We start from the raw sequence: 72089 nt of genomic DNA on the forward strand, positions 1-72089 counted from the left end.
ATGGAATGCACTTAAGCAGCAGGTTATGGGAGCAAATTCTATTCATAATTTTAAAACTAGGTATGATAGGGAAATAGGACCGGAGTCATTGCTGTAAACAACCAATGGCTCGAAAGGAGAGATCCAAAAGTCAATGCTCGATCCTGCAGACACAAATAGGTGAGTATACACACACACACACACACCTGGTGGATAGTGCGAGGGCCTGGTAACCTGGTGGATAGCGCGCAGGACTCGTAATTCTGTGGCGCGGGTTTGATTCCCGCACCAGGCAGAAACAAATGATCAAAGTTTCTTTCCCCCTGAGTGCCCCTGTTACCTAGCAGTAAATAGGTACGTGGGAGTTAGTCAGCTGTCACGGGCTTCTTCCCGAGGTGTGTGTGTGTGTGTGGTATGGACAAAAAAGGAGTAGTTAATAAACAGTTGATTTGTAACACTGTAAAAGTGTTTGGTTTAGTTTTATTTAATACATAGAGATTCAGGAGTCACAGACAAGGATTTGACAGGCGCCATTCTGGCGGCCTGAATCTCACATCTCTAAGAGTTAATGACCACCAAGTGACCTGAGGTCAGATCATGCGAATTTCACCTTGCTTCTGCTAATCTTATAATTGGAGTCTGGTAGCCTTCAAACATGCAGACGTTTAAGGAGTGGCTTGGTAGAGTGCCTGAGGCTATCTACTTGTGGGCGGAGTTAGTTACTAGGTTCCCCAATATATACTCGGAGAGCTATCGATTCGAGAGCATTAGCAATACAAGAAGAACAGCAGCCAGCAGAGGAGAGAAGACGGCCTACCAGGGAGGCTGTCGGCCAGCAGGGCGGGACAGTCTCTGTCAACTACAGACCCCCCCCCCCTCTCAATCCAGCTATAGGCAGACACTTGGTGAGTTGAGCATTAAGGTGACTTGGTCGTGTTTACATATATTGTGTGATGATCAGGGGCAGTCAAGTTGTAGGGTTCTCAAATTCTTGGCTGATGACTCACTTTGCATATAAATCTTGAACATATGAATTGCTTAAATTATGATAGTTATCATGTGAAATATAATTGAATTTATTAGTTAAATTGTCTTTAACTTGATTCCCTAGAGTTTTTGAGTTGAGGTGAGAAAGCCTCTGTGGTTACTGGTTCATGATATTAATGAGTACATGTTTGGAGTTGATACATGGTAATAACATCTTTTGAGAATATTTTGATACAGACAAGTTCCATTCCTTGTCTTGTATGTAATGGTCTAGAATGGATGGTGGCAGCATTTCTTCTTCTACTATCTACTCTTCTACTTTTACTATCTACTTTTCTACTTCTACCTATCTACTCCTCTCCCTCCACCCCTCTCCAAACTCTCACTTTCAACTAATGACCCTCCTCGCTCCTCCCACCTCTCTACCTCTCTCACCCGAAACCCTCACTAACTACTTCACTAGTCTTCTCTTTCCTTTCGTGTCTCTTATACGTTTGTGGCCGAGAAATGTATTCTAGAGTTCTCTCTAGGGTTTCGGGTAGCTGATCAAGTTACTGCGCCTTGTAGTCTTAGCACCTAGGTAGTCAAATACCTAGGTTACAAGGTGTTGAACGAGAGAGGTTGCCGTAGGAACTCTGGAGGGGCTCTAGAATAGTTAGCTAACTGGGGACGGGATAACGGACTAGAGAGAGCTGTTTCCCCCGACCTCGTTAGTTAACTGGGGGGTTGGAATAATGGACAAGATAGAGCTATTTCCCCCACCCCCCGTTACAATGTGATTGACAGTTGAGAGGCGGGCCCAAAGAGCAAAGTTCAACCACCGCAAATACAACTAGGTGAATACACACACACACACACACACACACACAACCTCTCAGTACCCTAGCTGAGAGGTATGAGCTACGAGGAGAGACTACGGGAATTAAATCTCACTTCGCTGGAAGACAGAAGAGTTAGGGGGAACATGATCACCACATTCAAGATTCTCAAGGGAATTGATAGGGTAGATAAAGAAAGACTATTTAACACAAGGGCACACACACTAGGGGGACATAGGTGGAAAATGAGTGCCTAAATGAGCGACAGAGATATTAGAAAGAACTTTTTTAGTGTCAGAGTGGTTAACAAATGGAATGTATTAGGAAGTGATGTGGTGGAGGCTGACTCCATACACAGTTTCAAATGTAGATATGATAGAGCCCCATAGGCTTAGGAACCTATACACCTGTTGATTGACGGTTGAGAGGCGGGACCAAAATCCAGTGCTCAACCCCGGCAAGCACAATTAGGTGAGTACAATTAGGTGAGTACACACACCGGCCCGTAACAGCTGTCTAACGCCCAGGTACCTAATTACTGCTAGGTAACAGGGGCATCAGGGTGAAAGAAACATTGTCCATTTGTGTTTCCGCCGGCGCCGGGAATCGAACCCCGGACCACAGGACTACGTATCCAGCGTGCTATCAACTCAGCCACCAGCGCCCTCATACACACACCAGTGTGTGTATTAGCGTGTGTGTATGAGTGTGTGTGTGTGTGTGTGTGTGTGTGTGTGTGTGTGTGTGTGTGTGTGTGTGTGTGTGTGTGTGTGTGTGTGTGTGTGTGTGTGTGTGTGTCTGTGTGTGTGTGTGTGTGTGTGTGTGTTTACTAGTTGTGTTTTTGCGGGGGTTGAGCTTTGCTCTTTCGGCCCGCCTCTCAACTGTCAATCAACTGTTTACTAACTACTTATTTTTTTTTCCCCACACCACACACACACACCCCAGGAAGCAGCCCGTGACAGCTGACTAACTCCCAGGTACCTATTTACTGCTAGGTAACAGGGGCACTTAGGGTGAAAGAAACTTTGCCCATTTGTTTCTGCCTCGTGCGGGAATCGAACCCGCGCCACAGAATTACGAGTCCTGCGCGCTATCCACCAGGCTACGAGGCCCCTGACCCTGTGTGTATGTGTGTGTGTGTGTGTGTGTTTACTAGTTGTGTTTACTAGTTGTGTGTTTGCGGGGGTTGAGCTTTGCTCTTTCGGCCCGCCTCTCAACTGTCAATCAACTGTTTACTAACTACTTTTTTTTTTTTTTTTTTTTTTTCCACACCACACACACACACCCCAGGAAGCAGCCCGTGACAGCTGACTAACTCCCAGGTACCTATTCACTGCTAGGTAACAGGGGCACTTAGGGTGAAAGAAACTTTGCCCATTTGTTTCTGCCTCGTGCGGGAATCGAACCCGCGCCACTGAATTACGAGTCATGCGCGCTATCCACGAGGCTACGAGGCCCCCCCTCGTAGCCTGTGTGGCCCCCCCCCTGTGTGTGTGTGTGTGTGTACTCACCTATTTGTACTCACCTATTTGTGCTTGCAGGATCGAGCATTGACACTTGGATCCCGCCTTTCCAGCTATCGGTTGTTTACAGCAATGACTCCTGTCCCATTTCCCTATCATACCTACTTTTAAAAGTATGAATAGTATTTGCTTCCACAACCTGTTCCCCAAGTGAATTCCATTTTTCCACTACTCTCACGCTAAAAGAAAACTTCCTAACATCTCTGTGACTCATCTGAGTTTCCAGTTTCCACCCATGTCCCCTCGTTCTGTTATTATTACGTGTGAACATTTCATCTATTTCCACTTTGTCAATTCCCCTGAGTATTTTATATGTCCCTATCATATCTCCTGTCTCCCTTCTTTTCTCTAGTGTCGTAAGGTTCAGTTCCTTCAGCCGCTCTTCATATCCCATCCCTCGTAACTCTGGGACAAGCCTCGTCGCAAACCTCTGAACCTTCTCCAGTTTCTTTATGTGTTTCTTCAGGTGGGGGCTCCATGATGGCGCGGCATACTCTAAGACTGGTCTCACGTAGGCAGTGTAAAGCGCCCTAAAAGCCTCCTCATTTAGGTTTCTGAATGAAGTTCTAATTTTCGCCAGTGTAGAGTACGCTGCTGTCGTTATCCTATTTATATGTGCCTCAGGAGTTAGATTAGGTGTCACATCCACTCCCAGGTCTCTTTCTCGAATCGTTACAGGTAGGCTGTTCCCCTTCATTGTGTACTGTCCCTTTGGTCTCCTGTCACCTGATCCCATTTCCATAACTTTACATTTACTGGTGTTAAACTCCAGTAACCATTTCCCTGACTATCTCTGCAGCCTGTTTAAGTCCTCTTGGAGGATCCTACAATCCTCGTCTGTCACAACTCTTCTCATTAATTTTGCGTCATCCACAAACATTGACATGTATGATTCCACTCCTGTAAACATACCATTTACGTAAATTAGAAAGAGGATTGATCCCAGCACCGATCCTTGAGGTACTCCACTTGCTACTGTTCGCCAGTCCGACTTCTTGCCCCTTACCATTACCCTTTGGCTCCTTCCTGTTAGGTAGTTCTTCACCCATACTAGGGCCTTTCCGCTTACTCCTGCCTGCCTCTCAAGTTTGTATAGCAGTCTCATGTGCAGTACTGTATCAAAGGCCTTTTGGCAGTCAAGAAATATGCAGTCTGCCCAGCCTTCTCTGTCCTGCCTTATCCTTGTTACTTTATCATAGAATTCTAAAAGGTTTGTTAGGCATGATTTCCCTGTCCAGAACCCATGTTGGTGCTTGTTTACAAACCCAATGCTCTCCAGGTGCTCAACAAGTCTTAGCCTAATTATTCTTTCAAGTATTTTGCAGGGGATGCTTGTCAGTGATACGGGTCTGTAGTTAAGTGCCTCCTCCCTATCACCTTTTTTGAAAATCGGTACGACATTTGCCTCCTTCCAGCAACTGGGCAATTCTCCCGACATAAGTGACTCATTAAAGATCATTGCCAGAGGCACGCTGAGAGCCTGCGCTGCCTCTTTAAGTATCCACGGTGATACTTTGTCTGGTCCAACAGCTTTATTTGCATCCAGTGTTGTCAACTGTTTCATTACATCCTCTGCTGTCACCTCTATATCTGATAGTCTTTCATCTTGGGTAATCTCTTCTAACAATGGGAGCTGCTCAGGCTCGGTTGTGAACACTCCATGGAATTTTGCATTCAGTACCTCACAGATTTCCTTGTCGCTTTCTGTATATGCCCCTTCTGTTTTCCTCAGTCTTGTCACTTGGTCATTTACCGACATCTTCCTTCTTATATGGCTATGTAGTAATTTAGGCTGCTTTTTCGCTTTGACTGCAATATCATTCTCATAATTTCTTTCCGACACTCGTCTTATGTTAATGTAATCATTCCTAGCTCTGTTACATCTAATCCTGTTGTCCTCTGTCCTTTGTCTTCTGTACTTCCTCCACTCCCTCCTGCTTCTCACCTTTGCTTCCTGACACTGTCTATTAAACCATGGGTTATTATATTCCCTCCTGCTTTTTTCCTTTATTGTTGGAATAAATCTCTCTTCAGCCTCCTTGCATTTCAATATGACTTGGTTCATCATACCTTGCACTGTTTTTCCTCTAAGTTCTTCCTCCCACTGCACTTCTCCCAGATAGTCCCTTATCCTTCTGTAGTCCCTTTTTCTGTAATCAAGTCTCCTTTCCCGGACCTCTTGTCCTTTGGTCACAATTTTAAGCTCCATCATGTAGTCAAAGACTAGGACACAATGGTCACTAGCTCCTAGTGGTATTTCATGTTCCAACTGCTCGATGTCTTCTACATTCTGGGTGAAAATGAGATCTAATAGGCTGGGCGTATCCCCTCCTCTTTCCCTAGTATCTTCTTTCACATGCTGTGTTAGGAAATTCCAGTCAATAACGTCTACCAGCTTCGCTCCCCAGGTCTCCTCCCCGTCATGGGGATTCCTCGTTTCCCAATCTATCTCTCCGTGATTTAGGTCCCCCATGACCAGCAGCTTCGCTCTCATTCTATACGCTAAAGTTGCTGCCCTCTGCAGTTCATCTATACATGTCTTGTTGCTGTCCTCGTACTCCTGCCTGGGCCTTCTACTGTTTGGTGAGGGATTGTAGAGTATCAAGATTACAATCTTCTTCCCATCCACTGTCAGAGTTCTATGTATGAAGATCGTGCTTTCATTGGTACCCGGATTTTCCAGCTCATCAAACTTCCATTTCCGCTTTATTAGTAGTGCCACTCCTCCTCCCTGTCTCTGTGTCCTTTCTTTTCTTATCACCTGGTACCCCTCTGGAAAGATTGCATCCGAGATCATGCCATTTATTTTAGTTTCCACTATTGCCACTATGTCTGGGTCTGCCTCACTAACTCTTTCTTTTATCTCTTTTGCTTTATTGGCTACCCCATCAGCATTGGTGTACCAAACCTTGAGACTTTTCTTGGAAACTTGGGTGTCAGAGTTCCCCCTTTCACCAGGGGTCTGGGGGGAACTGGGGGGTGTCTTGTGGGCAAGTGGGGGCTGTGGGGGTGAGTGGGGGGGTGCTAGGGGGGTGCCTGGGAGTGCCTGGTAGGCAAATGGGGTCTGGGCATCTAGGGGGGTAGGAAGGGCATAAAGGGTCTGAAAGTTAGGGGTCTGAATAGCATAGGGGGGTTGAGAAATAGAGTGAGACTGAGAGTCAGATAGAGGTTGAGAGGTTGGGGGGAGAGGGATACTGAGGGCAGAGGGCTGAGATGAGAATGGAGCATGGGTGCTGGGAGTGGAAGAGAGGGTGTATTAGTTAGGGGGGAATCGGGGGTAGGTGGGGGTTTTGGGGTAGAAGAGGGGAAGAGGGAGATGGGGGAAGGTGTTAGGGGGTCACAAGGTGAGGGGGTTAAATGTGGGCTGGAGGTGCATAGGAGGGGTGAGGGTTGGGTGGGGTTTGGGGGTGAGTGGAAGAGGGGTGCAGTGGAAGCTGGGATGGAGTAGATGGAATTGAAGTCAATGGGGTAGAAGGGGCAGGGGAGTAGGAAGGGGTAGTTGGGGAGGGGGGATGGGAAGGTGGGTTTGGGGAGGGCATGGCTTGACCCACTGGGGTCGTTGACAGGTGTGATGTAGCAGGGGCAGGGGAATCGTTGGGGAGGTGCAAATGTGGAAGGGACAGGGGGGTTTTGGGGGGCTGAGGCAGGGGGGAGGTATAGGAGGGCTGAGTTGGGGAGGATGCGACCTGGGAGGTGACCTGGGAGGTGGCCTGGGAGGTGACCTGGGATGTGACCTGGGAGGTGAGACTACCTGAGAGGCTAGTTCGGTGTCGTTGTTGCCATCTATTCTTGTGGCCTATTTGCTCATCTTTCGTCATAAACCTCTCTATAAACACATTGTAATGGGTTTCACTTCCTCTGAGTAAATGCTTGTTCCTCATTATGTACTCCACAGCCTCCTCATTGGAGAATTGCACCAGAACAGGTCTATTCTTGGTACAATTGTAAGGTCCAACCCGGCGGCTGATATCCACCTCGTGTTCTGCCATTCCTGCTCCAATACATCTCAATATCTCGTGCAATTCGTATTTTTCCGTTTCTATTCTCTCTTGTCTTGTTGGTGCCCCAGATTCGAATAATCCATGTATTATAATAGACCGTCTCCTCAGTAATTCATTGTCATGCTGGTAGCCTGTCCCCTGGGGATTCTCCATCCCAACCGCCGTCACTAACCCATCCTCCACTAATCCTCTGTCCTTAGCCATGCTGTTAATCTGGTTGATACCTGGTTGATGGGGTTCTGGGAGTTCTTCTACTCCCCAAGCCCGGCCCGAGGCCAGGCTTGACTTGTGAGAGTTTGGTCCACCAGGCTGTTGCTTGGAGCGGCCCGCAGGCCCACATACCCACCACAGCCCGGTTGGTCCGGCACTCCTTGGAGGAATAAATCTAGTTTCTCTTGAAAATGTCCACGGTTGTTCCGGCAATATTTCTTATGCTTGCTGGGAGGACGTTGAACAACCGCGGACCTCTGATGTTTATACAGTGTTCTCTGATTGTGCCTATGGCACCTCTGCTCTTCACTGGTTCTATTCTACATTTTCTTCCATATCGTTTACTCCAGTACGTTGTTATTTTACTGTGTAGATTTGGTACTTGGCCCTCCAGTATCTTCCAGGTGTATATTATTTGATATCTCTCTCGTCTTCTTTCTAGTGAGTACATTTGGAGAGCTTTGAAACGATCCCAATAATTTAGGTGCTTTATTGCATCTATGCGTGCCGTGTATGTTCTCTGTATTCCCTCTATTTCAGCAATCTCTCCTGCTCTGAATGGGGAAGTGAGTACTGAACAGTACTCAAGACGGGACAACACAAGTGACTTGAAGAGTACAACCATTGTGATGAGATCCCTGGATTTGAAAGTTCTCATAATCCATCCTATCATTTTTCTGGCTGTCGCAATATTTGCTTGGTTATGCTCCTTAAACGTTAGGTCGTCAGACATTATTATTCCCAAATCCTTTACATGCTGTTTTCCTACTATGGGTACATTTGATTGTGTTTTGTACTCTGTATTATGTTTAAGGTCCTCATTTTTACCGTACCTGAGTACCTGGAATTTATCACTGTTAAACATCATGTTATTTTCTGATGCCCAGTCGAAAACTTTATTAATATCAGCTTGAAGTTTTTCAATGTCCTCAGCCGAGGTAATTTTCTTACTGATTTTTGTGTCATCTGCAAAGGATGATACGAAGCTGTGACTTGTATTTTTGTCTATATCTGATATGAGAATAAGGAAAAGCAGCGGTGCAAGGACTGTACCCTGAGGTACAGAGCTTTTCACTGCACTTGGACTAGATTTTATATGGTTGACAGTTACTCGCTGAGTCCTGTTTGACAGAAAACTGAGTATCCAGCGTCCTACTTTACCGGTTATTCCCATTGACTTCATTTTGTGTGCTATCACGCCATGGTCACATTTATCGAAAGCCTTTGCGAAGTCCGTGTATGGCTTCCTTCCTAATTCGTTTGTGATGCGAGCACATTCCCTCTCCCAGTCCTCTCTTCCCTTCCTAATCTCTTCCTGAACATAGAGCATAAGTTCTTGTTTCTGCCTCTCTACCGCATCCTGTATTTGCTGAAATAACTCACTTTTAATCCCTTGAATTAGATCCTCCATCCAATCGCTCCTTCTCTCTACAAATTTCCCTATTAATTTGTCTATAAATCTGTCTTCCTCCTCATCCCTGCTGGTGATTGACCTTGAACCCTTTCCTGATCTAGTCATTGCAGTAACAATCTAGCCAAAAAGGCGCTCCTCAATACCTTGCACAATCTGCAGCACAAACAGGCAAGAAAGTACTCCACGCGGCTGGTCAAGATGTGAGGTCGCTGCATCCCGTGTCACAGCTGGTGAAGTCACTAGTGGTGAGGTCACTCCGGCTCCACAATTTCACAATACCACGATGTACTCGACACTTATTTTCAGTGGTGGCGTTTGTACTGTTTTCTTCACTTTCTTCTGGTTTGAGTGAGCTTACTAGTTATTCAATCACTCATATACACTCATATACGCATATACACTGATTATTCCCCCCAATTCACTAGCTACGCAAGAGCTTCCCAGACCCTTCTGACCTCCGCGGCTGTCTGACCTCAACCGGCTGTCTGCGTGTGTGTGTGTGTGTGTGTGTGTGTGTGTGTGTGTGTGTGTGTGTGTATGTGTGTGTGTGTATGTGTGTGTGTGTGTGAGTGTGTGTGTGTGTGTGTGTGTGTGTGTGTGTGTGTGTGTGTGTGTACTCACCTAGTTGTACTCACTTAGTTGTGTTTGCAGGATCGAGCATTGACTCTTGGATCCTGCCTTTCGAGCATCGGTTGTTTACAGCAATGACTCCTGTCCCATTTCCCTACCATACCTGGTTTTAAAATTATGAATAGTATTTGCTTCCACAACCTGTTCCTGAAGTGCATTCCATTTCCCCACTACTCTCACGCTAAAAGAAAACTTCCTAACATCTCTGTGACTCATCTGAGTTTCAAGCTTCCATCCATGTCCTCTCGTTCTGTTACTATTCCGTGTGAACATTTCGTCTATGTCCACTCTGTCAATTCCTCTGAGTATCTTATGCGTTCCTATCATGTCCCCCCTCTCCCTTCTTCTTTCTAGTGTCGTAAGGCACAGTTCCCTCAGGCGCTCTTCATACCCCATCCCTCGTAGCTCTGGGACGAGTCTCGTTGCAAACCTCTGAACCGTTTCCAGTTTCATTATATGCTTCTTCAGATGGGGACTCCATGATGAGGCGGCATACTCTAAGACTGGCCTTACGTAGGCAGTGTAAAGCGCCCTAAATGCCTCCTTACTTAGGTTTCTGAATGATGTTCTAACTTTTGCCAGTGTAGAGTACGCTGCTGTCGTTATCCTATTAATATGTGCCTCAGGAGATAGATTAGGTGTTACGTCCACCCCCAGGTCTCTTTCACGCGTCGTTACAGGTAGGCTGTTCCCCTTCATTGTGTACTGTCCCTTTGGTCTCCTATCTCCTAGTCCCATTTCCATAACTTTACATTTGCTCGTGTTGAATTCTAGTAGCCATTTCTCTGACCATCTCTGCAATCTGTTCAGGTCCTCTTGGAGGATCCTGCAATCCTCATCTGTCACAACTCTTCTCATCAACTTTGCATCATCCGCAAACATCGACATGTAGGACTCTACGCCTGTAAACATGTCATTAACATATACAAGAAATAGAATTGGTCCCAGCACCGATCCTTGTGGTACTCCACTTGTTACTGTTCGCCAGTCCGACTTCTCGCCCCTTACCGTAACTCTTTGGCTCCTTCCTGTTAGGTAGTTCCTTATCCATTCTAGGACCTTTCCCCCCACCCCCGCCTGCCTCTCGAGCTTGAACAGCAGTCTCATGTGCGGTACTGTATCAAAGGCTTTTTGGCAGTCCAGAAATATGCAGTCTGCCCAACCATCTCTGTCCTGTCTTATCCTCGTTATTTTGTCATAGAATTCCAGAAGGTTTGTTAGGCACGATTTCCCTGTCCAGAACCCATGTTGATGTTTGTTCACAAACCTAATGTTCTCCAGGTGTGCAACCAGTCGTAGCCTAATTATTCTTTCCAGTATTTTACAGGGGATGCTTGTCAGTGATACAGGTCTGTAGTTAAGTGCCTCCTCCCTATCTCCTTTCTTGAAGATCGGCACGACATTTGCCTTCTTCCAGCAACTGGGCAATTCTCCTGACATAAGTGACTCATTAAAGATCATTGCCAGAGGCACGCTGAGGGCCTGTGCTGCTTCTTTTAGTATCCAAGGTGATACTTTGTCTGGTCCAACTGCTTTAGTTGCATCTAGAGTTGTCAACTGTTTCATTACCTCCTCTGCTGTCACCTCTATATCTGATAGTCTTTCATCTAGGGTAACCCCTTCCAACAATGGGAGCTGCTCAGGCTCGGTAGTGAACACTCCATGGAAACTGGCATTCAGTGCCTCGCAGATTTCCTTGTCAGTTTCAGTATATGCCCCCTCTGTCTTCCTTAGTCTTGTCACTTGGTCGTTCACCGACATTTTTCTTCTTATATGACTGTGTAGTAACTTGTGTGTGTGTGTGTGTGTGTGTGTGTGTGTGTGTGTGTGTGTGTGTGTGTGTGTGTGTGTGTGTGTGTGTGTGTGTGTGTGACGCGGAATGCAGCGTGGTATTGCGTACATTAACATACCCGCCACTGCTGTGTATGTGTATAGTATGCTAATGACACCCCCCGCCAGGCCAGGCCAGGCCAGGTGGGTGTTGTGTTAAATCCCTCTCATGTCTCAGGGAATATTGGTGCTTGCAGATTGGATTATAATAATTACCACTGGTACGGTCTGCCGTGTACCATTGTACGCGGATGTGTGATTATACATGTTCGTGGATGGATCAGTGTACATGTTCACATGACGAGGTGCGGGGAAGTGCACAATGTAACGTAGTAACTTTGTACATACACTAGGGGGAAGGACGTAGTGAGGGGAAAACTGTATATTAAGGGTGAGGAAATATTTAAATGCAAACAATATGAATCTGAAAGTTGATTGAGAGGCCTCACACAGCTTCCAGTGAGCGAGTAAGCTGACGTCTCGGACCATCCAGCACAGATTGTTGAGTGATTAAGAAGAGGTGTTGAGCCAACCTGTCCTCTCTCTCTTCCATGCTCGCAGCATCCACCAATCAGAGGTCATCGATATGCGACTACAACCTTTTGTGGACGTGTAAATATCGAGGGTACTCAACGCTAGAGCAGCAGATAGACAGGAGATACCATCGGTGAATGTTGTTAGCTTAGTGCTGTTGTTGTAGTTTCAGAATAAAGGCAGGTGGCTACCTTGACGCACGAGTCGTTGTGAACGACTTAGTAAAGTGACCGTGAAAACGTTCTTTCAGATATCTCTGCTATACTCATCTATACTTCCAGTTTCCACTCAAGTCCTCTCATTCTACAGTTCCTTGATTTGTACATTGCTTACGTATCTACTTTGTCAGTACCTAATAGTATCTTGTACGTCGTTAATATGTCTGCCCTCTTCTTTTTTCCTTCCACTCATAGGAAGTTCCCCCATTTGTAGTGAGGAGTTGCAGATTATGGCACGAGGTCCACACAATGATGCAGCTGCCTGTTTTAGGATCCACGGTGAGATCTTTCCAGGACCTGTGGCTATCATCATATCCAGACCCTATGTCCTTCTCATATTGCTTCTCTGCTGCTCTACGAACTCCTGTGTATTTGTTACCCTCTCTTTTGTTTGTTGTGGTTCAGTTCTGTGCTCCCTGCATTTGTCCAAGTTCTTTAACGTCAGCTTTTTGCCACTAAGCATTGTCTATTAAACCATGGGCAATTTTTTCAAACCAAGTATTAGGAGTTTAGATACTAAGTTCCGCCAATCGGTATGCATTCAGGTTACCAATGATGGTTACGTGCGCAGTTGACAACGAAAGGGAGGAACGGTGCCCAATCATCGACCTGAAACATGGTCAATTCATCCAGCTGGATTCCATTTTTAATTTCCATGAATAGTAAAATATATATATAATACCACGGCCTCCGGGGAAATAATAACATGAAGATGTAATTATACCTTAATTTATGAGGTTCGTCAAGGCATTAGTTCATAAAATGTTCCATTGCTCTAAGAAACACATGGCGTGGAACGAGCGTCTTCTGCGAAGCGTGAGAGGAACGTTCTCTGCACTGTGAAGGAATTATATTTTCCACATAAAGTTCTAAAGAGGTCTTCCACATAGTGTGAGAGCGAGGTATCCCACATAGTTTGATAGCGCGGTATCCCACATAGTGTGATAACAAGGTATCCCACATAGTGTAATAGCGAGGTATCCCACATAGTGTGATAGCGAGGTATCCCACATAGTGTAATAGCGAGGTATCCCACATAGTGTGATAGCGAGGTATCGCACGTAGTGTGTAGCGAGGTATCCCACATAGTGTGATAGCGAGGTATCCCACATAGTGTGATAGCGAGGTATCCCACATAGTGTGATAGCGAGGTATCGCACGTAGTGTGTAGCGAGGTATCCCACATAGTGTGATAGCGAGGTATCCCACATAGTGTGATAGCGAGGTATCCCACATAGTGTGATAGCGAGGTATCCCACATAGTGTGATAGCGAGGTATCCCACATAGTGTGATAGCGAGGTATCCCACATAGTGTGATAGCGAGGTATCCCACATAGTGTGATAGCGAGGTATCGCACGTAGTGTGTAGCGAGGTATCCCACATAGTGTGATAGCGAGGTATCCTACATAGTGTGATAGCGAGGTATCCCACATAGTGTGATAGCGAGGTATCGCACGTAGTGTGTAGCGAGGTATCCCACATAGTGTGATAGCGAGGTATCCCACATAGTGTGATAGCGAGGTATCCCACATAGTGTGATAGCGAGGTATCCCACATAGTGTGATAGCGAGGTATCCCACATAGTGTGATAGCGAGGTATCCCACATAGTGTGATAGCGAGGTATCCCACATAGTGTGATAGCGAGGTATCGCACGTAGTGTGTAGCGAGGTATCCCACATAGTGTGATAGCGAGGTATCCCACATAGTGTGTAGCGAGGCTATGAGTTGTTTCTTTTTTTTGCTTTCACGACTGCAATGCGTACGTCGCCAATGTACATGTGGCAGACGCTTCACGAAGCTGTCGGAATTAGCAGAATAGAAAATACGAGAGCAACCGTACAGGGCCTGGGAGCAAGGTCGAGTTAGAGTCCTTGAGGGTCTCTTCTCTGACTAGCCTCACCTGGTCCTGCTCCACGTTGATCGTTGGAATCTCCTCAATGATTTAACACTTTAAGGGACTCCTAGGGTCCTCATCACATTTATAGTTTAGTGAATATAGACAACTCGGTGTTGAAGACACTTAGAGCTGCAGGCTTGTGTAATATTGGCAGTATTCAGAAGTGGTTCAACGGAAACACCGCATAAAGCTTAACAGTAGTTTATTTACTAACTTAACCACTAATACACAGGGTGCTTGATTTACTTTAGATTGGCGTCAGCAAAGCTATGGTTGTATTAGCGAGACTCTTGACGTCTGGCTAAACGACTCGTATCCACTCGTGGAGAAACACCTAACTTAACACAGTTGACAGCCAATCATTAACACGGCAACCTAACTGCCGGTGTGCAAAGGGATCACAAGAGTTCCAACCGGATACTCGGTAATGATGATATGCAGTAAATCAATAAATACACTGTCAATGGGACAGGCAATAACATGCACAATAATAATCACACACAATAACAATATGTGTGGTGTAAGTGAAGCTCACATTCACAGACGAGTGAAATGCCGTGATACCCCACAGATAAGCACGCATACACCGTCGATTCACCTATGTCCTGTGACAGATATGAGAAGGTGAGAACTGTGGTTGATACATCAGATCAACACAGACACAATAAAACAATGACTAAGATCTTGTACTTACAGATAGGTACCTTTCCTTACTCACTCACTCACTCAGGCACATTTATACAAGCACTCGTAGGTGGCCTGACAGCTGGCTTCGCTCGTAGACACGGAGGGTACTTGCAGTTGGGCGGGCTGTATGCTTAACAGACAGACACCCACACACACACTGGCGCTGGCGATAAGTAAGGTGGTGACGTCACGTAGTAGTGAGGGCGGCGGGCGCCTCGAGGTACTGAGGTACTGGGGTACTGGGGTACATGCTCGTGGCGGCTGGCGGCGGCTGTGGTACCATGCAGGTACACTTGTGGTAAAGTCACACACAGGTTACTTAGGCGGCGGCACTGCCTTAGTTCACTCTAAGTCACTCACAACGATCTTCGTCACCAGGGGTTACCTGATACCAGTCTGTTTCGCTCTGGAGATTTGTCACTTTAGGCTTCTGAATAATATATTCACACCCGTGATTCTAGGCGAGTGTGTCATATAATCTTCAGACGCTGAGTTAACTTGACGGTGAGGAATGGACGGTGTTCAGTCTACTGGCCGGTAGACGGAACAGAACACGTCCTCTAGGTTTGGTGTCCCTCACTTGAATTCTTTACAAGTGCTGCCGGGCATCTCGTGGCACCCAGCACAAAAGAGTTACATTTTGACCAATAGCATTGCAGCAAATGGGTGGGAACCAATCATATTAGCTCGTTCGATGAGCTGTAGGAGAGGTGACGTCATGAACACATCACGAACACGTCATAGCTGTTATTTGCCATTGCGCCGATTGACCCCAGAGGTCAGACGGTCGGGCGTCTACCCCCTCTGTCTCTCACGCGGGCAACAGCACGTACTCACTGACCCTTTGGTGGCAAGTATGCTTAACTCCCTGTATCTACTTCCTGCCTGGACATACGGCGGCCTCCGTATTATGAAAGTGTTCCTGGTTAAGTGGGCATCCTGGGGATACCCAACATGTCAGGTCACTATCCAGGGTTAACAGAAATAGGACCTTGTGCACAAGATCAGTGCACTGTGCACTGCAATGAGCCAGTCCAGTCAGCTGTGGGAGAATCTTGAGAGACACTCTCTCACAGAGGCATCCCACATAGTGTGTTGCGAGGTATCCCACATAGTGTGTTGCGAGGTATCCCACATAGTGTGTTGCGAGGTATCCCACATAGTGTGTTGCGAGGTATCCCACATAGTGTGTTGCGAGGTATCGCACATAGTGTGTAGCGAGGTATCCCACATAGCGTGATAGCAAGGTATCCCACATAGTGTGATAGCGAGGTATCCCACGTAGTGGTAGCGAGGTATCCCACATAGCGTGATAGCAAGGTATCCCACATAGTGTGATAGCGTGGTATCCCACGTAGTGGTAGCGAGGTATCCCACATAGTGTGATAGCGATGTAACCCACATAGTGTGATAGCGAGGTATCCCACATAGTTTGATAGCGAGGTATCCCACATAGCGTGATAGCAAGGTATCCCACATAGTGTGATAGCGAGGTATCCCACATAGTGATAGCGAGGTACCACTCATAGCGTGATAGCAAGGTATCCCACATAGTGTGATAGCGAGGTATCCCACATAGTGATAGCGAGGTATCACACATAGTGTGATAGCGAGGTATCCCACATAGTGTGATAGCGAGGTATCCCACGTAGTGGTAGCGAGGTATCCCACATAGTGTGATAGCAAGGTATCCCACATAGTGTGATTGCGAGGTATCCCACATAGTGATAGCGAGGTATCCCACATAGTGTGATAGCGAGGTATCCCACATAGCGTGATAGCAAGGTATCCCACATAGTGTGATAGCGAGGTATCCCACATAGTGATAGCGAGGTACCACTCATAGCGTGATAGCAAGGTATCCCACATAGTGTGAGAGCGAGGTATCCCACATAGTGATAGCGAGGTATCACTCATAGCGTGATAGCAAGGTATCCCACATAGTGTGAGAGCGAGGTATCCCACATAGTGATAGCGAGGTATCACACATAGTGTGATAGCGAGGTATCCCACATAGTGTGATAGCGAGGTATCCCACGTAGTGGTAGCGAGGTATCCCACATAGTGTGATAGCGAGGTATCCCACATAGTGTGATAGCGAGGTATCCACATTGTGATAGCGAGGTATCCGACATAGTGTGATATCGAGGTATCCCACATAGTGTGATAGCGAGGTATCCCACATGGTGTAGTAGCAAGGTATCCCATATAGTGTGATAGCGAGGTATCCCACATAGTGATAGCGAGGTATCCCACATAGTAGTTGCGAGGTATCCCAAATTACCTGGGAATTTAATCTCCTAGACTCATGAGACGAGAAACGAACTTTTCTGACCCCAGCATGACTCGCCAGACCACAGCATGACTCGCCAGACCAGAGCATGACTCGCCAGACCACAGCATGACTCGTGTGACCCCATCATGACTCGCCAGACCCCAGCATGACTCGTCTGACCCCAGCATGACTCGTCTGACCCCAGCATGACTCGTCTGACCCCAGCATGACTATTCTGACCCCAGTATGACTCGTCTGACCCCAGCATGATTCGTCTGACCCCAGCATGACTCTTCTGACCCCAGCAGGACTCTTATGACCCTAGCATGACTCGTCTGACCCCAGCATGACTCGTCTGACCCCAGCATGACTCGTATGACCCCAGCTCGACTCACATGATCAACTTCATTGAAATTTGTCCATAATCATTAGGTATTTAGTCTTGCGTCAAAGACTTCGGTGATTCCTCATTGAAACTATGATAATTAATCTGTCCAGTTTCATGGCACCATTGTCATTTTGCATATGAAAGTACACCTGTCAAGAAGTATACCTGTCACAGAAGCAAACACACACAGACACACACACACACACGCACGCACTCGCCCAGGTATACGCATCTAGGCGCCTTCGTCAGCAGAAGTGCTCATGAAACGAGCTGATGATCTTGACTTCAGTATAATAACGCACGCTTCGCTTCTCCCTAGTGCCCATAAGCATTGTATGTGAGTCGATCACGGCCACTGCGAAGCCCGCCTAAATGACAGCTACATATCGTCCTGTTTTATCTCTGTACTGACACGAAGAGAAATACCAATAATACCGCGGCCATATTTTCCCCTCCGAATTTGTGCTGGTGGAGGGCACCTCCAGGGAGCCCGGAGGCTAAGATTTTTATTCCTCTCAAATCAGTCAGCCGCCGCCGGCACAGCTATAACTTGGGTCCAAGCTTGAGCTACAGCTTCCACCCCTCAACCACCCCTTTCCCCTACCCGTTCTCGTCGGCGTTGCTCACACCTGTATACCTGCCCAAGTTGCTAATTAGTTTGTGTTGGACGACACACCTGGTGCTTCGTTGTCTTTCCATAGCCTGGATACAGATGTGTATATTATATATATATATATATATATATATATATATATATATATATATATATATATATATATATATATATATATATATATATATATATATATATATATGTCGTACCTAGTAGCCAGAACGCACTTCTCAGCCTACTATGCATGGCCCGATTTGCCTAATAAGCCAAGTTTTCCTGAATTAATATATTTTCTCTAATTTTTTTCTTATAAAATGATAAAGCTACCCATTTCATTATGTATGTGGTCAATTTTTTTTTTATTTGAGTTAAAATTAACGTAGATATGTGACCGAACCTAACCAACCCAACCTAACCTAACCTAACCTATCTTTATAGGTTAGGTTCGGTTAGGTAGCCGAAAAAGTTAGGTTAGGTTAGGTTAGGTAGGTTAGGTAGTCGAAAAAGTTAGGTTAGGTTAGGTTAGGTAGGTTAGGTAGTCGAAAAAACATTAATTCATGAAAATTTGGCTTAATAGGCAAATCGGGCATTGCATAGTAGGCTGAGAAGTGCGTTCTGGCTACTAGGTACGACATATATATATATATATATATATATATATATATATATATATATATATATATATATATATATATATATATATATATTATATATATATATATATATATATATATATATATATATATATATATATATATATATATATACACAACTTTAGAACACTTTCCCACCAGGAGACTCGAACCCTAGCCAGCACAGAAATCTGTGTCTATGCTTGATGCACAACTTGCCTAAACGCGCAAGTGAAGTTATACAACTTTAGAACACTTTCCCACCAGGAGACTCGAACCCTAGCCAGCACAGAAGCCTTCCAGCAACTGGCATAACAGGTACGCCTTTAACCCACTGCACCACGCTCAGACCCTTAAAAAGAGAGGGTAATTTCAGAGTATTTATACACCCCAAAGATTAATTGGCAATTAATGCACAATCAGCCAATTAATGCACAACTATATTCTACTCACTTCAAGACTCCGTACCAATATAGAAGCATCAAGAGGAAGTATAGGCTAATAGGCCCTTTGCAGTTACTTCTATTCTTCCCTTTCACTTATCCAATTTATACCCATTGCACCGTGTTCTGTCATGAGTTGATCAAAAGTTTGTTCACCTCATCCAAAACTGTTTCAACATATCACTTCACCCAAATGCGAGTATATAAGAAAAGCTGTTTAGCGTCAGAATTAGTAAAACTCTGTTAAGTGTTTTCAGGTTACAGTTGTGTGTGTGTAAACTACAGTCTTTGATAATGTAATACGTTATTACGAAACACGTTCAAGCGTCACGTCAGACTAGAAATAAAAACGAATTTTGGAGAATTGATTTTTCTATTACCATCGACAGTAAAAAGAAACATAAGAAATATTGAGAAAATTCGTGTTAGAATTATTAATTTTACTTTTTCGGTCATATTTAACAACATGTGTTTACAAGAAAGACTGCTACCAATATATATATATATATATATATATATATATATATATATATATATATATATATATATATATATATATATATATATATATATATATATATATATATATATATGGGTATTGAATGGAAGTGATTTGTAGAACGCCTATTGGTCCATATTTCTTGATGCTTCTATATTGGAGCGGAGTCTTGAGGTGGGCAGAATATAGTTGTGCATTAATTGGCTGTTGATTGCTGGTGTTGACTTCTTGATGTGTAGAGCCTCGCAGACGTCAAGCCGCCTGCTATCGCTGTATTTATCGATGATTTCTGTCTTGTTTACTAGGATTTCTCTGGCGATGGTTTGGTTGTGGGAAGAGATTATATGTTCCTTAATGGAGCCCTGTTGCTTATGCATCGTTAAACGCCTAGAAAGAGATGCTGTTGTCTTGCCTACATACTGGGTTTTTTGGAGCTTACAGTCCCCAAGAGGGCATTTGAAGGCATAGACGACGTTGGTCTCTTTTAAAGCGTTCTGCTTTGTGTCTGGAGAGTTTCTCATGAGTAGGCTGGCCGTTTTTCTGGTTTTATAGTAAATCGTCAGTTGTATCCTCTGATATTTGTCTGTAGGGATAACGTTTCTATTAACAATATTTTTCAGGACCCTTTCCTCCGTTTTATGAGCTGTGGAAAAGAAGTTGCTGTAAAATAGTCTAATAGGGGGTATAGGTGTTGTGTTGGTTGTCTCTTCAGAGGTTGCATGGCGTTTCACTTTCCTTCTTATGATGTCTTCGACGAAACCATTGGAGAAGCCGTTGTTGACTAGGACCTGCCTTACCCTACAGAGTTCTTCGTCGACTTGCTACCATTCTGAGCTGTGGCTGAGGGCACGGTCGACATAAGTGTTAACAACACTCCTCTTGTTCCTGTCTGGGCAGTCGCTGTTGGCATTCAGGCACATTCCTATGTTCGTTTCCTTAGTGTAGACTGCAGTGTGGAAACCTCCGCTCTTTTCCATGACTGATACATCTAGAAAGGGCAGCTTCCCATCCTTTTCCATCTCGTAAGTGAAACGCAGCACGGAACTCTGCTCAAATGCCTCCTTCAGCTCCTGCAGATGTCTGACAATATAGAATATATATTATCTATATCCGATAATATATCGGATATAGAATATATCAATATAGAATACATCCGCTCCAATATAGAAGCATCAAGAAATATGGACCAATAGGCTTTCTATATATATATATATATATATATATGTCGTACCTAGTAGCCAGAACGCACTTTTCTGCCTACTATGCAAGGCCCGATTTGCCTAATAAGCCAAGTTTTACTGAATTAATATATTTTCTTTAATTTTTTTCTTATGAAATGATAAAGCTACCCATTTCATTACGCATGAGGTCAATTTTTTTTTATTGAAGTTAAAATTAACGTAGATATATGACCGAACCTATCCAACCCTACCTAACCTAACCTAACCTATCTTTAAACGTTAGGTTAGGTTAGGTAGCCAAAAAAGTTAGGTTAGGTTAGGTTAGGTAGGTTAGGTTGTCGAAAAACAATTAATTCATGAAAACTTGGCTTATTAGGCAAATTTGGCCTTGCATAGTAGGCTGAGAAGTGCGTTCTGGCTACTAGGTACGACATATATATATATATATATATATATATATATATATATATATATATATATATATATATATATATATCTATAATGTCGTACCTAGTAGCCAGAACGCACTTCTCAGCCTACTATGCAAGGCCCGATTTGCCTAATAAGCCAAGTTTTCCTGAATTAATATATTTTCTCAATTTCTTTTCTTATGAAATGATAAAGCTACCCATTTCATTATGTATGAGATCAATTTTTTTTGTTAAAAAAAATTAAGTTAGAGTTAAAATTAACGTAGATATATGACCGAACCTAACCAACCCTACCTAACCTAACCTAATCTATTTTTATAGGTTAGGTTAGGTAGCCGAAAAAGTTAGGTTAGGCTAGGTTAGGTAGCCGAAAAACAATTCATGAAAACTTGGCTTATTAGGCAAATCGGGCCTTGAATAGTAGGCTCAGAAGTGCGTTCTGGCTACTTGGTACGACATTATATATATATATATATATATATATATATATATATATATATATATATATATATATATATATACATATATATATATATATATATATATATATATATATATATATATATATATATATATATATATATATATATATATTTATGATCGATGTTCCCTTCGGGAATCTTAATTTTAAGATGAATAGAAAAACCAGGGACATACTGAACATCTTGTTTCAGATTCTTTACTTTAAAATGCATAACGTTTCGAATACTTCTCGTATTCATCATCAGATCTAAAAGAAAAAACAGAAATCACAATCAAATAACTGGTAAACAAAGAACTCATACTGAATATAATTGCCTATTGTTCATACTGATTATAATTGCCTCATACTGAATATAATTGCATAGGAAAATGCTTAAAAAACAAAACACTTAAGCGCACTTAAAGTGATCAATACAAATAAAACTTATTAACTGTCACATATATTAAAGCTAATTTAAAAATCCAATTAACTACAAGATGAATTTTATAACTACTAAAACAAACCATTCCATTAAACTTACGTGAAGTGATCAGAAGTGAAACTTGATACCTAACACATAGATACTGAACACTATAACAAATATTTATATAATGAATACAAATCTACAAAGAATGTATATAAAATACAAACAGAATAAACGACAATTATAAAGTACTAACCAAAATCTTATAAAAAACTCAAATATTAAATAAAATTAAATACCAAAACTGTATTATATATCCTAAATAAAAGATTATATTAATGTACAATGTCAAGACTTGATATAAGTAAGAAAGGGCAAAGAAATGGTAAACTAAACAAAATTATAATAAAATTATAATAGAATGGTTTGTTTTAGTAGTTATAAAATTCATCTTGTTGTTAATTGGATTTTTAAATTAGCTTTTATATATGTGATAGTTAATAAGTTTTATTTGTATTGATCACTTTAAGTGCGCTTAAGTGTTTTGTTTTTTAAGCATTTTCCTATGCAATTATATTCAGTATGAGGCAATTATATTCAGTATGAACAATAGGCAATTATATTCAGTATGAGTTCTTTGTTTACCAGTTATTTGATTGTGATTTATGTTTTTTCTTTTAGATCTGATGATGAATACGAGAAGTATTCGAAACGTTATGCATTTTAAAGTAAAGAATCTGAAACAAGATGTTCAGTATGTCCCTGGTTTTCCTATTCATCTAAAAAAAAAAAAAATATATATATATATATATATATATATATATATATATATATATATATATATATATATATATATATATATATATATATATATATATATATATATATGTCGTACCTAGTAGCCAGAACTCACTTCTCAGCCTACTATTCAAGGCTCGATTTGCCTAATAAGCCAAGTTTTCCTGAATTAATATATTTACTATAATTTTTTTCTTATGAAATGATAAAGCAACCCTTTTCTCTATGTATGAGGTCAATTTTTTTTTATTGGAGTTAAAATTAACATAGATATATGACCGAACCTAACCAACCCTACCTAACCTAACCTAACCTATATTTATAGGTAAGGTTAGGTTAGGTAGCCAAAAAAAGCTAGGTTAGGTTAGGTTAGGTAGGTTAGGTAGACGAAAAAACATTAATTCATGAAAACTTGGCTTATTAGGCAAATCGGGCCTTGAATAGTAGGCTGAGAAGTGCGTTCTGGCTATTAGGTACGACATATATATATATATGTCGTACCTAGTAGCCAGAACTCACTTCTCAGCCTACTATGCAAGGCCCGATTTGCCTAATAAGCCTAGTTTTCATGAATTAATGTTTCTTCGCCAACCTAACCTACCTAACCTAACCTAACCTAACGTTTTCGGCTACCTAACCCAACCTAACCTATAAAGATTGGTTAGGTTAGGTTAGGTAGGGTTGGTTAGGTTCGGTCATATATCTACGTTAATTTGAACTCCAATAAAAAAAAATTGACCTCATACATAATGAAATGGGTAGCTTTATCATTTCATAAGAAAAAAATTAGAGAAAATATATTAATTTAGTAAAACTTGTTTTATTAGGCAAATCGGGCCTTGCATAGTAGGCTGAGAAGTGAGTTCTGGCTACTAGGTACGACATATATATATATATATATATATATATATATGAATGAAAACTCACACCCCAGAAGTGACTCGAACCCATACTCCCAGAAGCAACGCAACTGGTAACTACAGGGCGCCTTAATCCGCTTGACCATCACGGCCGTCAAAAGGAAGTGATAGCCGAGGCTATTTGAGCCACTTCCCCGACGGCAACTCGGATGGTAATCTTGGGCATAGCGTTTCACCAAATCACCTCATTCTTTGGGGCACACGTGAGGAACACAAATGCGAACAAGCCTGAATGGTCCCCAGGACTAATGGTCTCCCCGAGTTGCCGTCGGGGAAGTGGCTCAAATAGCCTCGGCTATCACTTCCTTTTGACGGCCGTGATGGTCAAGCGGATTAAGGCGCCCTGTAGTTACCAGTTGCGTTGCTTCTGGGAGTATGGGTTCGAGTCACTTCTGGGGTGTGAGTTTTCATTCGCATATAGTCCTGGGGACCATTCAGGCTTGTTCGCATATATATATATATATATATATATATATATATATATATATATATATATATATATATATATATATATATATATATATATATATATTCAGAATTGTTAGTATTCAAGAAAACAAGGGATATCATATATCTGAGTATCAATACTTGAATTATTATTAAATTCAGGTATTCGAATATTTTAAACTCATGTACGTGAGCATTGTTAAAAGATATACTTTTAATATTTTATAAATATTCTGTTGGCCAATAAAGCCTTTGGCTGTAGCAACAGTTGTAGTTTAAATACTGAACGTCAATTCATTTCCTGACTTGCATTGGATGCTTGCAAGATATGCACAGCAGCATACATAGTATGGATGGAAGCATTTAATATATGCATGGCAGACTATGTGATATGCATAGCAATATCACAGAGAGTTAGGGGTCTATCGACTAAGCTACGTAGCTAGCAGCAATAAGGAAGGATTTCAGAGGCACGAAACCACTGCCCAAACGAAAACTTTATGCCTTCCCATGGCTGCCACTTGAGCGCAGAAGAATTTGGCGATCCACACCAGTCATACAAATTTTCAACCATAATTTAGTTTAGATGACAGTTTAAGGAAAGGATTAAAGTTTTAATTTGGGCAGCGATTTGGCGCCTCTGAAATCCTTCCTTATTGTGGCTAGTTCGTGGCTCAGTTGGTAGAGCACTCGCCTCTCACGCTGGATGTCACGTGTCCTAGGCTCCTGTTGCCCTAGTGAATGAAATGTTAGTATCCACCATCCTGTAGCCGACATTTTATATATACATCACATAATTCCTCTGTACTTAGTGCTGTACAATTCATTCCTCTCGCCTTTCATGACAAATCACATGACTCTTGCTAAACGACCGCCCAAGGCGGGCACTTAAGACTTATGCTTTCTCGCAGGAAGTTCAGACAGTATTTCACTGCTAATTATCAAAGGCAATGGCCAGGCTGTAACGTAAGTTGGATCAACACAGAGACATTAATCAACGAATCATAATTGTTTTTGTTTTGCTATGCCTATTGCGAGAGCTGGCCCATGTGACCAGGTGTATGTGACCAGGTGTATGTGACCAGGTGTATGTGACCAGGTGTATGTGGCCAGGTGTATGTGACCAGGTGTATATGTGACCAGATGTATGTGACCAGGTGTATGTGACCAGATGTATGTGACCAGGTGTATGTGACCAGGTGTATATGTGACCAGGTGTATGTGGCCAGGTGTATGTGGCCAGGTGTATGTGACCAGGTGTATATGTGACCAGGTGTATGTGACCAGGTGTATATGTAACCAGGTGTATGTGACCAGGTGTATGTGACCAGGTGTATATGTAACCAGGTGTATGTGACCAGGTGTATGTGACCAGGTGTATATGTAACCAGGTGTATGTGACCAGGTGTATGTGACCAGGTGTATGTGACCAGGTGTATATGTGACCAGGTGTATGGGACCAGGTGTATATGTGACCAGGTGTATGTGACCAGGTGTATATGTGACCAGGTGTATATGTGACCAGGTGTATGTGACCAGGTGTATATGTGACCAGGTGTATGTGACCAGGTGTATGTGACCAGGTGTATATGTGACCAGGTGTATATGTGAACAGGTGTATGTGACCAGGTGTATATGTGACCAGGTGTATATGTGACCAGGTGTATGTGACCAGGTGTATATGTGACCAGGTGTATGTGACCAGGTGTATATGTGACCAGGTGTATGTGACCAGGTGTATATGTGACCAGATATATGTGACCAGGTGTATATGACCAGGTGTATGTGACCAGGTGTATGTGACCAGGTGAATATGTGACCAGATGTATGTGACCAGGTGTATGTGACCAGGTGTATGTGTCCAGGTGTATGTGACCAGGTGTATATGTGACCAGATATATGTGACCAGGTGTATATGACCAGGTGTATGTGACCAGGTGTATGTGACCAGGTGTATGTGGCCAGGTGTATATGTGACCAGGTGTATGTGACCAGGTGTATATGTGACCAGATATATGTGACCAGGTGTATATGTGACCAGGTGTATATGTGACCGGGTGTATGTGACCAGGTGTATGTGACCAGGTGTATATGTGACCAGATGTATGTGACCAGGTGTATGTTACCAGGTGTATGTGTCCAGGTGTATGTGACCAGGTGTGTGCGACCAGGTGTAAATGTGACCAGGTGAATATGTGACCAGGTGTATGTGGCCAGCTGTATGTGACCAGGTGTATATGTGACCAGATGTATGTGACCAGGTGTATATGTGACCAGATATATGTGACCAGGTGTATATGTGACCAGGTGTATATGTGACCAGGTGTATGTGACCAGGTGTATGTGACCAGGTGTATATGTGACCAGATGTATGTGACCAGGTGTATATGTGACCAGGTGTATGTGACCAGGTGTATGTGACCAGGTGTATGTGACCAGGTGTATATGTGACCAGATGTATGTGACCAGGTGTATGTGTCCAGGTGTATATGTGACCAGATGAATGTGACCAGGTGTATGTGTCCAGGTGTATATGTGACCAGGTGTATGTGACCAGGTGTATATGTGACCAGATATATGTGACCAGGTGTATATGTGACCAGGTGTATATGTGACCAGGTGTATGTGACCAGGTGTATGTGACCAGGTGTATATGTGACCAGATGTATGTGACCAGGTGTATATGTGACCAGATGTATGTGACCAGGTGTATGTGTCCAGGTGTATATGTGACCAGATGTATGTGACCAGGTGTATGTGTCCAGGTGTATATGTGACCAGATATATGTGACCAGGTGTATATGTGACCAGGTGTGTATGTGTCCAGGTGTATGTGACCAGGTGTATATGTGACCAGGTGTATGTGTTCAGGTGTATATGTGACCAGATATATGTGACCAGGTGTATATGTGACCAGGTGTATATGTGACCAGATATATGTGACCAGGTGTATATGTGACCAGGTGTGTATGTGTCCAGGTGTATGTGACCAGGTGTATATGTGACCAGGTGTATGTGTTCAGGTGTATATGTGACCAGATATATGTGACCAGGTGTATATGTGACCAGGTGTATATGTGACCAGGTGTATGTGACCAGGTGTATATGTGACCAGATGTATGTGACCAGGTGTATGTGACCAGGTGTATGTGTCCAGGTGTATGTTTACCAGGTGTGTGCGACCAGGTGTAAATATGACCAGGTAATATGTGACCAGGTGTATGTGGCCAGCGGTATGTGACCAGGTGTATATGTGACCAGATGTATGTGACCAGGTGTATATGTGACCAGGTGTATGTGACCAGGTGTATATGTGACCAGATGTATGTGACCAGATGTATGTGACCAGGTGTATATGTGACCAGGTGTATGTGACCAGGTGTATGTGACCAGGTGTATATGTGACCAGGTGTATATGTGACCAGGTGTATATGTGACCAGGTGTATGTGACCAGGTGTATATGTGACCAGATGTATGTGAACAGGTGTATATGTGACCAGATATATGTGACCAGGTGTATGTGACCAGGTGTATATGTGACCAGGTGTATATGTGACCAGGTGTATGTGACCAGGTGTATATGTGACCAGATATATGTGACCAGGTATATATGACCAGGTGTATGTGACCAGGTGTATGTGACCAGGTGTATGTGGCCAGGTGTATATGTGACCAGGTGTATATGTGACCAGATATATGTGACCAGGTGTATATGACCAGGTGTATGTGACCAGGTGTATGTGACCAGGTGTATGTGTCCAGGTTTATGTGACCAGGTGTATATGTGACCAGATATATGTGACTAGGTGTATATGACCTGGTGTATGTGACCAGGTGTATGTGACCAGGTGTATGTGGCCAGGTGTATATGAGACCAGGTGTATGTGACCAGGTGTATATGTGACCAGATATATGTGACCAGGTGTATATGTGACCAGGTGTATATATGACCAGGTGTATGTGACCAGGTGTATGTGACCAGGTGTATATGTGACCAGATGTATGTGACCAGGTGTATGTGACCAGGTGTATGTGTCCAGGTGTATGTGACCAGGTGTGTGCGACCAGGTGTAAATGTGACCAGGTGTGTGCGACCAGGTGTAAATGTGACCAGGTGAATATGTGACCAGGTGTATGTGGCCAGCTGTATGTGACCAGGTGTATATGTGACCAGATGTATGTGACCAGGTGTATATGTGACCAGATATATGTGACCAGGTGTATATGTGACCAGGTGTATATGTGACCAGGTGTATGTGACCAGGTGTATGTGACCAGATGTATGTGACCAGGTGTATATGTGACCAGGTGTATGTGACCAGGTGTATGTGTCCAGGTGTATATGTGACCAGGTGTATGTGACCAGGTGTATATGTGACCAGATATATGTGACCAGGTGTATATGTGACCAGGTGTATATGTGACCAGGTGTATGTGACCAGGTGTATGTGACCAGGTGTATATGTGACCAGATGTATGTGACCAGGTGTATGTGTCCACGTGTATATGTGACCAGATGTGTGTGACCAGGTGTATGTGTCCAGGTGTATATGTGACCAGATGTATGTGACCAGGTGTATGTGTCCAGGTGTATATGTGACCAGATATATGTGACCAGGTGTATATGTGACCAGGTGTGTATGTGTCCAGGTGTATGTGACCAGGTGTATATGTGACCAGGTGTATGTGTTCAGGTGTATATGTTACCAGATATATGTGACCAGGTGTATATGTGACCAGGTGTATATGTGACCAGGTGTATGTGACCAAGTGTATATGTGACCAGGTGTATATGTGACCAGATGTATGTGACCAGGTGTATGTGACCAGGTGTATGTGTCCAGGTGTATGTTTACCAGGTGTGTGCGACCAGGTGTAAATGTGACCAGGTAATATGTGACCAGGTGTATGTGGCCAGCTGTATGTGACCAGGTGTATATGTGACCAGATGTATGTGACCAGGTGTATATGTGTCCAGGTGTATGTGACCAGGTGTATATGTGACCAGATGTATGTGAACAGGTGTATATGTGACCAGATATATGTGACCAGGTGTATGTGACCAGGTGTATATGTGACCAGATGTATGTGACCAGATGTATGTGACCAGGTGTATATGTGACCAGGTGTATATGTGACCAGGTGTATGTGACCAGATGTATGTGACCAGGTGTATATGTGACCAGGTGTATATGTGACCAGGTGTATATGTGACCAGATGTATGTGACCAGGTGTATACGTGACCAGGTGTATATGTGACCAGATGTATGTGACCAGGTGTATATGTGACCAGGTGTATATGTGACCAGGTGTATTTGTGACCAGGTGTATATGTGACCAGATGTATGTGACCAGGTGTATATGTGACCAGGTGTATATGTGACCAGATGTATGTGACCAGGTGTATATGTGACCAGGTGTATGTGACCAGGTGTATATGTGACCAGGTGTATATGTGACCAGGTGTATGTGACCAGGTGTATATGTGACCAGGTGTATGTGACCAGGAGTATATGTGACCAGGTGTATATGTGACCAGGTGTATGTGATCAGGTGTATGTGACCATGTGTATGTGACCAGGTGTATATGTGACCAGGTGTATATGTGACCAGGTGTATGTGACCAGGTGTATGTGACCAGGTGTATATGTGACCAGGTGTATGTGTCCAGGTGTATATGTGACCAGGTGTATGTGACCAGGTGTATATGTGACCTAGTGTATGTGACCAGGTGTATGTGACCAGGTGTATATGTGACCAGGTGTATGTGACCAGGTGTATATGTGACCAGGTGTGTGTGACCAGATGTATATGTGACCAGGTGTATATGTGACCAGGTGTATGTGACCAGGTGTATGTGACCAGGTGTATGTGACCAGGTGTATGTGACCAGGTGTATGTGACCAGATGTATGTGACCAGGTGTATATGTGACCGGGTGTATATGTGACCAGGTGTATATGTGACCAGGTGTATGTGACCAGGTGTATGTGACCAGGTGTATGCGACCAGGTGTATATGTGACCAGGTGTGTGTGACCAGGTGTATATGTGACCAGGTGTATATGTGACCAGGTGTATGTGACCAGGTGTATGTGACCAGGTGTATGTGACCAGGTGTATATGTGACTAGGTGTATGTGACCAGGTGTATATGTGACCAGGTGTATGTGACCAGGTGTATGTGACCAGGTGTATGTGACCAGGTGTATGTGACCAGGTGTATATGTGACCAGGTGTATGTGACCAGGTGTATATGTGACCAGGTGTATGTGACCAGGTGTATGTGACCAGGTGTATGTGACCAGGTGTATATGTGACCAGGTGTATGTGACCAGGTGTATGTAACCAGGTGTATGTGTTTTAACCAACTGAGGGAGACGGGAGAGTTAGGAGCTTGTGTGTGATGCTGGTCACAGGGCTCTGTGACTCTACCATTCCTCTGGGCTCTAGGAGACTCGAACCATGAACCCCACGCGTGTGAAGCCGAAACTCTATGACCGTTAATTGGGGGAGAGGTCCTTGTGGTTTGGGGGATTATCTAAGTTTGTAGTGGAATTAAAACCGTTTGGTTTCTGGAAGGAATTATAAAAGTTTGTGAAGGAATTTAGTTCGTTTGTTTGGGAGATTAGTGCTGCTGGTAGTTATTTTATAACAATATGAAAATAACTAAATTGACTACTTTCGTTAGTTTCATGTTGCTGTAATTTAAGTACACCATCCTCTTGATATGATAATAATTAGCGTAAGTATTTGGTCGAAAGTTTCAGTATGTAGTGATGGGCCCCAAATACAGCAGTTTTGTACTTTTAAATATACAGGATCTTGAGTAGTTATATTGAGGTGATTTCGAGGCTTAGCGTCCCCGCGGCCCGGTACTCGACTAGGGCTCCTTTTTGTTAGACACAATAGGGAAACATCCTGTTGCCGCTGTCTAACTTACAGGTACCTATTTACTGCTAGGTGAACAAGCGTCAGGAGAGAACAAAACAGGATCCGAAAAAATAAAACATAAAACCAAACTTCAATATAGGCAGGCCTAGTATATGTACTACATTAGGCCTAAGATGTAGGCATATATGTACTACATTAGGCCTAAGATGTAGGCATATATGTACTACATTAGGCCTAAGATGTAGGCATATATGTACTACATTAGGCCTAAGATAGCGTGTATTAGGCATAGGAGTCCTAGGAGAGATCAGATTAGGTTAGGCCTTATTATATATATTCTAAGGTTAAAAAATGATTCTCATTCGGCCAAATTCTATAATACAAAACGTACACTTTTCGATGGTCCATTACATATTGATACTTTCGACCAAATAGTTACTATAAGCACAATCGTTTCAGGAGGATAGGCTGATTTTAAGTCATTCATAAAAGAGTTAATATATATATATATATTGTCAGGGAACGTCCTATAAGCGAGTAACGGTGTACACTAGATCTTTATCCCGGACACCTGGCAGGATCGCCAATGTCGGGGTTTACCTTAGTTGTAAGATAAGTATAAGTATAAGTAACCATTCTTGATATCCGGTCAACGGTCGCCAACGTCGGGGTGTCTCTCTCTCTACATGGACACCACCCAGTAGTATTACGATTACTGTTACGCACCGTAGCCCTACGGGTCTTCACTCAATCCTCGCGGCGCCACTGTTCGCCAGGAGAGTATCCCAGTCGATCCCCAGCCAGCCTTATAGCCAAAAATGAATGGGAACACAGTTTGCTCTCTCCCAACCGTGTGCCCGCCCCGACAAGGGCTCTACTACTAACTGCAAGGTCGCCAACTGGTGTTTCCCATGTCCAGTAACACGTCAGTGGTATTGTGGAAGTGTGGTACTAATGGCAGAGCTCACTCATTAAATCTGGTCTCAGGCAGGTATATGTTTCTAATACTCTCACTCTTTGGAACTGTTCTATAGCATCAAAATATATGGAAGGATAATACAAACGCAAAGGTATTTTGTATTTTACTTAAAACTTTAAGGTATTATATCCGTATCAACAACGAAACATCAAGTACAATGCAGAAAGTCACTCTCTCTTCATAAAAGTGGGGCTCATCTAGAGGGCTATACTTCCCCCTCCTGTCAATGTCAGCTGGGCAGCCACCTTCACCATGAGAATGCTTAGTACTTGTTTCTTTGGCGTGAAGCGCCTGATTCTTTAAATTCGCAGGGATCACTATGTTTGTAATCAACACAATATTTCTATAATGGCAATAGAACGCAATGAATCACCACACTGATCTCAAGTTCAATAACTCATTTCTACAGCAATTAACATAATATTTCACTATAATGGGGTAATACACTGTACTTCATAATAATTACAATGAATGCAATTAACCACAGTACTGCCCTTAGATTCAGTAACTCCTCTCGAAGGCGATAACAATTAATCACTGCACACATGGAAATGTTATTCATCACACCAACATATACATATACAGAGATAAATTCATCAATGTCAATAATAATAAGATAAATACTGGGCACACAGCCTAACACCAATAACTGGTACATTTATATATATATTCTCTGGCATAAGTTATCATATTAATGTCACATGAAAGAAATCATCAACGATACAGTCAACTCTTCAATAATTCCAGGTGCCTGCACACACCACGTATATAAATATCGTGAGAGCTCAGCCTCACTCTGTACAACTGTGCCTTACTGTGACATAGACATAGGTGAGCCTTGCTGACGACATGAAAGATACTCTGGCTAAATATATAGCTGACTAAAGGGGAAATGGGAGGGAAACTAGAATGACCTACTTCCACCTCACTTATGTGGACTCGCCCTCCGATGAGAGTTGAATTGTAGCTCCTGGTCCTGGCTCTCGCCTCGTTGTAGGGAGCCCCCCCCCCCACACACACTGATGTGTTCTCCAGGAACCCAATCAACGTCCCAAAATAAACGCGTCGTCACCGTGCTCTATCCTCCGCAGGTCCGTACTCCTCCACAACGTCTTGCAGGGTTGGAGTCGGTCTCCCGGTCGTCGACTTCTCCTCACAACTACGGCTGCCAACCTACTTCTCGGCTGCAGTCATCCTGATTCCTAATTAGTTTTCTTCTTTCACTGCTTCCCGGTGGATTGGCCCAGCCACTACGTCGTCACTGTGATGCTATCAAACGTCCCAGCCGTCACTGACTAGACTTCACACTCTTACATAGCACCTGTCCCTGGAGCACTTGTTGCTCAATAATCCGTCGATTCCCTCTTCAGTCCAACACATGAACAAGGGAAGACCCCAGAGCGTACTTGCCGACTACGGGTGACACGTAAAATCCACGGGAGAGGGGAACAACTGTCAAATCTGACAGGACCAACCTTCCCACATCCGTCCACTTTGACGTGTCGTGTCAGACTAGTAGCGCCAAAGAGGCGCGATCTCCGGACCCCCCTGCCTTCGTGACGTCATACTTGCCAGGGGCGGTTTGCATTGACTACTTGTGCCACGTCACTGTCAGTGATCAATCTGGTGCCACTGACGTCACACAGTTTTGGCGGGAAAACGGAAGGGCCAGCGCCATATTGGCGCCCTAAAGGGCCTAAACCACAGGCCAAAATACTTCTCTTTCACGAATTTCTCGCCAACGCGAGAACACTACACGCTCCCACATATATCAAATTGTTGCCAGCAACGTAGAGAACGCTCGGGTAAAGTGGATATGACTCTTACAGCAGGCGTGGGAGAAATATAGGGGGGGGGGAGAACACCGTCACAATATATATATATATATATATATATATATATATATATATATATATATATATATATATATATATATATATATATATATATATATATATATATATATACATATATATATATATATATATATATTGTGACGATAATCTCCTTCAAGAGATTGAGCCTGCTCTTCCCTCCATAATTACGTCTTCACAATTATATAAAAAGACTATGGAAGAAATGTCCAACAACGACAACAACACCAGCAAGGCTTGCCAGGGTGAGCAGAAACGTATGCAGCCAGCCACCTGTTCGAACTCCAACCACCAAACTACCCGTTGATCGCTACGGCTCCGCTGATTGGTCGCCGGTCTGGCTGCACCTGCCTCGCCCCCCCCAATACTACCTGATGTCTGGGGTCGCCCCAACATCAGTCCTCAGAATGTTCAGTGCTTTCGTAGCCAGCACTCCTCCCAGCTAGACTCTAGCGTGTACTGAGAGAGGTGGTGGCTTTAAGCCAATATTCCAGCACCTCCCACTTAACTTTTGTATTGCACTTGTTATTTTGCCTTAACGTAACTTTTCATTTTGTCATTTAAGTATTCTTATTATTTTGATTCATTGATTTTATTATACATATTTGTTTGTGCATTATTTTCATGTTTTGATTTATTTAACGTAATTAAAATTTCATTGTTAAAGTTTACTTGTGTTTTGTGTGTCTTCTCCTTACCTTACCACAGACGAAGTTCCAGTTTTTCTATTTTTTTTTATAATTATGTGACGAGGCCATACCCCTAGCCTTAAACAGCCGAACACCAACGCGTTACCGTCACAATATATATATATATATATATATATATATATATATATATATATATATATATATATATATATATATATATATATATATATTGGTGTATACTGGCAGTAGGTTTTCTTTCAAACATGTTTCATTGAATATGACCGCATATTCTGTATTTACTATTTTCTGGTTTAGGGCTTCTATCCCTCTAACTATTTTCTTAGCATCAGGGCTTAGCTGAAATAGGAGTTCTCCAAAACTTATTTTCGTACTTTTAAGGTGAAGAAAAGAAGTGAATTAAGATAGAATGTATTACACTTATTTATACAATTTGCACAACGTTTCGAACCTCCATGGTTCATTCTCAAGTGAAGAGATTTTACAGGGCTGGTTGATTTTATACCCGCACTGGGTCAGGTGATAAGACAATAAAGGTGAAAACATGGGGGGATACATAAGGGATAAATGTAAGGTGAAACATGGAGGTAACTGCAGAAGGCTTATTGGCCTATACGAGGCAGCTCCTATCTAAACACAAAGATTAATCCAGTGTAATTGGCCTGTTATGTTGGACATTGTCTTCTGTGTTGGCATCGTTATGTTTTGGTCTTGTCCTTACTCTTATGGTGGGTAGAGTAAATAGTTCCGTGATTTGGGTGTTCATGGTAGGTTGTTCTATTCTTATGTGAATTGCTTCAAGAATTTGTAATCTTCTTGCATCTTGGGTTTTGTCTATTATGCAGGTATTTCTGTACAACATTTCTCTTGTTAGGGTGATGTCATGGGATTGTCTCATGTGATTCCTAGGGGCACCGGATTGAAGATGGCATGTCAGACGCCTCGTCAGCTTGGTCGACGTCATACCTATGTACTTAGATTGAAGGTTACATCCTTCGTGGGGGCAAGTGTACATGTATACAACGCTTGACTGTTGTAGAGGGTTCTCCGTCGGCTTCGGGCTGTTTTCGATAAGGAGTTGTGAAGTCTTCTTGGTTTTGTAGAATATTATCAGGTTTATGTTTTGGTTAGGAGTAGTGCTTTTTACTCCTTTACGGATTATTTCTTTCATTATTCTTTCCTCTTTTATATGTTCACTGTGCATGGTTGATTTGTAATATAATTTTATTGGAGGTATTGTGGTTTCTGTTCTAGGTTCTGGATTATACCAACGGTCCAAGTGTCTTCTTATAACAGCGTTTATTTCCACGTTGCTATATCCGTTGTTCACCAATACCTGAGTTACTCTTTCAAACTCTCTACTCACGTTGCTCCATTCGGAGCAGTGGGTAAGCGCTCGACGAATATAAACATTGAGAACACTGGCTTTGTATCTTTGGGGGCACTCACTTCTACCGTTCAGGCATAATCCTATGTTGGTGGGCTTGGTATATACGTTGGTGCTTAATGAGGTTCCTGTTTTTGTTATTAGTACATCCAGGAATGGCAGACTGTTATTTTCACTATTTTCATGTGTAAATCGGAGTACTGACTCTCTCTCTAGATGGCTTTTTAGTTCAATTAGTTCATCTGAGTCTTTTACTATTACGAATATGTCATCTACATAACGGCAATATACAGTTGGTTTTTGTCTGCTACTGAAAACCCTGTCTTCGATTGTTCCCATATAAAAATTAGCAAATAAAACTCCTAAGGGGGAGCCCATTGCTTCTCCGTCTATTTGTAAATACATGTCTCCTTGTGGACTGATGAAAGGGGCTTCCTTTGTACATGCTTCGAGAAGACTCTTCAAGTGTGGCTCGGGTATGTCTAATTTTGGGGTGCTCTGGTCTCTGTATACTCTGTCCAGTATCATTCCTATGGTTGTGTCGACTGGGACGTTGGTAAATAGGGATTCAACGTCCAGGGAAGCGATGATACCATCGGGCTGGGTAGATTTGATCAATTCTGGGAAATCTGCTGATGATTGTAGACTAAACTTACTTGGAGTGTATGGAGTTAGGAGTTCATTGAGTTTTTTGCCAGGTGATAAGTTGGGGGTTGGTATTTGGCTGATTATAGGGCGTAGTGGGTTACCTGGCTTATGTGTCTTAACATTGCCGTAGGCATATCTTTAGGATATGGCTTAGGCCATACCTGACCAACCCTACCTAACCTAACCTAACCTATCTTAACCAAACCTAAACTAACACAACTAAGTCAATAAATTATGTTCCTAATCTTATATAATAATAATAATAATTCCAATAAACTCATTGGAAACAATTTATTGAAAATAAAGAAAATCACTCTGCCTATTAGGCAAATCGGGTCTTGCATAATAGGCCGAGAAGTGTGTTCTGGCTACTAGGTACGACATATGTGTATATATATATATATATATATATATATATATATATATATATATATATATATATATATATATATATATATATATATATATATATATATATATATATCTATATATATATATATATATATATATATATATATATGTCTATATATATATATATATATATATATATATATATATATATATATATATATATATATATATATATATATATATATATATATATATATATATATATTATATATTTATTTATATATATTCTCTCTGAATGGAAAGAACATTTTTGTATATTTCAATGAAGAATAACTATGAATTTTGCTATTGTAATTTTTCTCTGCAGTGTAGATTTATATTGTTTTGTGAGTTTCTGTAATTGGCAGCATTGAGAGAAAAATAAATAATCTAGTTTGGAAGCCTTTCAGTCATTTGACATCTAGTGAGAAAATTGTACTGATATATTTGAGAAAATTTATATATTTTCGTAACTTTTATTAAATAAACTAATAATATAAATCCAACTCTTGCACCTTTCAACCCTTACATCTTAACCTTTAATATCCAGCATGACTTTCCATATTTAGCAAAACCTCCATCCCTTTCCCTGTTCCATTATCTATTTATCCACACCCTCCCAGTTCCATAACCCTTTGTATCTACACCCCGCCCCCTTCCACTACCCACTCTATCCACACCTCTGTATCCATTCCATTACCCCTTCTATCCCTCTCACATCCTCCTATCCTGAACAAGACACCAAATGTTGTTACATGTATCACTACCCCGTTTATCACTCCAGTACCGCCCTACAACCAAAGTTTTGTAAGATATTACTTGATCACATTTTTATTGTTATTAATTAATATTTGCATTGTAAACATGTTTGTTCAGGTGATATTTTTGCTCGGATAATACCCCAGGTAATTTCCCATTATTTAGTGAAAAGGCAATTAACTCATTTTTCTATTGCTGGCTCAGTTTCCTGCGATTAGAGGAGTTTCATTAGATGAGATGTTGCTCTGTTCGGTAAATGTATAGTTTTGTTAATAAAAAGCTAATTTCACATCTTAAAATAGTGTGATTTATAATATGTAGATCTTGGGTCCAGCAGCCAACTGTTCAACCACCATCCATCTAATCAATCAGCATCCATCAATGTAGTTTCTGATCAACCAACCGCCTCTATCACCCATCACCTACAAGGGATCTGGCCGGTTAACTAAGCACGTCCTGTGTACTGAACTGTGGGATGTGATTTAACATTTTTCTGGCTATATTGCTCAGCTGGAAGGATATTTGCATATATATATGGTTATAAATCACCTTCGAGGCACCTGTGTGAATATTTGTTATTCATCATCTCTACAGTTTCGGTCGATACTTCGTAACGAGCAATAACTCACCCTAAAACATGTTGCAGTTTCTCAATGCCTGTTTGTTGGGAAGTTAAGGAAACGGGTGTGCAGGTGTGGGCGGGTGTGTTGGTGTGGGCGGGTGTGCTGGTGTGAGCGGGTGTGTTGGTGTGGGCGGGAGTGTTGGTGTAGGCGGGTGTGTTGGTGTGGGCGGGTGTGCTGGTGTGGGTGGGAGTGTTAGTGTGGGTGGGAGTGTTGGTGTGGGTGGGAGTGTTAGTGTGGGTGGGAGTGTTGGTGTGGGCGGGTGTGTTGGTGTGGGCAGGTGTGGGCGGGTGTGTTGGTGCGGGCGGGTGTGTTGGTGTGGGCGGAAGTGTTGGTGTGGGCGGGTGTGTTGGTGTGAGCAGGTGTGTTGGTGTGGGCGGGTGTGTTGGTGCGGGCGGGTGTGTTAATGTGGGCGGGTGTGTTGGTGTGGGCGGGTGTGTTGGTGTGGGCGGGTATGTTGGTGTGAGCAGGTGTGGGCGGGTGTGTTGGTGTGGGCGGGTGTGTTGGTGCGGGCGGGTGTGTTGTTGTGGGCGGAAGTGTTGGTGTGGGCGGGTGTGTTGGTGTGAGCAGGTGTGTTGGTGTGGCCGGGTGTGTTGGTGCGGGCGGGTGTGTTGGTGTGGGCGAGTGTGTTGGTGTGGGCGGGTGTGTTGGTGCGGGCGGGTGTGTTGGTGTGGGCGGAAGTGTTGGTGTGGGCGGGTGTGTTGGTGTGAGCAGGTGTGTTGGTGTGGCCGGGTGTGTTGGTGTGGGCGGGTGTGTTGGTGTGGGCGGGTGTTTTGGTGTGGGCGGGTGTGTTGGTGCGGGCGGGTGTGTTGGTGTGGGCGGAAGTGTTGGTGTGGGCGGGTGTGTTGGTGTGAGCAGGTGTGTTGGTGTGGCCGGGTGTGTTGGTGCGGGCGGGTGTGTTGGTGTGGGCGAGTGTGTTGGTGTGGGCGGGTGTGTTGGTGTGGGCGGGTGTGTTGGTGTGGGCGGGTATGTTGGTGTGAGCAGGTGTGGGTGGGTGTGTTGGTGTGGGCGGGTGTGTTGGTGCGGGCGGGTGTGTTGGTGTGGGCGGGTGTGTTGGTGTGGGCGGGTGTGCTGGTGTGGGCGGGTGTGTTGGTGTGGGCGGGTGTGTTGGTGTGGGCGGATGTGTTGATGTGGGCGGGTGTGTTGGTGTGAGCAGGTGTGGGCGGGTGTGTTTGTGCTGGCGGGTGTGTTGGTGTGGGCGGGTGTGTTGGTGTGAGCAGGTGTGGGCGGGTGTATTGGTGTGGGCGGGTGTGTTGGTGCGGGCGGGTGTGTTGGTGTGGGCAGGTGTGGGTGGGTGTGTTGGTGTGGGCGGGTGAATTGGTGTGGGCGGGAGTGTTGGTGTGGGCGGGTGTGTTGGTGTGGGCGGGTGTGTTGGTGTGGGCAGGTGTGTTGGTGTGGGCGGGTGTGTTGGTGTGGGCGGGTGTGTTGGTGTGGGCGGGTGTGTTGGTGTGAGCAGGTGTGGGCGGGTGTGTTGGTGTGGGTGGGTGTGTTGGTGCGGGCGGGTGTGTTGGTGTGGGCGGGAGTGTTGGTGTGGGCGGGTGTGTTGGTGTGGACAGGTGTGTTGGTGTGGGCGGGTGTATTAGTGCGGGCGGGTGTGTTGGTGTGGGCAGGTGTGTTGGTGTGGGCGGGTGTGTTGGTGTGGGCAGGTGTGTTGGTGTGGGCGGGTGTGTTGGTGCGGGCGGGAGTGTTGGTGTGGGGGGGGGGTGTTGGTGCGGGCGGGTGTATTGGTGTGGGCGGGAGTATTGGTGTGGGCAGGTGTGTTGGTGTGGGCGGGTGTGTTGGTATGGGCGGGTGTGTTGGTGTGGGCGGGTGTGTTGGTGTGGGCGGTTGTTTTGGTGCGGGCGGGTGTGTTGGTGTTGGGGGGGGGTAAGTGTGAGTGTTTGGCGTATGTGTGTGTGTGTAAACCTCTGTAAAGAACAGAAGTGTTGGGCAGTGTCCTTGTCGTTATCTTTCATCCTCCCTCCCTTTGTACCCATTATCCTCCCTTCCCCCTTCTTCCTCCTTCCCGACTGTTCCCCCCCCCCCCACCCCACCGTCTTTCTCCAACAATATCACTAATCATAACGAAACAAAACACTTGAGACATAGTTGGCTCATCAAGAAGCAAGCCGTGAAGGCTCAGGGAAAAACATGTCATCAGAACTTTGTTTCTGGGCCTAGAGCATAAGTACTATGATCAGTTTTTGTTTAACTTTGGCGTCACCAGCGCGTACAGTTTACAATATGCCAAAAGAGTATATTATAATAATAATTATAATTCAGAGTTGAGTCATGTGGAAGTGTAGGATTTCCGTGGTGGTGGTGGTGGCATTGGCACTGTGTCACTTGGCTGTCTGTTCTTTTGTGCCAATCCCGACCGAGTCATGTTGATCATGTACCCAACAGCAATTACTGGAAAAAAATTGACGGATAGCTATACATATATAATTGAAACTATCCTTCAATCTGTTTGTGTTTGTGTACATGAGAGAGAGATAATGTCTATTTGTTAGAGGATGGAGGTCAGATGATTGTATTGAGACTCGCTATATATATATATATATATATATATATATATATATATATATATATATATATATATATATATATATATATATATATATATATATATATATTTATATATATATATATATAGATATATATATATATATATGTATATATATTTATATATATATATATATATATATATATATATATATATATATATATATATATATATATATATATATATTATTAAATATGACCGAAAAAGTAAGATTAATCATTCTAACACGAATTTTCTCAATATTTCTTATGGTTCTTTTCACTGTCGATGGTAATTGAAAAATCAGTTCTCCAAAATTCATTTTTATTTGTAGTCTGACGCGACACTTGAACGCATTTCGTATTAACTTATTACATTTTCAAAGACTTTAGTTTACACACACACAACTATAACCTGTAAACACTAAAACAGATTTCTTACTATGCTATAATTCAAATGGCTTTTATTTTAAATACTTGCATTTGGGTAAGGTGATATGTTACAACAGACATCATAAGAAGGAAAGTGAAACGCCATGCAACCTCTGAAGAGACAACTAACACAACACCTATAACCCCTATTAGACTATTTTACAGGAACTTCTTTTCCACAGCTCATAAAACGGAGGAAAGGGTCCTGAAAGATATTGTTAATAGAAACGTTATCCCTACAGACAAAAATCAGAAGATAAAACTGATGATTTACTATAAAACCAAGAAAACGGCCAGCCTACTCATGAGAAACTCTCTAGAAACAAAGCAGAACGCTTTAAAAGAGACCAACGTCGTCTATGCCGTCAAATGCCCTCTTGGGGACTGTAAGACTAAAAAAAACTCAGTATATAGGCAAGACAACACCATCTCTTTCCAGGCGTTTAACGATGCATAAGCAACAAGGCTCCATTAAGGAACATATAATCTCTTCCCATAACCAAACCATCGCCAGAGAAATCCTAGTAAACAACACAGAAATCATCGATAGATACAGCGATAGCAGGCGGCTAGACGTTTGCGAGGCACTACACATCAAGAAGTCAACACCAGCAATCAACAGCCAATTATTGCACAACTATATTCTACCCACCTCAAGACTCCGCTCCAATATAGAAGCATCAAGAAATATGGACCAATAGGCTTTCTACAAACACTTCTATTCAATATCCATTGTTTCGTGTTCTGTCTTGTGTTGATACTTTTAATACCCTATTAATATCCTCTAATGCCACATCATCCTTCCCACCTTACTCAAATGTAATGCCACATCACCCTTCCCTCCTCACTCAAATGTAGATATAAAATCAGGGAAACGCAAGTTCTAATCAGTTGTGTATTTGTGAAGTCTTTGAAAATGTAATAAGTTTTACGAAACGCGCCCGTGTCGCGTCAGACTAGAAATAAAAATGAATTTTGGAGAAGTGATTTTTGATTTACCTCCAACAGTGAAGCATAATGTACGAAAGATTGAGAAAATTCGTGTTAGAATTATTAATCTTACTTTTTCGGTCATATTTAATAAAATATGTCTACAGGAAAGACTGCTACCAAAATATACTAATATATATATATATATATATATATATATATATATATATATATATATATATATATATATATATATATATATATATATATATATATATATATATATGTATATATATATATATATATATATATATATATATATATATATATATGTATATATATATGTATATATATATATATGTCGTACCTAGTAGCCAGAACTCACTTCTCAGCCTACTATGCAAGGCCCGATTTGCCTAATAAGCCTAGTTTTTATGAATTAATGTTTTTTCGACAACCTAACCTACCTAACCTAACCTAACCTAACGTTTTCGGCTACCTAACCTAACCTAACCTATAAAGATAGGTTAGGTTAGGTTAGGTAGGGTTGGTTAGGTTCGGTCATATATCTACGTTAATTTTACCTCCAATAAAAAAAAATTGACCTCATACATAATGAAATGGGTAGCTTTATCATTACATAAGAAAAAAAATAGAGAAAATAAATTAATTCAGTAAAACTTGGCTTATTAGGCAAATCGGGCCTCGCATAGTAGGCTGAGAAGTGAGTTCTGGCTACTAGGTACGACATATATATATATATATATATATATATATATATATATATATATATATATATATATATATATATATATATATATATATATATATATATATATATATATATATATGTGTATATATATATGTATATATATATATATATATATATATATATATATATATATATATATATATATATATATATATATATATATATATATATATATATATATATATATATATATATATATATATATATATGTCGTACCTAGTAGCCTGAACTCACTTCTCAGCCTACTATGCAAGGCCCGATTTGCCTAATAAGCCAAGTTTTCCTGAATTAATATATTTTCTCTAATATTTTTCTTATGAAATGATAAAGCTACCCATTTCATTACGTATGAGGTCAATTTTTTTTAATTGGAGTTAAAATTAACGTAGATATATGACCGAACCTAACCAACCCTACCTAACTTAACCTAACCTATCTTTATAGGTTAGGTTAGGTTAGGTAGCGGAAAAAGTTAGGTTAGGTTAGGTTAGGTAGGTTAGGTAGTCGAAAAACAATTAATTCATGAAAACTTGGCTTATTCGGCAAATTGGGCCTTGCATAGTAGGCTGAGAAGTGAGTTCTGGCTACTAGGTACGACATATATATATATATATATATATATATATATATATGTCGTACCTAGTAGCCAGAACGCACTTCTCAGCCTACTATGCAATGCCCGATTTGCCTAATAAGCCAAGTTTTCATGAATTAATTGTTTTTCGACTACCTAACCTACCTAACCTAACCTAACCTAACTTTTTCGGCTATCTAACCAAACCTAACCTATAAAGATAGGTTAGGTTAGGTTAGGTAGGGTTGGTTAGGTTCGGTCATATATCTACGTTAATTTTAACTCCAATAAAAAAAAATTGACCTCATGCATAATGAAATGGGTAGCTTTATCATTTCATAAGAAAAAAATTAGAAAAAATATATTATTTCAGGAAAACTTGGCTTATTAGGCAAATCGGGCCTTGAATAGTAGGCCAAAAAGTGAGTTCTGGCTACTAGGTACGACATATATATATATATATATATATATATATATATATATATATATATATATATATATATATATATATATGTCGTACCTAGTAGCCAGAATGCACTTCTAGGCCTACTATGCAAGGCCCAATTTGCCTAATAAGCCAAGTTTTCATGAATTAATTGTTTTTCGACTACCTAACCTACCTAACCTAACCTAACCTAACTTTTTCGGCTACCTAACTTAACCTAACCTATAGAGATAGGTTAGGTTAGGTTAGGTAGGGTTGGTTAGGTTCGGTCATATACCTATGTTAATTTTAACTCCAATAACAAAAAACTGACCTCATACGTAATGAAATGGGTAGCTTTATCATTTCATAAGAAAAATATTAGAGAAAATATATTAATTCATGAAAACTTGGCTTATTAGGCAAATTGGGCCTTGCATAGTAGGCTGAGAAGTGCGTTCTGGCTACTAGGTACGACATATATATATATATATATATATATATATATATATATATATATATATATATATATATTCTCTGCATTTGAGCAGAGTTCCGTGCTGCGTTTCACTTACGAGATGGAAAAGGATGGGAAGCTGCCCTTTCTAGATGTAACAGTCATGGAAAAGGGCGGAGGTTTCCACACTGCAGTCTACACTAAGGAAACAAACATAGGAATGTGCCTAAATGCCAACAGCGACTGCCCTGACAGGTACAAGAGGAGTGTTGTTAACGCATATGTCGACCGTGCTCTCAGCCACAGCTCAGAATGGAAGCAAGTCGACGAAGAACTCTGTAGGGTAAGGCAGGTCCTAGTCAATAACGGCTTCTCCAATGGTTTCATCGAAGACATCATAAGAAGGAAAGTGAAAAGCCATGTAACCTCTGAAGAGACAACTAACACAACACCTATACCCCCTATTAGACTATTTTACAGGAACTTCTTTTCCACAGCTCATAAAACGGAGGAAAGGGTCCTGAAAGATATTGTTAATAGAAACGTTATCCCTACAGACAAAAATCAGAGGATACAACTGACGATTTACTATAAAACCAGGAAAACGGACAGCCTACTCATGAGAAACTCTCCAGACACAAAACAGAACGCTTTAAAACAGACTAACGTCGTCTATGCCTTCAAATGCCCACTTGGGGACTGTAAGCTCCAAAAAACCCAGTATATAGGCAAAACAACAACATCTCTTTCTAGGCGTTTAACGATGCATAAGCAACAGGGCTCCATTAAGGAACATATAATCTCTTCCCACAACCAAACCATCGCCAGAGAAATCCTAGTAAACAACACAGAAATCATCGATAGATACAGCGATAGCAGGCGGCTTGACGTTTGCGAGGCACTACACATCAAGAAATCAACACCAGCAATCAACAGCCAATTAATGCACAACTATATTCTACCCACCTCAAGACTCCGCTCCAATATAGAAGCATCAAGAAATATGGACCAATAGGCTTTCTACAAACACTTCTATTCAATACCCATTGTTTCTGTTCTGTCTTGTGTTGATACTTTTAATACCCTATTAATATCCCCTCTTGTTCTGTCTTGTGTTAATGCCACATCACCCCTCCCACCTCACTCAAATGTAGATATAAAATCAGAGATACGTAAGTTCTAATCAGTTGTGTATTTGTGAACTAAAGTCTTTGAAAATGTAATAAGTTTTACGAAACGCGCCCGTGTCGCGTCAGACTAGAAATAAAAATGAATTTTGGAGAATTGATTTTTGATTTACCTCCAACAGTGAAGCGTAATGTACGAAAGATTGAGAAAATTCGTGTTAGAATTATTAATCTTACTTTTTCGGTCATATTTAATAATATATATATATATATATATATATATATATATATATATATATATATATATATATATATATATATATATATATATATATATATATATATATATATATATATATATATATATATATATATATACATATATATATATATATATATATATATATATATATATATATATATATATATATATATATATATATATATATATAGCCGAGGCTATTTGAACCACCCCACCGCCGGCACTCGGATAGTAATCTTGGGCATAGCATTTTACCAAATCACCTCATTCCTTGGGGCACACGTGAGGAACACAAATGCGAACAAGCCTGAATGGTCCCCAGGACAATATGCAACTGAAAACTCACACCCCAGAAGTGACTCGAACCCATACTCCCAGAAGCAACGCAACTGGTATGTACAAGACGCCTTAATCCACTTGACCATTACGACCGGACAAAATGAGGTGATAGCCGAGGCTATTTTAACCACCCCACCGCCGGCACTCGGATAGTAATCTTGGGCATAGCATTTTACCAAATCACCTCATTCTTTGGGGCACACGTGAGGAACACAAATGCGAACAAGCCTGAATGGTCCCCAGGACAATATGCAACTGAAAACTCACACCCCAGAAGTGACTCGAACCCATACTCCCAGAAGCAACGCAACTGGTATGTACAAGACGCCTTAATCCACTTGACCACCACGACCAGACAAAATGAGGTGATAGCCGAGGCTGTTTGAACCACCCCACCACCGGCACTCGGATAGTAATCTTGGGCATAGCATTTTACCAAATCACCTCATTCTTTGGGGCACACGTGAGGAACACAAACACAAATGTCCTGGGGACCATTCAGGCTTGTTCGCATTTGTGTTCCTCACGTGTGCCCCAAAGAATGAGGTGATTTGGTAAAATGCTATGCCCAAGATTACTATCCGAGTGCCGGCGGTGGGGTGGTTCAAATAGCCTCGGCTATCACCTCATTTTGTCCGGTCGTGATGGTCAAGTGGATTAAGGCGTCTTGTACATACCAGTTGCGTTGCTTCTGGGAGTATGGGTTCGAGTCACTTCTGGGGTGTGAGTTTTCAGTTGCATATTGTCCTGGGGACCATTCAGGCTTGTTCGCATTTGTGTTCCTCACGTGTGCCCCAAAGAATGAGGAGATTTGGTAAAATGCTATGCCCAAGATTACTATCCGAGTGCCGGCGGTGGGGTGGTTCAAATAGCCTCGGCTATCACCTCATTTTGTCCGGTCGTGATGGTCAAGTGGATTAAGGCGTCTTGCACATACCAGTTGCGTTGCTTCTGGGAGTATGGGTTCGAGTCACTTCTGGGGTGTGAGTTTTCAGTTGCATATTGTCCTGGGGACCATTCAGGCTTGTTCGCATTTGTGTTCCTCACGTGTGCCCCAAAGAATGAGGTGATTTGGTAAAATGCTATGCCCAAGATTACTATCCGAGTGCCGGCGGTGGGGTGGTTCAAAATAGCCTCGGCTATCACCTCATTTTGTCCGGTCGTGATGGTCAAGTGGATTAAGGCGTCTTGTACATACCAGTTGCGTTGCTTCTGGGAGTATGGGTTCGAGTCACTTCTGGGGTGTGAGTTTTCAGTTGCATATTGTCCTGGGGACCATTCAGGCTTGTTCGCATTTGTGTTCCTCACGTGTGCCCCAAAGAATGAGGTGATTTGGTAAAATGCTATGCCCAAGATTACTATCCGAGTGCCGGCGGTGGGGTGGTTCAAATAGCCTCGGCTATCACCTCATTTTGTCCGGTCGTGATGGTCAAGTGGATTAAGGCGTCTTGTACATACCAGTTGCGTTGCTTCTGGGAGTATGGGTTCGAGTCACTTCTGGGGTGTGAGTTTTCAGTTGCATATTGTCCTGGGGACCATTCAGGCTTGTTCGCATTTGTGTTCCTCACGTGTGCCCCAAAGAATGAGGTGATTTGGTAAAATGCTATGCCCAAGATTACTATCCGAGTGCCGGCGGTGGGGTGGTTCAAATAGCCTCGGCTATCACCTCATTTTGTCCGGTCGTGATGGTCAAGTGGATTAAGGCGTCTTGTACATACCAGTTGCGTTGCTTCTGGGAGTATGGGTTCGAGTCACTTCTGGGGTGTGAGTTTTCAGTTGCATATTGTCCTGGGGACCATTCAGGCTTGTTCGCATTTGTGTTCCTCACGTGTGCCCCAAAGAATGAGGTGATTTGGTAAAATGCTATGCCCAAGATTACTATCCGAGTGCCGGCGGTGGGGTGGTTCAAATAGCCTCGGCTATTACCTCATTTTGTCCGGTCGTGATGGTCAAGTGGATTAAGGCGTCTTGTACATACCAGTTGCGTTGCTTCTGGGAGTATGGGTTCGAGTCACTTCTGGGGTGTGAGTTTTCAGTTGCATATTGTCCTGGGGACCATTCAGGCTTGTTCGCATTTGTGTTCCTCACGTGTGCCCCAAAGAATGAGGTGATTTGGTAAAATGCTATGCCCAAGATTACTATCCGAGTGCCGGCGGTGGGGTGGTTCAAATAGCCTCGGCTATCACCTCATTTTGTCCGGTCGTGATGGTCAAGTGGATTAAGGCGTCTGGTACATACCAGTTGCGTTGCTTCTGGGAGTATGGGTTCGAGTCACTTCTGGGGTGTGAGTTTTCAGTTGCATATTGTCCTGGGGACCATTCAGGCTTGTTCGCATTTGTGTTCCTCACGTGTGCCCGAAAGAATGAGGTGATTTGGTAAAATGCTATGCCCAAGATTACTATCCGAGTGCCGGCGGTGGGGTGGTTCAAATAGCCTCGGCTATCACCTCATTTTGTCCGGTCGTGATGGTCAAGTGGATTAAGGCGTCTTGTACATACCAGTTGCGTTGCTTCTGGGAGTATGGGTTCGAGTCACTTCTGGGGTGTGAGTTTTCAGTTGCATATTGTCCTGGGGACCATTCAGGCCTGTTCGCATTTGTGTTCCTCACGTGTGCCCCAAAGAATGAGGTGATTTGGTAAAATGCTATGCCCAAGATTACTATCCGAGTGCCGGCGGTGGGGTGGTTCAAATAGCCTCGGCTATCACCTCATTTTGTCCGGTCGTGATGGTCAAGTGGATTAAGGCGTCTTGTACATACCAGTTGCGTTGCTTCTGGGAGTATGGGTTCGAGTCACTTCTGGGGTGTGAGTTTTCAGTTGCATATTGTCCTGGGGACCATTCAGGCTTGTTCGCATTTGTGTTCCTCACGTGTGCCCCAAAGAATGAGGTGATTTGGTAAAATGCTATGCCCAAGATTACTATCCGAGTGCCGGCGGTGGGGTGGTTCAAATAGCCTCGGCTATCACCTCATTTTGTCCGGTCGTGATGGTCAAGTGGATTAAGGCGTCTTGTACATACCAGTTGCGTTGCTTCTGGGAGTATGGGTTCGAGTCACTTCTGGGGTGTGAGTTTTCAGTTGCATATTGTCCTGGGGACCATTCAGGCTTGTTCGCATTTGTGTTCCTCACGTGTGCCCCAAAGAATGAGGTGATTTGGTAAAATGCTATGCCCAAGATTACTATCCGAGTGCCGGCGGTGGGGTGGTTCAAATAGCCTCGGCTATCACCTCATTTTGTCCGGTCGTGATGGTCAAGTGGATTAAGGCGTCTTGTACATACCAGTTGCGTTGCTTCTGGGAGTATGGGTTCGAGTCACTTCTGGGGTGTGAGTTTTCAGTTATATATATATATATATATATATATATATATATATATATATATATATATATATATATATATATATATATATATATATATATATATATATATATATTTACTGGGTGCGGGGTCGACACACAGGAGGCTTGAGGCTATCTCCAGTTATATTATTTGCTATATATATATATATATATATATATATATATATATATATATATATATATATATATATATATATATATATATATATATATATATATATATATATATATATATATATACAATGCTATATGGTCCTTGATCCATTAACGAAAATACCGAAAATATCAACTCTAAAATAGAGATAATTACATAAATTAAACAATATAAAAATTCCAAATTTTGTAAATTCTAAAAGGGAATAGAAGTGTCAATTTACTTTGACTGTAAAACCCCAGCCAATTTTTTTTTAAATAAAACGAACAAAAACATTATGCTTTAGACAGTATGAATAATGAAAGCTTTTGTGATAGAGTTCAATAGAGCGCAGTACGTGGAACGGACTTTGAAAATCCTCTATTGGATCACAACAGGAGAAGAGAGTGCAGGAATAATGACAGTTATGTGTTGTAGTGAGGAAATAAATAGGGGTTACCCAGAGGAGAAAACGTGCTGGACATGGTGGACCTTCCGATGATGCCAGAAGGAAGCAAAGATGTCTCATAAAAGAACAAAAAATTCTGGCGGTAAAATGTTTTATGAGCCCATTGACTCCCGATTGAAATGCACAGTTGGTGGTGGTGGGGGTGGCGCCAAGGTACCACACCAGTGATGGTGGTTGTGGTGGTGGTGGCAAGGTTACCACACCAACGATGGTGGTTGTGGTGGTGGTGGCAAGGGTACCACACCAACGATGGTGGTTGTGGCAAGGGTACCACACTAACGATGGTGGTTGTGGTGGTGGTGGCAAGGGTACCACACCAGCGGTACGGGGTGAGGGGAGGGCTAGCGTGGCCACCACACCAACGGTACGGGGTGAGGGGAGGGCTAGCGTGGCCACCACACCAGCGGTACGGGGTGAGGGGAGGGCTAGCGTGGCCACCACACCAGTGGTACGGGGTGAGGGGAGGGCTAGCGTGGCCACCACACCAGCGGTACGGGGTGAGGGGAGGGCTAGCGTGGCCACCACACCAGCGGTACGGGGTGAGGGGAGGGCTAGCGTGGCCACCACACCAGCGGTACGGGGTGAGGGGAGGGCTAGCGTGGCCACCACACCAGCGGTACGGGGTGAGGGGAGGGCTAGCGTGGCCACCACACCAGTGGTACGGGGTGAGGGGAGGGCTAGCGTGGCCACCACACCAGCGGTACGGGGTGAGGGGAGGGCTAGCGTGGCCACCACACCAGTGGAAGAGAGTATCTCTGATGGTGGTAGTTTCTAGGCAGAAATACTTCATCAGTTGTGTGAACACGCCGGGATAGCGCTGAGCATCACACAAGAAAATGTTTAGCTTTAAAGTGTTTGAGTTCTTGGCGCCCTCCCAAGCAGAACACAAATCAACAGCCAACACCAACAGTCAGGGAAAACATCTCCCACCGCTTCATGTCGACAGATAACCTACTAGAACCCATCAGAGCGTCGTCGAGAACAACCTTGCAACACTTCCAGTTGCAAGGTGGTTCGCTACCAAACAGCAGCCAACCTCACTAACCTGAAAAACGTGAACGACTCTCTTGGACCAACCCAAGCATGTCACATCCTCTTATTGTTTGCAAATATTCCTTCCTGTCCCTGCAAAGCTAGACAAAACACTAGCTTCCTCAGTCATTAGAGCCATCAATAGTTTCCCTAGAGAAAACAACCAGGCACCCCTCCCCACCCGGGCCAAAAACACCCACCGCAGGAAAGATAATAACAACAGAACCGAGGCATTCAAAATCAGAGCAACAGTCAGAAGACTGTCGAAGAAGTCAACAATGTAGGGGCAATCAGTCATCGCCAGTGAGGACACAGTTGCCACCAGCGACGCCGATACAGCACAAGTCCTGAGAACCAAACACCCACCCAGAGCTCCACGTGACGACAGTGTTCAACTAGTCAGTGTCACAAGAGCAGAATCCCTGAGTGTGGTCGAATCTGTGGTTCATAAAGCAGATTTATCCTTCCCACCAGGATCAGCAGGCGGGTTCACAGGACTAAGACCCAACAACATCAAACAAATGCTCAACCCTGCACTGCGAGACATTGCACAGGGCCTCCTGCTGGAACTAACTAGATTCTTCAACACATGACTAGCAGGCAACATGCCAGTGACCATACGGATCTCTCTTTTTGGGCGCATCACTCTTGCCCAGTATGCGACAGAACAGGAACACTCTGGCTCGGTACACGACAGAACACGAGCACTCTGGCCCAGTACACGACAGAACACGAGCACTCTGGCTCGGTACACGACAGAACACGAGCACTCTGGCCCAGTACACGACAGAACACGAGCACTCTGGCTCGGTACACGACAGAACACGAGCACTCTGGCCCAGTACACGACAGAACTCGAGCACTCTGGCCCAGTACACGACAGAACACGAGCACTCTGGCCCAATACACGACAGAACACGAGCACTCTGGCCCAGTACGCGACAGAACACGAGCACTCTGGCTCGGTACACGACAGAACACGAGCACTCTGGCCCAGTACACGACAGAACACGAGCACTCTGGCCCAGTACGCGACAGAACACGAGCACTCTGGCTCGGTAAACGACAGAACTCGAGCACTCTGGCCCAGTACACGAAAGAACACGAGCACTCTGGCCCAGTACACGACAGAACACGAGCACTCTGGCCCAGTACACGACAGAACACGAGCACTCTGGCCCAGTACACGACAGAACACGAGCACTCTGGCTCAGTACACGACAGAACACGAGCACTCTGGTCCAGTAAACGACAGAACACGAGCACTCTGGCCCAGTACACGACTGAACACGAGCACTCTGGCCCAGTACACGACAGAACACGAGCACTCTGGCCCAGTACACGACAGAACACGAGCACTCTGACCCAGTATGCGACATAACACGAGCACTCTGCCCAGTACACGATATAACACGGGCACTCTGGCCCAGTACACGACAGAACACGAGCACTCTGGCCCAGTAAACGACAGAACACGAGCACTCTGGCCCAGTACACGACTGAACACGAGCACTCTGGCCCAATACACGACAGAACACGAGCACTCTGCCCAGTACACGACATAACACGAGCACTCTGGCCCAGTACACGACAGAACACGAGCACTCTGGCCCAGTACACGACAGAACACGAGCACTCTGACCCAGTATGCGACATAACACGAGCACTCTGCCCAGTACACGATATAACACGGGCACTCTGGCCCAGTACACGACAGAACACGAGCACTCTGGCCCAGTAAACGACAGAACACGAGCACTCTGGCCCAATACACGACAGAACACAAGCACTCTGGCCCAGTACACGACAGAACACGAGCACTCTGGCCCAATACACGACAGAACACGAGCACTCTGCCCAGTACACGACATAACACGAGCACTCTGGCCCAGTACACGACAGAACACGAGCACTCTGGCCCAGTAAACGACAGAACACGAGCACTCTGGCCCAGTACACGACTGAACACGAGCACTCTGGCCCAGTACACGACAGAACACGAGCACTCTGGCCCAGTACACGACAGAACACGAGCACTCTGGCCCTGTACACGACAGAACACGAGCACTCTGCCCAGTACACGACAGAACACGAGCACTCTGGCCCAATACACGACAGAACACGAGCTCTCTGGCCCAGTACACGACAGAACACGAGCACTCTGACCCAGTATGCGACATAACACGAGCACTCTGCCCAGTACACGATATAACACGGGCACTCTGGCCCAGTACACGACAGAACACGAGCACTCTGGCCCAATACACGACAGAACACGAGCACTCTGCCCAGTACACGACATAACACGAGCACTCTGGCCCAGTACACGACATAACACGAGCTCTCTGCCCAGTACACGACATAACACGAGCACTCTGGTCAAGTTCACAAATCAACTCTCACATGTCCCTGAATTATCGAGTGCGATGCGTGAATACATTTATATTACACGTTAAAGTGCGGGTCGCACCAACGTCGTGACGCACCACCAGTTGGGACAATTAATAACTGCTTGGACAACCGAATCAGCTAAGCTTTGCCTCGTAAAGCGCATGACGAGATCTGAAATATATTCTGACCATCCATTCTCTCCAAAGCCTTTCAAGCTGACGCGGCAGCTGCGGTGTTAATGGATGTTCTCACATGGAATTCCCAATCAGATTCCAGTTCATCAGAGCGCCATTTTCCACTCTTGTACTTTTATCTTTCGTGTGGCGCTGTTCCCAATTGTCACCATAGATATAATTTAATTTGATTCCATTGCAAAAGGAAAGTATATTATTCCTGTCCTCATCTTTTCTCTTTTGATCTCAATAATATTCCAGTGGCAGTTTCCTCACAACGAAACATCCTGTACGAGGTTGTAAGGAAAGCTTAGCCCGTGTGACTATAGCTCTGGTACAGGGTATTAAGATGACCTACAAGCTCCTTATATGAGGACAGAATAAGAACAGTGATGGAAGGGTAGACTAAAGAGTTGGAAGAGAAGGATGGTGCGAAGGAACTGTACCCAGTCCCTTGGACTATCGGGGTCTATACCTAGATTCACGAAGCTCCATGTATTTCTTCGTAAGTGGGTTTGCTACGAAGGTTCCTAAGTATTCCCTTAGAAGATGCTTAGGTGCAATTCACGTAGGTCCACTTAGGAAGACATTTGTTGGTTCACCTGCGTGCCGATAGAGGTCACTACTGTGTCTCGTTTGGCCAATCAGAGAGCAGGCAACATTCTTCATATTGAAGATTTAGCGCTGGCTTATCGGAGCTCTACTGCCTCCTATTTACGTCAAATTTTCTTATAAAATTAGTATATTTCGAAATAAAACAATGTTTTTTCAACTTCTACAGGCAGCACCGACATTGTAGTAAACAAATATGTTACATTTGTTGTTTACCTACGTAATTCTATGAGATTCTGTGTAGCTGTCCTTGTTACTCGGAAGATGCGCTGACAATTATTGTATATATTTACTGAATTTACCCAAGGGAAACTAACTATCTAGTGGCCTCGAAGAGGACAGAAAGCCGGCGGCTTGTTAAAGGCCCGCTAATTGCCTTAATGATATTTTTTGGCTTGAATTTGGCCTTTACGACTTCAGCGGGTAGGCGGTACCAAGGGTTTATTGCCCTCTTGGTGGAGAAAACATCTGTTTTCAGTCCTACTTGAGAGAACATACTCTCCAACACTATATTTGTGATTGCCCTGTTATCAGTGACTTCATACCAAATGGTATGAGGTATTTTGAGCTCTGTAATTACTTTATACACTCAGGAATATTGGAAGATATTCTTGTGCTGTACCCAGATTTTGCCAGTGGAGGCTAGTAGATCAGCTTTAAGTATTTTATTCTCTCCTGATTCAATGTATGACTGGCCATCCTGTGAGGTGAGGATGTTGGATGAGCTTGTAGCTGGTTTTTGATCTACACTGTGTGGTCCTTCATTCAGAATAGGGAAGCAGCACATTGCTGTGTATACCTAAACATGTTAAAAAATACATTGTTTGAGAGGAGTCTTGTAGAAACTGGTAAGAGTAATTATAATATAATGTTTCCATGATTCAGTGCTTACCTCTTATGAAAATCGTGAAGAGTTGTTTAGTCAGAGTTGATTTGTTTTTTGTGTTTAGGCTGGTATTTTGTACCTTGATTCCATGTATGTCTAACCATCCGGTGAGATGGGAATTTAGATAAACTTATAGCTAGTTTTTATCTACACTGTGTAATATTCCTTATAGAATAGGGTAGCAGCACATTGCTATGTATACATAATATTTTTAATAACAAAAAATCAGTAATAAAGATTTTAAATTATAGTTTGTATTATTACAAATACTGTATTATCCTTATTAAATCATATTAACCATGGATCATTAAGATCTCATGTTGATATGTAATAGTCATATTTCTTTTGAACTGCTAATCCATGCTAATCATTTTTTAATCATTCATTAAATTGTGCATTATGTCTCAATTTTTCACTTCCTTGATATACTGTACAGTACAAAAGATAGGATAAAAATATTCCAGTAATATTTCTTTCATTATATTTTTTTATTTGAATAACTGCATCAATATTTTTACAGCTGACAGGACTTACCATACAGGTGCATTATTTGTTAAAAAAAAATTGGTTTATTGTTACACACAATGGTGCTACATAGCCTTCCCAGCTTGGTGCCTTCTTTTAATACTTACTGATTAATAAATAAATAATAAATAAATTTTATTCAGGAAAAATACATACAGTTGATTTACAAACATAATGTTGGATTTATAGACAGAGCTAGTACATACAATACCTAAAGCCACTAATACTCATAGCATTTCGGGCAAAGTGTGGGGGAAAAAACACTTAGACTAAAACTTAATAGTTAGCGGGATTAGGTATAAATTGTATTGAAAGAAGGAATAAAAAATAAAAAAAAGGGGTAACATAGCAGAAATCTGCAATTGTATACGTTGGTGAACAGCATTGTTTAAAAAATAGCAAGACATGGGTTGACATTTAGGGGGTAAGGTAGGTTACATGGAGTTAATTAGGTAGTACTTGGTTTTACTCTTAAACTGGTTGAGAGAGGTACAACCTTTGACATGATTCGGGAGGTCATTCCACATTCTGGGTCCCTTGAGTTGTAAACTTCTAATTTGGTTACACACAGCCAAATTGTGTAACAGGAAGAGGTCTTGGCCACAAATTTGTTCCATGCTAAATGTAAAGGAATCAGCTGAGTATTCCTCAAATAAAATAAGCTGCCTCAGTCTATAAGGTAAATAAAATAAGCATTTCTCAAATAAGTAGCTGCCTCACCTCACTGCCTTCCTGCTACATAGCCTTCCCGGCACGGTGCCTTCTTTTGATAAGTACTTGTTCCACACCCAAGTTGTGTAACAGGAAAAGGTCTTGGACCCCTACTTCCCTCTTTCTTTTTTAATAGTCCATATAGTCATAATTATAGCTTTATGTATTTAATGAATAAAGTTTTTGACATTTTTACCCTTCTCCTTACCTAACATCATTTGTGCAGCATATTTTTATTTTATGTCTCACCCAGATTTAATTTCAAAATAAAACCAAACTAAATCAATTAGAAATGGGTATTTTTAGCTAAGGTACACCCTTACTACTAGGTGAACAGGGGCATTTGGCGATAGTAAATGATCGCATCAGGCAGGGCTCATCACCTTCTCTCATATTTCATGTTCACCAGTGTTTATTTACTTAATAACTACAGGTATAATATCTTGCTATTATAAAACTAATTCTACTATCATAAAAGATATATTTACGTCAAGTTTCAAGCAGAGAATGCATATATAACTAACACGAAGGACTCCTCTTCACGAGATTCGCCAGCTATAATATTTTGGTCATGTTCCAATATCTTAAAATCGATCCCAGTGTTAAGTAGTAGAGAAAAATTGAGTTATATCCAGTTTACGTAAAGCTACGAGTTGTCGACACCACACTTAGATCCCGGACCAAACTTACGAAGGTTTTTCGACTTAGTGTAGCTACCTGAATACCGACGTAGCCGCCACGAAGGCGCTAAGAAGGAAAACATTTGTAGCTAAGAAGAAAACCTTCGTAAGTACCTTCGTGAATCTGGCCCCTGGAACGCCAATCATGCAAGGAGTGAAACCGTCGCTGAACCAACTGAGAAAAAGTCATTTGTCCGCACTGCTACCCAAATTGCTGTCCCAGCCTTCCTGTCTTCCTCCTCAGCATCAGATGACCTGGTTAAGGAAATTCTACCTGACACCCTGAGTGATGTAGCGGGGATACAGGACCCCCACTACACGGAATGCGACACGAAATGGGGTGCCATGGCAGACCCAGCACTCAGACCAGCCATGCCGAAAGCCAAGAAACAATCCAGCTGGAACAGCCCCATTGTAGACAAAGAAGCCACAGCTTTGCTGGAGGCAGCAACAACCCCCCAGTGATCGTGCACGCCTCACAGCTGTGCAGGCTCCCCATGCAGGGGACTTCCTTTTGGCAGTCCCTATGTCTGTGACAGGCACACGTCTTGATCCACAGGAGCTCCGTATTGCAGTCGCTCTCCGTCTTGCTGCCCCTATCCACACTGTTCATAGGTGTATTTGCGGCGAGGCAGATGCTGACGAATATGGATTGCATGGCCTGCACTGTGGAAAATCTGGTGGTTGGCACACTAGACACGATGAAGTCAATGACATCATTAAAAGAAGCCTTGCCTCTGCACTCTCGCCCTCGTTGTCGTCGTCTCTGGTGACGTTTCCCCTGGCGAAGTCGGCTTCCTCATTACCATCTGGAACGACCGATGCCTCACCTGGCAGGGTTGTACCGCTGCTTGCAACATAGGTACTCCTGGCCCAATCGGGTTGTATCCTACCTCCTCCGAGGTCATTACCCAGCACCATCTGTACATGCTCTAGGGGTAATTTAGGGGCTACAGCTACTATAGCTTTCTCGACTCCGCAGTCGGCAATCAGCTGTACTTCGTGAAGTGGCAACCTGTATTCCTCCCTCACACTGCGTATCCTCACCACTCCCACAGGTGAATCATTAAATTCCTTGGGGAGAATACTCCTGGTTACCATACATATGTCAGCACCCGTATCTCGAAGAACGGCAACCTCCACTGGGTCTGACTTTCCAAACTTCACGTTGGCCCCGAAAACGAAGGGATGTTCACCCAACTTCATTTCCCAACCATTCACGTTGGGTCCACTATAATATGGGGTGTGAACAAACACTCTCTCCTCTTCCAACATTAGTCCTATATTCCTTTGGTGCTCCTCACACTCGCGGGCATAATGTCCTCTCACACCACAGTTGAAGCATCGGCTGCCTCCCCTGGGCGGCCACTCACCAGTCCCTCTGGCGGTACCACTTGCAGACGTCCCCTGGGTCCTCCTTGGACTCCCTGTCGTCGTGTCCGGGACTGCAGCACTTGCTCCCGAGCTAGGTCCACTGCTCACAGCTTGGGGCTTCCTCACCGCGTCCCTTGAGCTCTTGAACTGGGTTACTTCATAGGGTACACTACTCTTGGGAGAGTCCCCACCCGTCCTCGCTCCTCCTGAACTCCTAAGGTTCCCTCCCGACCTGGGGTAAGGTGAGTGTCTGGGTGGCCCCTCCCTCCTGAGATGTAGTGCCTCCTCCAGCATGTCGGCACGGTCCGCTGCAGCCTTCAGGTCCTTAATACCTGCTTCTCTCACGCTTACTCGCAACTCAGGATGGAGCACTGACATAAACTTCTCCATCACTATCAGTCGTTTAATATCATCCGCCGACTCCGCTTCCTCCGCCTTCAACCATCGTAGGAATTTCCGTTCCATATCCCTGGCGGTCTCGGCGTAAGTCTTTCCCGATGCTCTTGTACACTCTCTGAACCGCTTCCGGTACATCTCCGGAGTCAGCCGGAATGAGTGGAGCACCGCATTCTTAATCGCGTCGTAACTAGTACACTCCTCTAGGTCCAGCATGTTGTAGGCTTCCCGGGCCTCACCAGTCAACCTGCCCTGGACCAGAGCAGCCCAATCATCTTCCGGCCACTCCTTCAGAGTTGCTATCCGTTCAAATTGTTCGAAGAACGCCTCAGCTTCTAGTGGTTCGAACGTAGGTAAGTCACGTTACCTTGAGGTCATCCCGCCGTGCAGGTAGTGAGGGCAGACCACGCTCAATGCGACGCAATTCGACTTCTTTCTTTGCCTTTATCTCCTCCAGTCGCAGTTGTCTCTCTCCTTCTTCTCGCTGCAGCCGAGCTTCTCGCTCACGCTCCTCTCGCTGCAGCTCAGCTGCACGTTCCTCTCACTGCAGCCGTGCTTCTCGCTCACGCTCCTCTCGCTGCAGCTCAGCTGCACATTCCTCTCGCTGCAGCTGCAGCCGTGCTTCTCTCTCCTCTCGTCGCAGCTGGGCTTCCAGTTGCATCTTCATTATTTCCAGTTGCAGGCTCCTCTTACTACAGCTGAACCTTCCACTGCTCCCATGTTCACTGTGAATTCCCTCCACACTGGTAGGCGCTTGGGGTGGCTCTAGTCGGGACGGTTCACCTTGCGACGGCTCTCCTCGGGACGGCTCCTCTTGAGATGGCTCCTCTCCCGTCACCTCCTCTCGAGCTGTGAGCTGTGCCATGATCTCTATCCTTCGCTCCGCTACGTTAGTCGTCCTCAACCTGATCCCAAAGTGGTTTGCCACTTGTTGGAGCTGGGCCTTGGTACACTCTTCCAAAATTCTCTCGTCCCTTGTGTCAATAAATTTCTTTACTTTGTCCTCCTCCATCTCTATATCATTGAGCATACACGACAGCACAGACAAGTTAGTAGGCACTAATTTCACCGTTTCAGTCCCTTAGCTAGTTGAGTAACAGTACCACTGAATTCACTGGCCACACTGTATTAGTTCCCTGGCAACACTTGTCTTGAAATTTGGGCCACACTGTAGCTTGATCCCCGCTTCCTGGCGAAGTTCCCAGTTCTTGGCTACCGGGGTTCGAATCCTGGCGAGGTCGCCAGTTCTCTGTCACGTGGGGGGTGGGCCGGGGCTCTGCTAGCAGTCGGCTGTTAGGGGCTCAAAAGGCCGAATACTCAGCCCCTCCGACTCCCAGGATTCACCGGAGTCTCCTTGGTCACACAGGAGAGGACCAACAATGCCCACCTCCGCAGGTCTTTGCTTCCACCACAAAAGGGGGGGTGCCACTGATTCACCCTGGAAGCCCTTCAGTCAAACACGGGGAAACTGCTGTTAACAGTTCCGGCCTAGACCCGTAGAGGAGTGAAGGAAGACTCAGGCTTACCTTATAACAATAACCTCCCTGAGTCTTGCCTGCCAGACAAAAGGGTTGCAGGAACTCTTTTCCCACCTGTTCTCTATCTTCTTCTTAGCAAGGTCGTCAGCTGGGTTATTATATCTGCACCCCAGCAATGCAGTTCAGTGGGTGTATTATATATTGTTTGTAGCCAGAAGATTGCTACTCCCATAGATCTACTACTAGACTGTTGGCCCAGGGTACTCTCCCAGGAAGGTCTGTGTGGCTTTACCTCTCTATAGCCACTACATCAATAGTTGCCACCATTCAGGCACTGATACTGATCGGATGGCTAAGGGTACACTTTTATATAGGTCTGTGCTGTCTTTATCACTCTCCAGGCAATAAGAACTGCTATAGAGAACGTAGTGTTCCCTAGGTGGTGCTATGATAACCTTCGTGTATGCTCATAGAGAAATATCATAAATGGAGGCACACTTAAACACAGTGATAAAATGTGTGAATTTACTGACGCAAATTACATGATCACACATACAATCACAACTAATACATGAATATGAAAATAAGGATAATAAGTCTTGAGATCGTCAGCCTCATCTTCCACGACCTCCAACACTCCTTCAACTGGGCAGAAATACAGGAGTCCCACACTCTCTCACAGGAGGGCCTCTTCACCACGCCGGCGCCTCTTCTTCACTGTCCTTCCATCCATAAACACTGTCCCCTCTGACAGTTCTGGACACAAGCTGCCTTGCAGCCTATTCTACTACTAAAGTATTAATGTCCTATTGCCACATACATAAGTAAATATTGTGGCCTAACTAGCCTACTCACACAATGGGAGGGAAAATGATCTACCTTACATTCCTGGCTCACGACGCCTGTCCCTCGATGGTGTGAGGTTCCCACGCTTCCTGAGTCGATCCTTGACGGTCCAGGAACGTTCCACAGGTCCTCAGGTGTCGTGGAGCCTTCGCGTCGTCGCCGTTCCAATCCCTGAGATTCAGCTACCCCAATCCTGGTTCATCGATAGGCGCTGAGCTAATCACTATTTTCCCACACTCGCCCCTTCCACAAGGCGTTGCTCCTTGTCCTAGGAACGGTGTCGACCTTCCAAAACCCTCAGTGGATGTGACCCGGTCACAGCTAGGCTTGCCCGCCACACCTTTCCAGGCCCTCAATGTCCAGCGTCGCCGCCCAGCTTCGTCACCGAATATTTTCCAAGTTTGGCACTCTTTCGCTCAATAAACTTGGTTCCTTTTTGCTTCCCAGAAGCGCGAGGTCTCCAATACATCAGATGGGCTGCGATAGGCTGCGCTAATCCCCTAAGAAAGGCTTGTAGAGCCTCTAATCCTTGAAAGCTGACCGAGGTGCGTCCTCTCGCTTCCAAGGCCAGGTCAACTCTGACGTTGGCGCCGCCCGGGGCACTCGGTGACGTCATGGCGGGCCCTGATTGGTCGCCCGCGACCTAAGTCGGCCAATCCGCGATCGGCTAGTGTCCCTTCCAAAAGGTCATATCTGCATTAGGGGATACTCTTTCATTTTATAACAGGGCGCCAATTTCCCCTTACTTACAACTTATAATGTAACTTCCTTCCCTTACCTGGCAGCCGGTCTGGTCGCCACATATATCAATAGACTCCCTGAACCTCAGAGAATCAGTAGGGAGAGCTGATATGACTCTTAAAGCAGGCAAACGAAAGAGATAGGAGAGGGCACCGTAACAATATATATATATGTATATATAATCTTTGGACAACACCCACCAGTGGGACTCGAACCCAGAAAGCACAACTACCTTCCAGTAGCAGGCATAACTAGTATGCTTTAACCCACTACACCATCAGACCTTACAAAAGAAGTAGATAGTTCGAGATATATATCTCAAACATCTCCACTTCCCGAAGGCACCAGATGAGTGTGGCACCATCTCCACTTCGGGAAGTGGAGATGTTTGAGATATATATCTCGAACTATCTACTTCTTTTGTAAGGTCTGATGGTGTAGTGGGTTAAAGCATACTAGTTATGCCTGCTACTGGAAGGTAGTTGTGCTTTCTGGGTTCGAGTCCCACTGGTGGGTGTTGTCCAAAGATTATTTAATCTTCACTTGTGGTTTATGCAAGTATAGGCTTATATGTATATATATATATATATATATATATATATATATATATATATATATATATATATATATATATATATATATATATATATATGTATATATAAATATATGTATATATATATATATATATATATATATATATATATATATATATACATATATATATATATATATATATATATATATATATATATATATATATATATATATATATATATATATATATATATATATATATATATATATATATATATATATATATATATATATATATATATATATATTATTAAATATGACCGAAAAAGTAAGATTAATAATTCTAACACGAATTTTCTCAATCTTTCGTACATTACGCTTCACTGTTGGAGGTAAATCAAAAATCACTTCTCCAAAATTCATTTTTATTTCTAGTCTGACGCGACACGGGCGCGTTTCGTAAAACTTATTACATTTTCAAAGACTTCACAAATACACAACTGATTAGAACTTACGTATCTCTGATTTTATATCTACATTTGAGTGAGGTGGGAGGGGTGATGTGGCATTAACACAAGACAGAACAAGAGGGGATATTAATAGGGTATTAAAAGTATCAACACAAGACAGAACAGAAACAATGGGTATTGAATAGAAGTGTTTGTAGAAAGCCTATTGGTCCATATTTCTTGATGCTTCTATATTGGAGCGGAGTCTTGAGGTGGGTAGAATATAGTTGTGCAATAATTGGCTGTTGATTGCTGGTGTTGACTTCTTGATGTGTAGTGCCTCGCAAACGTCAAGCCGCCTGCTATCGCTGTATCTATCGATGATTTCTGTGTTGTTTACTAGGATTTCTCTGGCGATGGTTTGGTTGTGGGAAGAGATTATATGTTCCTTAATGGAGCCCTGTTGCTTATGCATCGTTAAACGCCTAGAAAGAGATGTTGTTGTCTTGCCTATATACTGGGTTTTTTGGAGCTTACAGTCCCCAAGAGGGCATTTGAAGGCATAGACGACGTTAGTCTCTTTTAAAGCGTTCTGTTTTGTGTCTGGAGAGTTTCTCATGAGTAGGCTGGCCGTTTTTCTAGTTTTATAATAAATCGTCAGTTGCATCCTCTGATTTTTGTCTGTAGGGATAACGTTTCTATTAACAATATCTTTCAGGACCCTTTCCTCCGTTTTATGAGCTGTGGAAAAGAAGTTCCTGTAAAATAGTCTAATAGGGGGTATAGGTGTTGTGTTAGTTGTCTCTTCAGAGGTTGCATGGCTTTTCACTTTCCTTCTTATACTTTTTCGGTCATATTTAATAATATATACATATATATATATATATATATATATATATATATATATATATATATATATATATATATATATATATATATATATATATATATATATATATATATATATATATATATATATATATATATATATATATATTATTATTATTAAATATGACCGAAAAAGTAAGATTAATAATTCTAACACGAATTTTCTCGATCTTTCGTACATTTCTTTTCACTATTGGTGGTAATTCAAAAATCAATTCTCCAAAATTAATTTTTATTTATAGTCTGACGCGACACTTGAGCGCGTTTCGTAAAACTTACTACATTTTCAAAGACTTTAGTTTACACATACACAACTGAATAGAACTTACACATCTCCGATTTGTTTATATCTACATTTGAGTGAGGTGGATGGGGTGAGGTGGCATTAATAGGGTATTAATTTCATCAACACAAGACAGAACACGAAACAATGGGTATTGAATGGAAGTGATTGTAGAAAGCCTATTGGTCCATATTTCTTGATGCTTCTATATTGGAGCGGAGTCTTGAGGTGGGTAGAATATAGTTGTGCATTAATTGGCTGTTGATTGCACCAGCAATCAATCAATCCGGTACCCCTAGGAATCACATGAGACAAGCCCATGACATTACTCTAACGAGAGAAATGTTGAACAAGAATACCTGCATAATAGACAAAACCCAAGATGCAAGAAGATAACAAATTCTTGAGGCAATTCACATAAGAATAGAGCGACCTACCATGAACACCCAAATCACGGAACTATTTACTCTACTCACCATGAGAGTATGGACAAGACAAGAATATATATATATATATATATATATATATATATATATATATATATATATATATATATATATATATATATATATATATATATACATATATATATATATATATATATATATATATATATATATATATATATATACATATATATATATATACATATATATACATATATATATATATATATATATATATATATATATATATATATATATATATATATATATATATATACATATAAATATATATACATATATATATATATACATATATATATATATACATATATATATATATATACATATATATATATATATATATATATATATATATATATATATATATATATATATATATATATATATATATATATATGTATATATATATATATATATATTAGTATATTTCGGTAGCAGTCTTTCCTGTAGACATATTATTAAATATGACCGAAAAAGTAAGATTAATAATTCTAACGAATTTTCTCGATCTTTCTTATGTTTTTTTTTTTCACTGTTGATGGTAATTGAAAAATCAATTCTCCAAAATTTATTTTTATTTCTAGTCATTTTATTTCTTCTATTTCTTTATTTCTAGTAGACTAGAAATAAAAATGAATTTTGGAGAATTGATTTTTCAATTACCATCGTGAAAAGAAACATAAGAAAGATCGAGAAAATTCGTGTTAGAATTATTAATCTCGCTTTTTCGGTCATATTTAATAATATATATATATATATATATATATATATATATATATATATATATATATATATATATATATATATATATATATATATATATATATATATTATTAAATCCATGTATATATATATATATATATATATATATATATATATATATATATATTATTAAATCCATGTATATATATATATATACATATATATATATATATATATATATATATATATATAATATATATATATATATATATATATATATATATATTATATATATATATATATATATATATATATATATATATATATATATATATATATATATATATATATATATATATATTATTGAATCCGCAAGAGAATATCTTGTGGATTCTCACTCAATACTTTATTCTTTTCTTCTCCTACCACCCTTATTATTTTTTTGTATGTTTTGTTTTATTTTATTGTAATGCTACAGTTTACAGAGAACACACGCACACACAAATATATAACAATTAAACAATCAGCGTTCGAAGACCTCGTTCAGCTCCTCGTTGGTTGGGTGCGTACCCAGGATATAGCACGCATTTCGCCTATGAACTGCGACACTGAGACACTGGATCAGGAAACTGGCTGCTCGTGGGTCTCTAGTTTTCCCAATGAGTTCCTCACCAACCTCCTTTAAAAACTTGAGTGCAAATTTACCCCAGGCGCCCAGAGTCTCAGAGACTATCGGCACGAACCTGTAACAATGTTCTAGGTCTCTGTACTTGTTGATTTTCTGGGTCTCCCTGAAGGTGGCTGCCCCACCTCCCTCCGCTGAGCTGTAACGTATATATGTATCAGCCAATGTAGATGCACAGATGTAATCCCATACGACCTGTTTACCTTTCCTCCATGGCCGCAGGGTGACTCCATATGGGCGTTTTTGGCTGTTGTCAGGTAAGCAGAACTTGGGTTCCCTTTGTGCTGGACACCCAGCTGTAGCCAAACTTCTCTTGATGATGTCATTGACTGCTTCATGTCAGGCAACCTTTCCCTGTGTCTTGCGACAGATGAGACCGTGGCTGTCGTATTGATCTGCCCGTGCATGGCCGCAAATACACTGTTGTTCGGTGGAGATAGGGGCGCCAAGGTGCAGAGCAACACGAATGCTTAGGGCCCGATGGTCCAGGCGGGTGCCACAGGCGAAATTAGGGACTGCCAACAGGATATATATATATATATATATATATATATATATGTGTGTATATCACGAAAATAAACACGTGATTAAGAATGTGACAATGTCAGACCACGGAGGAAAAATGAAACAGGAAATTTCCTTAAGTACTTTCGTATATTAAATACATCTTCAGAAGGTCATTTTACAGATCGAGTGATGGGTATAAATAGGCAGGAAGGAGTGGTGAAGTAAGGTGAGGTACAATACTTGGACAACGCAGACGGCCCATTGGCCCATCAGATGCACCCAATTGGCACATCCGATGTAGCACAATGGCCCATCTGATACAGCAGACATACAAGCATAATATATAGGTAATTATAACATAAAGAAGTAAATATATACAATAAATTAGTGAGACAAATGTTTTTCAATGATTCTACTTAAATCGCCCTTTAGCTGATCTATTAGAAATGGATCTAAGTTATATAGACCACTGCTAATATTCAAATTACTTTCTTTGGTGATCTGTATCAAAGCAGATTCAATTATGTTTCTGTTATAGGTGCTTTTACAATTTGTTATTGAAGAAGCACTCTCCCAATCAATTTGATGAGCTTTTTCAGACAAATGCACAAACAAAGCATTAGACAATTGGCCATGTTTTACAGAGTATTTATGTTGCGATATTCTACATTTTAAATCTTTAGATGTTTGCCCGACATAGAACTTATTACATTCCTTACAAGGTATTTTATAAATGACGCAATTATCACTACGAGGGCTGTTCCTTACTAATAGCTTACCGACAGTGTTTTCGTAGCTAAACATTACATCTATATTAAAAAGTTTCAAGGCCTTGACAATATTCTCAAACCCAGAGAAATATGGTAAACATAACACATTCTTTGGGCGAATCCTTTCACTGCATACATTATTATAATATGTACGACGAGCTTTGTTACGACAAACTTCCAAAAAATTCAGTGGGTAACAAAGCTTAAGACCAATCGAATCAATATTCTTAAATTCTTCATCTAAGAATTCTGGACTCACAACTCGAAGAGCTCTTAGATACATTGAAGAAAAAATTGACTTTTTTACATTGTATTTATGCCCTGAAAAATAATGAACATAAGATAAATTGTTCGTAGGCTTTCTGTAAACACTAAACTTTAATGAAGAGTTTTCCCTATGAATAAGCACATCTAAGAATGGCAAACATTTATCAATTTCAGTCTCCATAGTAAATTTTATGGAGGTGACTTGGTCATTAAGTTTGGCTACAAATTCGTCTGTGTTTACATCTGAAGGCCAAATACACAAGATATCATCAACATATCTAAACCAAGGAATGATTCCAGGAGTTATTTTTGAAACAAATTTCTTTTCAAAGAATTCCATGTACAGGTTTGAGAGCAATGGCGATAGAGGATTCCCCATTGCCATTCCAAAAGTCTGTAAATAATACTCATTATTAAAGGTAAATTTACATTCTTTAATGCACAACTTAACAAGACTGACAATAATATCAGCAGAAAGAGGTAAGTCATGACTCATTAGTTCACGAGCAAGATAATCGAGAATATCATCGACCGGTACCTTAGTGAACAAGGAACAAACGTCAAAACTGATTAACTTTACATCAGGAGTGACAGGAACACTATTCAATTTGTTAACTAAATCAAGAGAATTTGTCAAATGAGAAGAGGAGATAGTTCCTAACAAAGGGGACAAGATTTTGGTAAGCCATTTGGAGAGTTTGTAAGAAATGGATCCCACAGAACTGATGATAGGTCTCATGGGATTGTTAGGCTTATGCGTCTTGACAAGACCATATAGATATGGTAATGAAGGTGATGAAGTAGTAAATTGATTAAGAAGATCTTTATGTTTATTTAACAACTTCCTCAAGCTACTATTGAAGAACTTGATGATGTCCTCAAGAGGATTTTTCCTAAGCTTAGTGTACGTTGAAGAATCTAGGAGGAGATCATTCATTTTCGAAATATATTCCTCCTTGTTTAAAATAACAATAGTGCTGGATTTATCAGCCTTTGTTATATGAATGGAAGGATCGGCTCTTAACTCCTGTAAGCTTCGTCTGAATCTTTCGGGAAAATTGCTTGTTTGGGGCGTCAACATTCTATCCTCTATCGCCATTGCTCTCAAACCTGTACATGGAATTCTTTGAAAAGAAATTTGTTTCAAAAATAACTCCTGGAATCATTCCTTGGTTTAGATATGTTGATGATATCTTGTGTATTTGGCCTTCAGATGTAAACACAGACGAATTTGTAGCCAAACTTAATGACCAAGTCACCTCCATAAAATTTACTATGGAGACTGAAATTGATAAATGTTTGCCATTCTTAGATGTGCTTATTCATAGGGAAAACTCTTCATTAAAGTTTAGTGTTTACAGAAAGCCTACGAACAATTTATCTTATGTTCATTATTTTTCAGGGCATAAATACAATGTAAAAAAGTCAATTTTTTCTTCAATGTATCTAAGAGCTCTTCGAGTTGTGAGTCCAGAATTCTTAGATGAAGAATTTAAGAATATTGATTCGATTGGTCTTAAGCTTTGTTACCCACTGAATTTTTTGGAAGTTTGTCGTAACAAAGCTCGTCGTACATATTATAATAATGTATGCAGTGAAAGGATTCGCCCAAAGAATGTGTTATGTTTACCATATTTCTCTGGGTTTGAGAATATTGTCAAGGCCTTGAAACTTTTTAATATAGATGTAATGTTTAGCTACGAAAACACTGTCGGTAAGCTATTAGTAAGGAACAGCCCTCGTAGTGATAATTGCGTCATTTATAAAATACCTTGTAAGGAATGTAATAAGTTCTATGTCGGGCAAACATCTAAAGATTTAAAATGTAGAATATCGCAACATAAATACTCTGTAAAACATGGCCAATTGTCTAATGCTTTGTTTGTGCATTTGTCTGAAAAAGCTCATCAAATTGATTGGGAGAGTGCTTCTTCAATAACAAATTGTAAAAGCACCTATAACAGAAACATAATTGAATCTGCTTTGATACAGATCACCAAAGAAAGTAATTTGAATATTAGCAGTGGTCTATATAACTTAGATCCATTTCTAATAGATCAGCTAAAGGGCGATTTAAGTAGAATCATTGAAAAACATTTGTCTCACTAATTTATTGTATATATTTACTTCTTTATGTTATAATTACCTATATATTATGCTTGTATGTCTGCTGTATCAGATGGGCCATTGTGCTACATCGGATGTGCCAATTGGGTGCATCTGATGGGCAAATGGGCCGTCTGCGTTGTCCAAGTATTGTACCTCACCTTACTTCACCACTCCTTCCTGCCTATTTATACCCATCACTCGATCTGTAAAATGACCTTCCGAAGATGTATTTAATATACGAAAGTACTTAAGGAAATTTCCTGTTTCATTTTTCCTCCGTGGTCTGACATTGTCATATATATATATATATATATATATATATATATATATATATATATATATATATGTCGTACCTAGTAGCCAGAACGCACTTCTCAGCCTACTATGCAAGGCCCGATTTGCCTAATAAGCGAAGTTTTCATGAATTAATGTTTTTTCGACTACCTAACCTACCTAACCTGACCTAACCTAACTTTTTCTGCTACCTAACCGAACCTAACCTATAGAGATAGGTTAGGTTAGGTTAGGTAGGGATGGTTAGGTTCGGTCATATATCTACGTTAATTTTAACTCTTATTAAAAAAATTGACCTCATACATAATGAATTGGGTAGCTTTATCATTTCATAAGAAAAAAATTAGAAAAAATATATTAATTCAGGAAAACTTGGCTTATTAGGCAAATCGGGCCTTGAATAGTAGGCCAAAAAGTGAGTTCTGGCTACTAGGTACGACATATATATATATATATATATATATATATATATATATATATATATATATATATATATATATATATATATATATATATATATATATATATATATATATATATTTATATATATATATGTCGTACCTAGTAGCCAGAACGCACTTCTAGGCCTACTATGCAAGGCTCGATTTGCCTAATAAGCCAAGTTTTCATGAATTAATGTTTTTTCGACTACCTAACCTACCTAACCTAACCTAACCTAACTTTTTCGGCTACCTAACCTAACCTATTAAGATAGGTTAGGTTAGGTTAGGTAGGGTTGGTTAGGTTCGGTCATATATCTACGTTAATTTTAGCTCCAATAAAAGAAAATTGACCTCATACATAACGAAATGGGTAGCTTTATCATTTCATAAGAAAAAAAATTAGAGAAAATATATTAATTCATGAAAACTTGGCTTATTAGGCAAATCGGGCCTTGCATAGTAGGCTGAGAAGTGCGTTCTGGCTACTAGGTACGACATATATATATATATATATATATATATATATATATATATATATATATATATATATATATATATATATATATATATATATATATATATATATATGACAATGTCAGACCACGGAGGAAAAATGAAACAGGAATTTCCTTAAGCAGTTTTTCTTGTAAACATATGTTGTTGAATATGACCGAAAGGGTAAGATTAATAATTCTAACACGAATCTTCTCAATATTTCTTACGTTTTTCTTCACTGCCGAGGGTAATTGAAAAATTAACTCTCCAAAATTCATTCTTTACATTTTTTTTCTTCTGACGCAGAAAAGAGTTTCTTAAGGCATCTTACATTTTCAATGACTTGGTTTAAACATTACACACATCATGCTTTTTATTAGTTTTGGGTGAGGTGATATGACACAAATGTTTTGGGTGAGGGTAATATGACACAAATGTTTTGGGTGAAGTGGATATTAATTAGGTATGAAAGGCACAAGAATGAAAGTAACTGCAGAAGGCCTATTGACCCATACTTTCTCTTGCTACTTCTATGTTGGTTCGGGGTCTTTAAGTGGGTAGAAACTGCAAAGGGCCTATTGGCCCATACTTCCTCTTGATGCTTCTATATTGGTACGGAGTCTTGAAGTGGTTAGAATATAGTTGTGCAATAATTAGCTGTTGATTGCTGGTGTTGACTTTTTGATGTGTAGTACATCGCAGATGTCAAGCCGCCTGCTACCGCTGTATCTATCGATGATTTCTGTGTTGTTTGTTAAGACTTCTCTGGTGATGGTCTGGTTGTGGGAAGAGATTATATGTTCCTTGATGGAGCCCTGTTGCTTATGCATTGTTAATCGCCTGGAAAGAGATGTTGTTGTCTTGCCTATATACAGGGTTCTTTGGAGCTTACAGTCCCCAAATGGGCATTTGAAGGCAAAGACGATGTTAGTCACCTTTAAGGCGTTCTGCTTTGTATCTGGAGAGTTTTTTATGAGTATGTTGGCCGTTTTTTGGGTTTTATAGTAAATCGTCAATTGAATCTTCTGATTTTTGTCTGTAGGGATAACGTTCCTATTAACAATATCTTTCAGGACCATTTCCTCCG

The sequence above is a fragment of the Procambarus clarkii genome, chromosome 42 (assembly GCF_040958095.1).
Source record: "Procambarus clarkii isolate CNS0578487 chromosome 42, FALCON_Pclarkii_2.0, whole genome shotgun sequence".
Classification (NCBI taxonomy): domain Eukaryota; kingdom Metazoa; phylum Arthropoda; class Malacostraca; order Decapoda; family Cambaridae; genus Procambarus; species Procambarus clarkii.